This window comes from Lycium ferocissimum, chromosome 1 (genome assembly GCF_029784015.1).
Source record: "Lycium ferocissimum isolate CSIRO_LF1 chromosome 1, AGI_CSIRO_Lferr_CH_V1, whole genome shotgun sequence".
NCBI lineage: Eukaryota > Viridiplantae > Streptophyta > Magnoliopsida > Solanales > Solanaceae > Lycium > Lycium ferocissimum.
This window is the reverse complement of record NC_081342.1, coordinates 11,973,325-12,043,394: the sequence shown is the minus strand read 5'-3', so window position 1 is coordinate 12,043,394 and position 70,070 is coordinate 11,973,325. Positions and strand designations below refer to the sequence as shown.

Below are 70,070 nucleotides of genomic sequence, written 5' to 3'. Positions count from 1 at the left end.
CCAAATTGGCCTTTAAATGGAATGGTCTTTAATTGTTGCCCTTTAGCAATCGAATTTATGTTTAGTGGGGCATTAGTTCTTTACGAAAAAAAGTCACAGGGGGCATAACTCGGATATTATGATACGAAAATATAATTTTTTACGTGAAAAGTTATTTGGTAAGAGGCCAAAAGTTAAAGACCAGCATAAAACAGGGACAAAAGTGTAAATGATTCTGAAGGTTACACTAGGTTTATGGCCCCAATGGTAGAATATCTAACAAGAAAGTTGAAATTTCTTTTTACTGAAGTGTAAAAAAGAAAAAGGTTGGATGCACAGACGACTACCTTAACTTGACCACAATTCTCACTTAGCTACTTAACTGAAACTTGTATCTATGAAATTACTTTAACCTCACTAAATGTGTCCTTATTAAATACAGAATGCTGACAGCCCAAAAAAGTGTTTCTCACCTCTTTTAGACGCGTGAGAAATTCACACTTTTTCTTTTTAAAAACTAATCTTTTCCAAAAACCATCATATACACCATCCTATTGCATCTCATCTACCACCAGTCCACCACTACCACCGTTATTATGTGGACTTGGCATAAACCAGTCATTCGGAAACAATGGTCCTACCTTGAGTAGGAGTAAGGTGTCACAGCTCTGCACCCTCTTCGCATTTGTGAATTTCTTTGGATTGTTGTTGTTGTTGTTGTTGTTGTTGTTGGCATAAACCAGTAATGCTTGTATAACTAATCATCTATTCTAAAGTAATCGGATTTTTTCTGACGTGATGGCAAAAATAATTAAGATCGCTGAAATATGTACATTCGCTTGTTTTTTTTGGCCGCTTAATAATATCTAAAAGGAGATCATTTGCCTTGTCCAAATGTTGTTGAATTATGTCTAATAGTCTTGTCAAAAGATTTAAATTTTTCTACTATATTAGAAGAGTGGGTTTGGTCGTCAACCCACTCTTCTAATATAGTAATAAAAAAATACAAAAAAATTAAAGTGAAGCTCACTCTTCTATAATAGTAGAAATTAAAAAAAAAAATTAAGATGGGATCCACGTGAAAAAGTAGGAGACAATTGCAAAAAAAAAAAAAGGACATTTAAATAATGATAATAAGTTCAGAAAATGGTAAAGGTACACTTAGAGAAAATTTAAAAAAGAGAAATTCAGGAAAAAAAATAACGATTTAAATTGAACACAGAAACCGCTAAACGCCTCACACAAATAATGAGGAATAACATCAAGAAGACGAAATATAAACAGTCAAGAAACTTATACACATATTTTCTTAAAATGATGAAGTTAGTCTATACTTAAAAATTTAAGACTACAACATATGCTAAACATGAAAAGTGCTTTTCGGTGTTCTTTGAATAGAAAGAAATGATGACATGAAACTCGATAGGAGAAGGTGTATTTCAAATCTTTCAATTGGAGAACCAAACCAGGAAAGTCATATATGGGAGAAGCGGACTAAATAAAATAATTTATTAATATTTTCAATTACTTGAATTATAATACTTTCTATAATAAAAATTCCGTAATTATATTACCAAAAGATACTCTCTCTGTCCTAATTTATGTGGCATAGTTTGACTGGGCACGAAGTTTAAACAAGAAAGGAAAAATCTTTAAAACTTATGATCTAAAACAAATCATAAATATTTATGTGAATTTAAATCATTTCATTAAAGGTAAAAGGGAAAATTTCAAATTAAATGATTTCTAAATAAAAAAATATATATTTTTTTTAAGACAAACTAAAAAGCAAACTATGATACTATTTTTTGTGTTAGGCCCGTGCTAACACAGACTTTCATCATCTAGTTAATTAGAGATGAGACAGTTTCATTTATTGATTTGCAACAATTGCATTTTAAAGCCTATCATGCGGTACCTATACCGTAGCTCATTTTAGTAGCATAAATATGGTAATATCTCTGGTTGTAGGAAGAAGTTTCGCTTGAGGTTTCCAGTCCTGATCGTATGCTTTTGTGGATCACTATTTTGAAAACAAGATATTAGTCTAATCTATTTACCACATGGCTATATTTTTAGCCATGTTGAAACAAGACTTGGTTTGTAGAGTGAACTGATTCGTTTTGGATAAGATGTCTCTTTTCTCTCTCGTCTTTCTAAACTCTAATGGCTATACACCATCCCCAGCCTAGTGTTGGGATGAACACCCCATCCATCATTCACCCAATACTTAAAACCTCCCCATCAACCAAATAAGAAGGAACTTAAGGGTCGTTTGGTACGCTGACAAGCATAAATAATCCTGAGATAAATATTTAATACTACCTTATCCCTTACTTAGTTACTAATCCTAGGATAAATTAGTTTCAGATTGGAAATAGTACCAGGATAAGCTACCCAGAATTTGTTATCCCTGAATAAAACAATGAAAATGACAAAAAATACCTCTGAGGTCCCTCACACCCTCCGACTAAATAAGGTGGAGAACATTTTTGTAAACAAACAATTACTTAAAAATTATGCAATGCATATTATTTATAATACAACAAACCAAACAATCAATAAAAGATAATATCAACACAACTAATTCCAGCATAACTAATCCTAATACAACTTCCAACATAACTTGTCCTAAAACCAAACGACCCCTTACAGTACATTGCGTAAAGTGCGAAAGGAAACCCACAAATACAGTGGGTAAAGCAAGCAGCTAACACTGGCAGCTGACTACGCTTGCACTTCTGTCTACTGAACACTCAAAACAACACATCTATCAATATTCTCAACCTAAAAGGTCGCATGCAAATTTCAATGCAACTAATCCACGAATTCAACCATTAAACATTCAAAACTACAAAGAACTGCGCTTCAATAAATAATTGATTTATGACTTGCCCGTATAGGTGCAGGATTCAGTGGGCATCAGACGACATTTTCCCCATGAAGCCATCAGGAAATAGGGTGGATATATTACAGTACGGATAGAACAAAATCAGGGAATAACATCCGAGAGATTCTCAATCATTCGAACAAATAAAAGGGTCCACGTAATAACCCACGAGTATACTTTATTAATCACTACTTTTAAGATGTGCATAGTTCAAAATTTTCCATGCAGCAACCAAGTTGATTGAAGGGATTGCAAGTCTGCAGCACAGGAAGGAATAACATGGTAATGTCAACAACGAAAAAGGAAGATAAAATCGCAATGGATTAACAACTTATATCCCTGTTACTTGAGGTGGTCAAATAGCTTCGCGGCAACCTGTATATACAGTTTCATGAAAAGATTAGAAAACAACATATAAATAAACTACAACCAGAAAACTAAAAAAAGGCAAAACACAGAGGAGAGAAGAAACAAGAGGCAGCACATGGAGCACTGTCAGGCCCCAACTAAGCTGGCTTAGCAACACCCCACCCCCCACAAAAAAAAAAAAAAAAAAAAAAAAGAACCCCTACCCAAAAAATGCTAAACAGAGAGCTTACACATTTGTCAATGCATTGCCAATAATCAAAATACTGTCCAGTGCAATGCTTGTTCCCTGATTCATCACCTTCTATCCGTTTAGTACATGCCTGTAGGATGCAGATTCCAGAATTAGAGCCACGGAGTGAGAAACCACTATAAATTTTGAAGCAAGCATTTGCAAAAATTGAGGCAACTGAAAAAAAGCTGGCCTTCTTCAGACCTCATTATAATCTACCCCCACCTCGAAACCCCCTAAAGGAAGGGATAAAAAGGGAAGAAGGGGGTTATAACAAACAGAAGGAAGTTTGATGCTATCGATGTATAGGGCAGCAAAAACAATCAAAATATTGCAAGCCATAAATTATCGTGACCGCAACAAATGACAAATATCTGTTCCATTTAGGAAGCATTAATGTGGCATTCGCCCAAAAGAATTGTCATGTCAGATAAATAAAGCAGATCAACAGTTAACCATCATAGAACGGTAACAATGTGCACCCGACAAACAACAAACCCTAGCTAAGCAAAGTCCTAATTGCCTTTAACGTTATTTTTTGGGTTAAATAACTCGATTTCTTTTATCCCTTTTTCAGTGACTTAACTATGTGCACTTGTATTCAATAGTACCTGTTTCAAAAAAAAAAAACTATGTGCACTTGTATAAATAATAGTTCACATACTAAGATATTACAATACGAAAATTAACATAGTGGGAATCTATAGATATTATATTATAAAATAAACTGATGTCAAATCTTAATTAATGTCAAAGATTTTCTACAATTTGTAAAAGATATTGATCAGTACTAGGGGGATTTCCGTCATAATGCCCTAACTAGATATGAAAAGACAACTCATTTATTACTCCAACACATTTTCGAAAAATTACAGAGTCTATTAGCATAAAAAATTGAAGGTAAGTTTATTGATACTTGTACCACTCAAGAAGTCACCTACTGAACACTCAATACATATGAAGTAGTCATATCAAAAATTTCAATTTCCCTCTATATAATGTTGTTACATACACAAGCCTTGAATCATACATGCAATACTTTATACACTCAAAATCTCATTTCTGATATCACTTTTTCCTTTAAGATATGGAACACACACCGAAAAGAAACATCTTCCACCCTAATGAAGATGCACCAATCCCAGCATCCCCCTCTACACTGCACAAAATGTACAAGCGCAGAGACGAATCGAAAAGTTTAGGGAAGAACGTTGCCCATCTCATGGTGCGGTTGAAACAAGAGGTGGGAGATGAGGGCACTAAAGGAGCTATTATTCCGAGATCCTCCGCTATTAGCGTTGTATGAAATCTCCACTGCACCCAACTCCTTTACTCCCTCATCTCGCACCTCCTGTTTCAACCTCACCATGAGATCAGCAATGTCCTCCTTTAAACTAGTCAACTCATTTTGGCTCCGCTTGTACATTTTGTGCAGCGTAGATAGGGACGTTGGAATTGGTGCATCTTCATTCAGGTGGAAGATGTTTCTTTTGGTGTGTATGTTATATCTTAAAGAGAAAAGTGATGTCAGAAATGAGATTTTGAGTGTATAAAGCATTGCAAGTGTGATTCAAGGCTTGTGTATGTAACAACATTATATAGAGCGTAAATAAAAGAAAATCGAAATTTTTTATATGACTACTTCGTATGTATAAAGTGTTTAGTAGGTGACTTCTTGTATGTACTTGAGTGGTTACGAGTAGAGGTGACAAAATTAGCCCAAACACATTTAACCCGCCCAAGTTTTAATGGGTTTGGTCTTAGAGTGATTTTGAAGATAGGCTGATTTGGGCTAGCCCAAGTTAATCCATCACAAATCATCCCCAAATCTAACCCATCAACTAACCTCACCTCAAAAGTGTAACAACTACGAAACGTGGTTAACTTATTTTCTAATTATTTTTTTATTTTTTATTTTTTAAAATATTTTTATTATTTTTAGTTATTAAATTTTTATTTTTTATTTTTAAATTTCAATTTTTTAATATAAAAAAGTATTTAAATTTTATTTTCAGAACACCGTTTATTTGGAAAAACATGAGCGAGAGAAGTTTTGCAATCTAAGAAAATAATATTGATATTTTTAATTTCTCAAAATGTTTAAATAGTGAGTTAATTTGGGCGGGTTGGGTTATGACCCATCATTTAACCCGACACAGCCCATCTTAGCCCAAACAAGCTTTGGGCAGGGTTGGGCATTGGCCCATCTATTGATTCAGCCCATCTTGACCTGCCCAACTTCAGTCCAAACGAACCATTTGCCACCCCTAGTTACGAGTATCAATAAACTTACTGTCAATTTTTTATTGTAATAGAGTGTAGTTGTTCTAAAATGTGTTGGGAGTAATAAGAGAGTTGTCTTTTCCTCTCTAATTATGGCATTCTGGCGGAAATCCCCCTAGTACTGCTCAATAACTTTGGCAAATTGTAGAAAATCTCTGACATTAATTAGATTTGATATTTGTTTATAATTTTATATAATATCCATAGATTCCTATTATGTTAATTTTCGTATTATAATGTCTTAGTAGGTGAAGTATTATTTATACAAGTGCACATAGTTAATAGCTTGTTTGGCCAAGCTTCTAAATCAGCTTATTTTGAAAAGTGCTTTCAAAAAAGTACTTCTGATTTTTCAAAAAAGTACTTCTGGTGAGAAGCAGTTTGTGTTTGGCCAATTAATTTAAAAAGCACTTTTGAGCAGCAATTAGTGTTTGGCCAAGCTTTTAAAAAGTACTTTTATCTGTATTTTTTCAAAGGTGCTTTTAGGAAAAGCAACTTTTTTTAGCTTCTCAAAAACAACTTTCAGAACTACTGCTGCTACTCCCAGAAGCACTTATCTTCCCCCAAAAGCTTGGCCAAACACCTACACTTTTTAAAATTAAGCCCTCTCCGGAAAAAATAAGCACTTTTGGAGGCCAAAAGCTTGGCCAAACAGGCTATAAGACACTGAAAAAAGGGATACAAGAAATCGAGTTACAAAACTTGGAAGAAATTGAGTTACAAAACAAACCATCAGATTGCATTGGGAAGAAACATACCGTTGTATTCCATTTAAAGGCTACTTATCACACTAGAATGACTCAAATTCTCAGACAAACAGAAGAATCAACCCATCTACGAAACAGTACATGATAATGCTAAAAGTTAAAAAAAATTAGCCTTCCATTAACAAAAACAGCGTTATAGCTCGTCCCGATAACTAGTTTAATCAGTAGAACACCAACAAAAAGGAGATAGTAACAGTTCCAACAATTATATAAGAACAAAATAAACTTTGAGATAACTGAAAGGCTGTTTCAATCTGATGGGAATCACCTGATACTCCTTTAGTTGCCTTACACACTTAGGCTTGCATTGTACTTCCAGTGTCGCCTTTGGGTCAACAACTTCCTCGTCCGACCTGACAAAGAAAACCATCAGTAATGCATCTTCTAACAGATGACAGTATCAGCAAAAGCTCACACTTCGAAGAAAAAATCCTGCATGTATTCTTTTTTCATGCAGGATTTTTTTTTTTGGGTGTATGTTAAAAAAACCTGCATGTAAATCATAATATACACCAAGACTTATAGCCTGTTTGGCCAAGCTTATTTTCCCCCCAAAAGTACTTATTTTTTCAATAAGTGCTTATTTTAAAAAAAAACACCAAGTTTTTGGAAGAAAATAAGTGCTTTTAAAGAGCAGAAGTAGCAGAAGCTAAAAAAAATAATTTTTACCCAAAAGCACTTTTTTGAAAAGTACTTTTGAGAAAAATACACATAAAAGCACTTTTTATGCTTGGCCAAACACTAATTACTGCTCAAAAGTATTTTTTTAAATTAATGGCCAAACACAAACTGCTTTTAGACTTTTTTGAAAATACTTTTGAAAAAGTACTTTTTAAAATAAGCTGTTTTTAGAAGCTTGGCCAAACAGGCTATTAAAGAGGGAAGCATACTTCAAAAAATTTCTTACGCATATGAAATTACAGATACAACTAGAGAAGTGGTATTAGGGAATTGTGGACTAATGAAATTTGCATTTAAGCTTTTTTCACGTATATTACCAGAACAAATTCAAAAGTCTGAGTTGTCACTTGTCATTAATTACAACAGTCTAACTCCCAGTTTGTAACATGATCTTGATATTGTAAATCACTTAGGTGATAATTGTCTAAGAATTGTCCCGAGGGTCTACCGGAAACAGCCTACCTACCTCCCAAGGTAGGGGTAAGGTCTGCGTACACTCTACCCTCCCCAGACCCCACTACGTGGGATTTCAATGGGTATGTTGTTGTTGTTGCTGCTTCTGACTAAATTAGTTATGAAGAAAGCAGCAAGAAAATGTCTCTCCGCCTATTAGTCTGCAAGGAATACACGCTTACAAAGACAACCAACAGACTATTTCTCTCTCTTCTGCAAAACGTTCTCTAATTTGAGTAGATTCATCTAGAGAAAGGTGTGTTTGTGTTAGCCGGAGGTTATTTCGTGTGTTCGATCTGTTCTGTTTGACACCGTTTAGTAATACTCAGAAGAAGAAATCAGAAATGGCAGGTCAATCAGAGAATGTCGGAATTGTCACCGTTGAAACTTACTTCCCTCCTACTTACGCAGGTAATTTCTCTCTCTCTCTCTCTCTCTCTCTCTCTCTCTCTTACACACAGAGTCTGACAAGCAATAAGTAACTTGTGGTGCTTCTGCATTAATATTAATGTAAGCTTCGTAAAAATGGATATTAGTGTGTTTTTAACAGCTAGCAACATCAACAAACACGCAGCACAAATAGAGAAGTATAGCGGATATCAACAGAAATACTTGTGCATTATTAAAAAAAAAAAAAAAAAAAAAATCAAATAAGTTGAGACTCTGACAAAGCACTGCTAATAGATTTATTGGAAGTTTCAACGTGGAATGTACACTAGAAAACGTTGCTTCTCACTAAGAACCAATCTATAATACTATCCACCACAGGGTAATAAATGGATAGGGGAATCGCAAACCAGTCCAGAGCCAATCTAATAGGGTAGAATAATATGCGGCTGTATCCAAAATATTAGAATTGAGACATGAAAGTATTCTTTAATACATGAAGTTGCACCAAAGGAGGGATGAGGTTTAAAAATAAGCAGTTGCATCAGAGAAAGGATAAAGATTGAGTCAAAGCACTTTGGTTTAATATGTGACATTAAGAAGAGCTTGTTAAAGTTTTCAGTAAGTGTTGCATTTGCACAGCATTGGGCCGTATTGCCTAATATGTGAATATATACACATACAGACGCGCTGGAATTTGTGGCACAATTCTGTACATATTTTTAAAAACTTTGTAAGTATTTTTCATGTTTAAAAATAAATAGCCTTTTTGTCCTGCTAAAAAAAATAGCCTAATTATTTAGAATGAAATGAAATTTTAAAATGTTTTATGCAACAAAAGAAATAGGAGAAAGCAGACTAGCATGGTTGAAAGACTTTAACCCCGTGACATTGATACTGAAAGTTGAAAAAGATTTGACTTTAAGCATTTACAGATAAAACACCAAGGTAGTTATACAACGAAGCTGGGCCTGTATTTGTAGTTTAGATATACAGTCAACTAAGTAAGCTGTAATTATAAATTAAGGTAAAGTAAGTTAAGCTTCAAATTGTTGAAGGCTATGGTGAAGTCCTAAAACTAGTAACTAAATCCAAATATAACAGGACAGGTTCGGTTCTAGGACACTCACACCCAATCTCCACTCAAACCATTTCCAGCCAAGATGCAATGCTTCTCCGAGAGAACATAATTCATCCATCTACTTACGACTATTAGGTCACTAGCCAAGTGTCTTAAATAGATGTGTTAAATTGGTAATTATTTGCACATTAAAAAAACTAACAACAAATCAGTATTCAGTACAATCAAACTGTTTTTTTTTTATATATAATTGTGGTGTCGGGGCCAGCTTGCGCGCACCTCAACTAATTCCATGGGATACGTGCCACCTCCCACCAGCATCAGGTACCAGGTAACTGTGTTCAGCACAGACCGTAAGAAATCACCTAGTATTTTGGTCTCCGCTGGATTCAAACCTGAGACATCATGATTATCCTCCCACTTCATTGACCACTAGGCCACAACCTTGAGTCCAATCAAGCTATTGGTTTTGCATGCTATATTATATAAACGACAGGAAAAATTACAAAATATTACTATTATATATAGGATATCCATCAACTTCACCTCTCTCAACATGTAGTTCCAATTAACAACCAACCTCAAGTTTGGGCTCTTCATGAAAAAAAAAAAAAAAAAAAAAAAAAAAAAAAAAAACTAAAGATGATGAACCCATCTTTTAAATTGTTCCAGACCAAAATTTTCTATAAATTTTTTAATGAAATCCCAATTTTTAACAACCTACAGCCACAGTTTATAATTGAAAAAACTAATTAAGAATAACACCAACACATATGGTGTGGAGAATACCGTCATCTAATAGTAAAGATTCAATTTTTACTATTAAAGTAATTTGACTGTACAAACAAATGAAACACATAAATAACAACAAAAGTAAATCTGAAATTAAATCACTAATGAAGAGAGAATAGTTTCATTATCAATATATCAACAGCACTCACATGGCAAAGAGATATTGTAGACCAAACTTCGATTCTACAAATTCACCTGAAAAATGCAATTTTTATACTAATCAATAAAAAATTAACCAGTGGAAACACCAATAATTATCCATATGTATAAACAAACAAAAAATAGAATGGTAAAACCTAAATATACAGATCGGATGATAGGTAAAGAGAAAACAGATCAAATGGGTAAACCTGAATCTTCTAGAATGAGCTGCGGATGGGGAAGAGGAGAAAGAACTGAAAGTTTTAAAAAGGCTTTTCCTATTGGGCTTTATGATTGATAGTTGGTCATTTTTTTGGGCAATTTGCAGGATTGTCCTTCAAATCGGTGGTTTTAAGTTTTGTCCCTCAAATTGGTGGTCTTTAATTTTTATCCTCTGCCTTTGCAAATTTTGCTTTAAGATAAAATGTAGCCTGTTTGGCTAAACTTCTAAAATTAACTTATTTTGAAAAGTGCTTTTCAAAAAAGTATTTTTGACGAAAAGTAATTTGTGTTTGACCAATTAAGTTAACAAGCACTTTTGAGGAACAATTAGCCCTTGGTCAAGTTTTTAAAAAGTACTTCTATATGTATTTTCTCAAAAGTATCTATCACAAAAGTGCTTTCGGGAAAAAGTTATTTTTTTTAGCTTCTGAAAAATAACTTTCATAACAACTTCAGTTATTCCTCATAAGCACTTATTTTCTCCTAAAAGCTTGGTCAAACAACAACACTTTTTAAAATTAAGCACTCTTTGAAAAAAATAGCTATTTTTTTTAGCTTCTAAAAAACTGCTTCTGTTACTTCCCAGCAGTACTTATTTTCTCCCAAAAGCTTAGCCAAACACCTCACTTTTTTAAAATAAGCACTTATTAAAAAAAAAATTAGTAGGCTTTTGGGAGAAAATAAGCTTGGCCAAACATGCTATTGATCTTATTCAACCAAATAGGATGTTTGCTTAAATATTTGTATTTACCTTACTCCCGCAAGACTTGATACAAAAAATTAAAAGACCATCCCTGTGTGGATGATGAGAATTTACATCTAATAATATTTTGTAGAATGTGTATAATAACGCACGCAGTCAAATAGCAGTTCTTTCATTTAAATTCAAAGTCTTGGACAAAAAATCATACACTGTTTAACTTTTTAATAGTGTTTTTAAACAAATGAAAACTCTTAAAATATCTCTATACTCTTTCAAAGTTGTATCTTTTTAGTAAATTGTTGACATGTTAGATTTATCTCGAACGTTGGCATATTGATTCAACATATATTAATTGGACTATCAATAACATTAACATAATTGCTAAAGCATCTCTATAATATAAAGTTTTGCACATAGCGTAGCAATGCAAGACTTCTCATTACTACACCATTACTATTTATCTTCTTTCTCGTTTTTTTTGCTATTTTTCCTTTATATTCCTTTCATTCAATCTATTTAACAACCAACAATATCTCTACTAACTAAATGGAGTAATAAAGGAAAATAAAGCCACAGCAGTTGCCAATCATCAATTAAAGAAAAAGGCTCAAAAAGTCATAAAGTATTAACTAGGAAATTAAAGCCACGTACATAGCTTGAATGAAGAATTCTTTCCATTAACGGAAAATGGGAAGACTCTACTTAATTGTGGAATTTAAAAAGGTTTCACCACTCAGGCACTAAACCTTGAACTCCTCTGTATATATTCACACAGCCTTATCCTTCAGCTGGCTTTTGTATGTTTAAGTGGATTTCATGTCTTTTTGTCTTCGGTTAATAATTATTAGGTATAAACATTTCTATTTCTTTCATTGGAAATAATGGTAATCTTTTGTTTTCTTGTAGGTGCATGATATGAATATATTCATGTTGGCTTCTTTTTAATTCAGCAGTCACAATCTATGCGCTACGATGACATACTTTAGACACTGATCAAATGTCGAGGCTTTATGTGTAAGTACAGTAATCTTACTGCCCAAAAACCTATCAATAGTTTCACTATTTCTTTGTTAAATTATTAATATCTATTTATCTATTTTAAGGTTTCAAAATTTTTCTCCTCCCTCATTGCTTATATATTAGATTTATTAACATCTCACTTTTGTGTTTATTTAGTTAGCATGTTTCGGTAACCTCTTGCAAGTTTAAAGAAGTAGATTGAGAAACATAAGTTAGTGAGCATAGCAACTACTTTTACGAGTTTTTTTTTTTTTTTTTTGGCTAATATGTATATTTGTGAGTTTTGTAAGAAGATATGTGTTTCTGATGCTTTTGAATAAAATAGAAGTTACATGTAATGTGATTTACATTTTATCTCAGGATGAATTTTTGTCTTTCTGCTCTTCTTAAGAGAGTTTCAAGTTGTGCCTAAATTAGAGTAATATGCAGTAGATAGAAAAGTGACGGATTTTTTCAGAACATATACTTTTAATTTGAAAAATATTTTGATATTTGTGAACGCTCTCAATTAGTCTATTTATTGATGTTGGGAGAAGTGACAAAAGAGATTTCATAAAATTCAATTTGTGTTGTTGTTGTTGGTTCTCTTTGCCACTTTAAACAAGGAGAAAATTATGAAAACTCTGATTCTCAAAGGAACGCAAAACTGAATAAAGAACCTCAAATGCATAAAATTTTGTTTTTCTCTAATAAAAGTAAAAAAACGAGTCAGATACTTGTATGTGCATATTTTCAATGTACAAATGTAAATTCATGTTTTTAATCTTTAAAATATGCAAATAAAAGAATCAATATTTCTTGAAAATCTTTTTTTGATTTACAAGCTTTCTAAGAAACGATAAGAAATATAATTTCACCTTTATAAACTTATTTAAAATCAAGTATGTTCACAAGATTAAAAGTTCTAAGCAGTGAAAACTCAGAGAAAAATACAAGAAAAATTAATGTCAATACTAATAAAATGGGTTAAAACTTGATATCTAATTTATTTGGGTTCAAAGACTATAAAAAAAAAAGACATAAGATAATTTTAATATGCGGATGCTAGAAAATAATACTTCATATATAAATTTAATTTGCGCGGACAAATTCTCTAGTAGAAGTAATAATGGTGGGGGTTAATTCCACCTTGCATATGGTGGACAATATGGAAAGAAAGGAACAATAAATATTTTGAATGTACAATGTCTAATTCCATTCGATTAAAGAGAAATGCATTATAACTTTTTATTTTTGGTGTAAAGAATAAAATATAGACGAAGCTGTTACTGGATCATTTAGGATTCTTATGATTGGTTAGTTTTTGTTTTAGATCAACATTTTAGAGGTCTCCATCATATCCTAAATGCTAAAGAATATATAACTTTACCAGTTTTTTATTTTTTTTTTATTTTTATTTTTAAATAGAAGTAATAATGAGAAAAATCTTTGAGTGCAAAATATGTGGGAAAAGATTCAATAACGGTAGAAAACTTGGTGGGAATGTAAGTCTCGCTCACTATGAAAGGAAGGCCCACCGTGAAAAAAAAAAAAAAAAAAAAAACACTCATGCCCCGTTTGTAAGAAAATGTTTAAAAGTTTGTATAAACACTTAATAATGCATAAGGCCGAAGAGAGAATGGGACAAATGAAACTAAAAGGTGAAATTTATTCTGGTCCTAACCGATCGAGGACCGAAATCAGACCATTAAGGGACCAGATCGTTAAGGCCCGAATTGGTCCAAGCCATTAATTACTGAATTGTGTATTAAATTATTTTTTATCCAGCACCAGCTTGCTTCGCCATTGTGAGTTGCCAATGAGATGGGGGCACCTTGGCTGGTGTGCTAAGCGGTCCTCTTCCTCCATAACCGAAGCTCCACATTTTTTAGGGCACAAAACCTAAAATTTCTTGTGATTTTCAGTAACGTGTTTGACAAACATTGCTGAGCTACTGAAGCCGTAAGTACATCCTTCACTCTTGAAAGCTGTTTTAGCAAGTTTTTTGTCCAGAGAACGTGTAGAACTCATGTTTGCAATGCAGTTTGTGTTTTTTCTCTCCTCTCTACAATAATGATACATGGATCACATCACTCAATAAGGAAAAGAGTAGTTGAGTTTTATTTCTTTTCTTTCTTACCGCTTCCACAGTATTCACGTTAGTTGGATTATTATTATCCGTTGATGTAAAACACTTTTTGTTATTTCATATTTCGTATCCGATATTTTGGGTGAATATGTACTAAATTGTATATTAAATTATTTTTATTAGTCTCCAAATAGTTTATATAGTTAATGAACTTATTGTATTTTGTTGGATTAATTAGTTAAAATGTATTCAGTAATTATATATGTTAACTGTGTGTAACATGTTCACTCAATATAATCCATGCGTGAATAATATATGAACTAAAAGATCCCAAATTTCATTTTGTTTTATCAAGGGTAAATTATAAGGCAAAGATGACATTTTCTGTTTAAATTGGGACAATAAGAGGAGGGAGAATGGCAAAATGCAAAAGGTCGAACAAAACAACGAAACGCTGCACATCTATATCTAGCCTCTTCCCTCCCATCCATAGGGGTAAGATTGAGGATCTTTAATATCACTTAATGATCATTTTAGACAACATGATGCTTATGCACGTCAAGTTCGTGATTCTGCTTTCTATTTGCTCAAAGTCCAAAAGATTTTTTTAAATGCTACACAATTATTGAAAGTCGTTTCTGGTTGCTCAAATAAGCATAAGACAATAGTCTTAATGCTGCGTGTGTGTATGTGAGTGTGAGTGTGTGTGTCTATATATATATATGAGCAGATAAACATTGTTCTTCCAAAATACTCGTGGTACTAAGAATTCATTCAATCGAATATTTGTAAATTGATATCTCATGTGGACTAAATAGATTTATAATCTTCTAAAATATAAAGTAAAGAATGATTTAGTGAAAAACCTTTAAATTGACTAACGAGGGATACTAATATGTATAAATAATAATTAAAAAAAACTTAAAATTCTTATTTTAAGAATAAATTGAATAAGAAGTAAGATTTGTTTAACTCAACAATTAATAATTCGAAGGTGTTTGCAATCATTTACATGATGCAATACATGCAACACACACATATATTGCTAATATACATATGTTTATTCCAAATTAATTGAGTACAAAATAATTTAGAGACTACAACAAAATTAATGCATTATGTATGCAGAATACCATTTTTTTTAAGAGTTTTAGTTTTGCGTGCTAACGATCCATATATATTTTTAAAAAATTACGTGACATGGCAAACATTTAGACTGTATTTACAACGCGTAGCTATAATTTTAAGAAATTATGAAACGTAACTCTCTCGCGTTATTTACAGTTGATACAGTTCGCACTGATCCAACTGATACTCGTCTGATAGTGTTTTTCCGCCTAATATATCAACTATAGCTACGTTTCTTAAATATATATAAATTGTAGCTACATTTCGTAATTACTCTCTAAACTTTAGATATTTATGAAATTTTATCAATTTTTCACATCAATTAAATTATAAAACAAGTGATTATGCATATAGCATATTTCCTTGAAAATTAGAGTAATAATTTGTAACTAATTAAACTTTAACTATCTATAAAATCCATATTTAAAGCCTTTTTATGAAAGCCACACGAAGTGAAGCCGTGGTGCGAATGGATAAACTGTGTGGTGTGCTATGGTTATGTTATGAAATTTGGACATGGCCACTGCAACTCTTCCCTCTCACCGTCTCCATTTCTGCTTCTTCTCTTCATCTTCCAATTTTGCAATTACTAGACAACAAGTATGGCTAAATTACACAAAAAGAAATGGTGTTTCACTAGTCTTTTGTTCTTCTTCTTCTAATTCTACTTCGCCTCAAGTGAGTGAAGCCACTCCTCCCACGGCTGAGTCTTGCGTCAATTTTGGCCTTGATCTCTTTTCTAAAGGACGGGTATTTTCCTAATTCTTTTTCAGTTTTATCGCAGCAGAAATTCTTTAATTGTTATTGTTATTGTTGTTCTTGTTTGTTGTATACATCAGATAAATAAATTCCAGGGCTTGCTTTCTAACAGTTTAATCAGAGGCAGAGACATGATTTCATCTTTATGGTTCTGGATTTTAGAACGACGGCTTCAAGTATTGAGTAATAACTGGGTTCTAAACTTAACATCTGTACATATAATATAATGAATTTCTTAACACAAATACACTTTAAGAACAAAAGCTACTGGGTTTGGCCGAACCTATATCCGGGCTTCTAGGTCCGCCCATGAGTGTAATAGCCTTTTTGGCCTAGCTTCTAAAATTTGCTCATTTTGAAAGTGTTTTTTGTAGAAAGTGCTTTTCGAAAAAGTATTTTTTGGAGTTAGCAGTTTGTGTTTGACTAATTTATGCTTGACCAAAGTTTCAAAAGCGGTTACAACAACAACAACATACCCAGTGAATTCCCACAAAGTGGGGTCTGCGGAGGGTAGAGTACCCTGAGAGCTAGAGAGGCTGTTACAAAGTTTCAAAAGCGCTTATGGGGAGAGCGTTTTTTTTCCAGCTTCTGAAAAACAACTTTTGCTACTACTCAAAAACACTTATTTTTTCCCTAAAAGCTTGGCCAAGCACTTGAACTCTCTAAAATAACCACTTTTGGCTTCGCAGAAGCTTGGCAAATAGGTTATGAATCTAAATGCATGCAATTAAATTTGATAATGGAGGTTTTGATTTCGAGTTTTACTGTCCCCATTACTTGATCGTCTGAATTCCTATGATTCCGTTGTGCCTGTTAGCTAATTTTCCTGAGGTGTTCTCCAAGGGCCGGAAATGAATGTAACATTTTACTTTTACTCGAGATAGTTTACTAGTTTGTCATGTATTTTCGATTTTTACCCATTCGGAGCAATCTTATGGTAACAGTTATACTTGTGTAGAACTGAGTCAATACTTAATATCCACCCTCATGATGTTTGTAGGTTGAATTGCCGTTTATTTCTGGAAAAAAATTGTCAATTATTTGATCGTATTTCATTTTTCCTTTAATCAACATTTTTTTTTTCTGTGAATTTACAAATTTAAAACCTGTTAAGTTGGCTTTTCTTGTTATTTCCCACTTAATTGTGTTTTCAATGTTATTTGTTTGGGTTTGTGTAACAACCTTCCTGCAAGTTGCTTACAGACTCCTGTGGTTTGGATTTCAATCTGCAATATGGGCAACATTTGCCATCTTTGTTCATTAAATTTGAATTTTCCAGGTGAAAGATGCTCTTGCGCTGTTTGACACAGCACTCACTTTAAATCCCAACCCTGTGGAGGCTCAAGCTGCATTTTATAACAAAGCATGCTGCCATGCCTACAGGTATATTTCTCCTTTGCCTCTTTCATGGTTAAATTGATTAAGCTGGTCAAAGAGTAACTTGTCTGGAACCATGTCTAGGAGAAACATATTTGTGACTTTCTTCTCTTATAAACTGCAAGTAAAGGAATCTAAAATTTCTTAATCAGTTTAACTTTGTGAACAGCAAGTAAAAGAACCTACAGTTTCTTAATCACAGTTCTTAGCTTAATTGTTTCATTGGAAGGATCACTAAGAACAATATTGAAACTTCAATGAGCGTCGCAAAGGAGATTCCCTTTTTTATTCTTCTTCACTCTTTTATTATTTATATATTTATTTATTGATTTCCTTTGTTTACTTAAGGGGGGAAGGAAAGAAAGCTGCTGAGTGTTTACGCACTGCTTTGAAAGAGTATAACCTAAAGTTTGGCACAATCCTTAATGATCCAGATTTGGCTTCCTTCAGAGCATTGCCTGAATTTAAGGAACTACAGGAAGAGGTTTGTTTCCCACTGATGGATATGGTTCTTTAGTTTTCGTCATGCTTGGATGTATGAACTATTGCCTGTTTGGCCAAGCTTGTGGGAAGTCAAAAGTGTTTTTTTTAAAAGAATAAAAAATGAAGTGCTTATTGTAGAAAGTTGAGGTGTGTGCCCAAGCTTTTAAAGAAAAAAAAAAGTGTTTTTGAGTAGAAGTAGAAGCTGTTTTTCAGAAGCTAAAAAAAAGAAGTAGCTTTTCCTCGGAAGCACTTTGGGAATCTTAGTCAAGCACAAAATTACTGCTATAATATTGGCAAAAGTGCTTTTCAAATTGATTAGCCAAAAACGAACAGCTACTCTCCAAAAGGCACTTTTCCGAAAAGCACTTCTGACAGAAAGTACTTTTCAACATAAGCAGATTTTGGAAGCTTGGCCCAACAGGGTATTAGTTTCAGTTCCTTACCACATCGATTATGTTACAGTATCTTCAGAACTTAGCAGGCTCTAGCTTTGCTTCATTGTTTCTGAATCTCATAGTCTTCTATTATCTCACAGGCTAGGTTAGGAGGGGAAGACATAGGATACAGTTTCCGTAGAGACCTTAAGCTCATCAGTGAGGTACAAGCACCATTTAGGGGGGTCAGAAGATTCTTCTACGTGGCATTCATCGCTGCTGCTGGAATTTCTACATTTTTCACTATACCTAGGTTAATCCTTGCAATTCAAGGTGGAGATGGTGCTCCTGATATTGGGGCGACTGCAGGAAATGCTGCTATAAATGTCGTTGGTAAATATCGACTACCTTTGATTGTGAATCATTTAGTTCAGTTCTGAAGTTCTGTAAATGATATTTGCTTAACACTTCTTAAACTGTTCGTCAAAAATGATTAAGCTCTTGAACCAGCACTCTGCAGGTATCGTTGTTTTTGTGGCTTTGTTGGTTTGGGACAACAAAAAAGAGGAGGAACAGCTTGCACAAATATTGCGTGATGAAACACTATCAAGGCTCCCTTTGCGCCTTTCAACTAATAGGATTGTTGAACTCGTCCAGCTAAGAGACACCGTGAGGCCTGTTAGTGAGACAACTTCCCCTTTACTCATCCTGTTTTCAATTTCAAGAAGTTGAGTGGAAAACATGGTCCTTCAATTTTTCACTTAAAGAATGAGAAGTCCTGTATAACACATGTCTAGTTTACCTCCCTCGTCACATCAAGAAGAAACCTTTTTTTTAATCACATTTACATTGTCGGAAGGATGATGAAGACAGAAAAGTAGTTCCATGTTTTGCTAGGTTTGCAGCAAATACCTTTGTTTCATGAGCAAAAATATTTCCTTTTACGTATTTGTTCTCTTTTTTTTTTTTTTTTTTTTTTTTGTCTTCTGAAATACCTGACTCGAACATATGGTCTCCTCTTAGTTTGACCAGTTGCTTGTTATTAGGTTATTTTGGCTGGAAAAAAGGAGACAGTATCTCTGGCTATGAGAAATGCTGAGAGATTCCGCACGGAGCTTCTTAAACGTGGAGTCCTTCTAGTTCCTGTTATTTGGGGTGAAGGTAGGGAAACAAAAATAGAGAAGAAAGGTTTTGGTCTTTCTCAAAAGGCAGTCGCTTCCCTCCCATCCATAGGGGTAAGATTGAAGATTTTTAATAGCAATTAATGATCATTTTAAACAACATGATGCTATAGCATGCACATCAAGTTCATGATTCTGCTTTTCTCTTTGCTCAAAGAACAAAAGAATCTTATTTACATGCTACTGATTATTCAAAGTCGTTTCTTGTTGCTCAAATAAGCATAAGATAATAATCTTAATGGTGCATGTATCTCGTTAAGGTTTTCTTATTTTTCTCCCATTGCTACTGCAGGAAGATTTTGACCAAAGAACTCAGTCAGTAATTGCAAAATCAAAATTGAAGTCAGAGATCCGGTTCAAAGCAGAGGTTGTTTCACCTGCAGAGTGGGAAAGGTATCAACCTGTTCCTAATACACTTGAAACTACTCACCACATCATCTTTATGGGCATTTATGTTTGTGCCATATTTATCTTAAGGACATCTAGTCGCACAGTTTGATCGACTGATTTTTTTTCCTTGTGCACATACTGGAAGGCTCATTGCTTATTGAGATGTATTGTTCAACCTCAATCTGTTTCAGGTGGATAAAGGATCAACAGAAGTCTGAAGGTGTTACTCCTGGTGAAGATGTTTACATTATACTTCGTCTAGATGGTCGTGTTCGACGGTCAGGAAAGGTCAGAGCTGTAAAATTCTTTGTGCTGCAATTCTCTTCTCTGCTCCATTAATATGCCTATGTAATTAGCATATAAATTGCTCAAGACATGACATAGATGACTGTAAAATCCACAAGTCAAGTAAGACGCCTTTGAGGTGGCGTACAAATATTCATGTTTGTGTTGCTTTATGCTTTACTTTTTTTTTTATGGGTTAATTCATTGTGGAGTTATAATATCGACCAACTCTGCAGGGGATGCCCGACTGGGCTCAAATTCTGAAGGAGCTGCCTCCAATGGAAGCAATATTAAGCAAGCTAGAAAGATAATACAAGTTTCTCTGGTTGTGTGCTAAAAGCTTTTAACTACATGGTGTATTTTTGGTTAGCCTCCTTTCTTCAAATAGATAAGGCACTAACTGATGCCTGTCGAGCTCTTGTCCGCATTACATTCCATTCTTTTACGAACATATGCTGTACTATAAATTGACATTTGCCAAATGAATATCAGAGAAAATGAAATCTAAACAATGGAACTAAACTTACTCTTGTATGATCTATACCGTCAATATTGATATAGTTATTCATCTATTGTTGAAGCAAGAGGTGGATCCATGATTTTAATTCAATCTACACGAATTGCTACTGTACTCCTCACTATATCATGACAGTGAATCTGAACTTAGCGAATGTATATTTTGGGGGGAAAAAATCAATATATATGTAGTTTCAGTAGTACTTTTGTCATACAAGCAGTGCGTAGCTACGTATGCCAAAGCATGGTCAGTTGAACAACCTTCGCTGGAAAATTAAACTACATGTATAGGTCAGAGTGTCTTGGTTTTTATTTCCTTGTTAAATGTTGGGACAATCAACTGAACACTGAAGAAAAATAAGAGAAGCATTTCTAAGGCATTTTTTTGCGCGGATTGCCCTTCTTTTGGGGTGGTCTTTAAATTTTGCCTCTCATATTTGTGGTTTTTAAATTATGCCCCTCATATTGCTGGTCTTTAATTTTTGCCCTTCGCATTGCAACTCTGAGCGTTCAAGCAGAAATCATGAGGTTCTGAGTTCGAACCCCCGCTCAAGCATAAATTAAAAAAAAAATTGCAAGGCAAGGTTTGGGTCGCGTGTATGCCGGGCTCGGCATATACTTGTTAAGGAATTACCAAATTTATGCCGGACCCGACATACTCATGCCTTATGGGCAGACTTGGCATAAGTATGCCGAGTCCGGCATAACTTTGATAATTCCTTAACAAGTTTATGCCGGTGGGGGCATACTTTTAATGGGCAAACTTTTATGCCGGACCCAGCATAAACTTGTGAAGGAATTACCAAACTTATGCCGGACCCGGCATAAGTTTGTGATGGAATTACCAAACTTATGCCGGACCCGGCATACTTATGCCGGGTATGCCGGGTCCGGCATAAGTTTGGTAATTCCTTAACAAGTTTATGCCGGTGGGGGCATACTTTTAATGGGCAAACTTTTATGCCGGACCCGGCATAAACTTGTGAAAGAATTACCCAAGTTATGCGGACCGACATACTTATGCCAGAATGCCCATAAGGCATAAATATCTGGTCCGCATAACTTCGTAATTCCTTCACAAGTGTATGCCGGTGGGGGCATAGCGAAATTTAAACTCTGCCTTGCGATTTTTTTTTTAAAATTTTGACTGTGTGGGGGTTCGAACCTGGAACCCTTGGGGTTTAGCCGAAGGGCAAAATTTAAAGATTTCAAATATAAGGGGCAAAAGTTAAAGACCATCCCAAAAGAAGGGCAATTCGCAGAATTGCCCTTTCTAAGGAGTAGGGGAAGTAATTTCTGCTATGGTAGTTGACTTATCTGAGAAATATTATTATTTTCTTGCAGACGTTCAAACTGAGCTTTGGTTCATTATTTGATAATGGATCGATCTGTTTTTAATATTAACTAAGTCTTTGTTTTAATCAAAACGAGAAAAGAAAAATATTTAAGCTGGAATGGTTCCAACAAGAAGATAGTCTAAACCTACTTCAATAAAAAATAATAACTCTGCCGGGAAGACTTCTGCATCAAACTATAAGGTGAAGGAACCAAAATCATTGCAGATTTTATTATTCCTCAGAAAATTTGCGTCCCTACTTTGCCTGCACGGTCACTCTGCTTGATGCATTTTTATAGAACTTGTGTACTCAAAATTTGAGCAATTTCTATTGGATTATGAAAAAATTATTGTCTGCTTTATAAAATAATTAACACAATATTCTAGTTAAAACCTCAAGGATGATTGACTTCTATGTGACGATTTACTAGTGTACAAAGCACCTAGACATATTTTCTTTCAAGTATTTCCCCGTGTGACTATGTCCTAAAGAGAAACTCTGCTATCATTTTGCTTGAACTAATCAACTAATATTTCAAATAATTTAAACCTACACAAAAAAGGTTCTATTAATCACGACATTATTATTTAAAATATGTTTAAATTTGGTCTGAGAAAAAAATTGTTGACTCCATAAACAATATAGTGTCATATAATGACAGTTCAAACTAATAGGAAAAAAAGGTTAAATTTGCCCTAGAACTATACAAATTGAGCAACTTCGTCCTCCATTAGCTATTTGGTTTAATTTTACTCCCATTATTAGGGTAAAGTTTCATTTTTTGCCTTGACTCTTGACGGAGCTCTATAATTTTAAATCATAATCAAAAGTTGAGGGGGTTAATTTGGACATTTCTTCTTGAAGAATTTGGACATATTGAGTCTACCCATATCACGCTGGAGCCAGGGGCTGAGGTACAATATTAGGGATGAATTCGGACAAACTCAGTGGCTTTTACTTAGATCATGTATTTATATTAGAAAATTTATTAAATAAATGTAAATATTTAATTCTGAACCAATGAGTAATGGGTTGGGTGACAAGTTTAAAACCATAAACTTTAAATTTTGCCTTCGCTTCTGCCTGAGCCTAATAATCATGACATAGACAATTTACTAACGACATCCGTATAAATAAACCAAACAACTCTTGTAGAAGAAGAAGATTCGATGACAAGATGGCACCGAGTAGCTTTTTATAATAATATAGAAGGATTGACATCATTTTCTTTGGTAGGTTTTGAAAGGTTCATCTGTTTGAGGATATGACTAAACTTTCCAACAGCAATGAGGACGCGTTTGAACTGGTAAAAAGGAAATCCATTAGGAAAGAAGGTTCGTTTGAATATATACACAATGTCTCATTATCATATCCTTACGTCAATTGAAATATTATTTCTTCTCCAACGACAATCCTTGATTTGGTTTAATTCGAACATCATTATTATGATTGGGTCTAAGATTAGGACAACTAAACTGTTGTACTAAATCAACATGACGATAATATAATCTCTACTTTCCCCGAAATACCCTTTTTTATTTTTCAAATTATAATCGAAATAACTTTAGATACAAAAAAATTGTTCACATTCAACGTGTATACGAAATCGCATAATTATGCCATGGTTATGGATAAATAGGAATGAGAATACAGATCATTTAACTAATGTTTAATTGATAAATATTTGTGCAAAAAGTATACGCGATTTCTTTCATTTGCCTAAGTCTCGAGGGACAGAGTTACTCGATAGTAATGTGTTAGTGCGAGCTTGGGAGGTACCAAATACTCGATGAAATAATCGAGTGCGCACAAGTGTGAACATCACCACCATAAAAAATTGTGCCGAAGACATGATATGTGTAAAAAATGTGTGCAGAAGACATATGTGTTCATTAGTTGGTGCTGAACCAATAAAGATTTCTTTTTCGATTCATTCCTGGACAATAAATGGGGATAAATGATTTCTTTCATGTACCCTTAATCCCTGATTTGTTTTTGTAATTAGCAACACGTTGTTGATACAAGTGGTCCATGTGCATCCTGAGAGTGAAATTGTTTTCGAGAATGTTGGGATTATAACTACGACGGTGTAGCCTTTGGATCAGAAGTCAGAACTATTAACAATTTTGTCACCACATTTCTTCAATTTTTCCCCCGTTCTCATGCTTCTGCCATTCTCAAAAACTCAAATAACCACTTTTTTTTTCTTTTTTGGTACCACCCTCGAAGCAAAACGACTTTGAGAAGCTAAGCATCAGAACTCAACATTACACTTAAACCCTTCCCACATAATTATACCTTGCTTTTCCCCCATACTATATTCTTATATTTTTGGCTCGATGTCAGGAATTCATTTTTGCTACCCCAATTAATCCAAATTTGCATGGACCGCGCATAAGATTTGTTAAAAGGGAATACTTCTTATAAAAAGAAAACTCATTTTCAGGGCTCGAGCCTTGGACCTCCTTCCAGTATATTGTATTACATATTCCATCACTAAAAGAAAGTACAGAAATGACAACAACTCTTTGACAACAAAAATAATATTGTTGGCAAAATTCAATATTTGACAAAACTTAATTTTATTGTTGGCATATATGATGAAACTTTTAAAAATGCACTTTTTTTTGTTGCCAAAAAACTTAATTATGTTGCCATATATTGACTATTGTTGTAAAAAGTACTTTTGGTAACAACAAAAAAGTTGTTGCACGTGTAACAGCCAACGGGAAAAGTTTATGCAATAACAAAAAAATGTTGTTGCCAAAAATACTTTTTGCAATAATAGTCAATACTACGAGTCTATGACAACAAAAGAATTTTGTTGGGAATGCCTTCTTTCTTGTAGTAGTGCATGTCAAAGTATATTACAGAAGTTGGATATGGGGTTCAAATTTCGTCAAAAGTAATTTATTCTTCCTTCTTTATCTCCCCTTGTTAAAAGCATTTCTACTCACAAAACCATCTAAAGAAAAAAAAGAAGAACGAATAAAAATAAGGGAATGTAAACTATTTTTTTGTATTCCAAAAAGAATTATCTGCCTTAGAATAAGTTGGACGCCAATCTTTCTAAATAAAATTATATGTGAAAAGTGACATAAAAAGTACAATACATAAAATATTTTACTTTTATCGTTTAAAATACATATAGTTAAATTTGAATACATTTATAATCTGAGAATGGCAGTTCGGTAATTACTGGCAACATGAACACTGTTTCACCAAAAAAGCCAAAAATACTTTAAAATGCATAGTGTCCCCGATCCCGCCCTACTGTCGTTGAACTAAAACAGTGACATGGTATCACTAGTAGCAGTAGTAGTTAGAACTTACAACAAAAAAATAATCAACTTGTTAATTTTTTCTATATATATATATATATGTACTAAGAGGAAAAGAAAGATAACACGTATCAATTAGCATTAACAAATTGTAAAGACAATGGCAAAGTCCTCTTGCTCCATTTTCATCATCTTGTCACTATTAATCGCAGCGTTGATTATCTCCGGCGATGCTACCGACTTCGGCATGAACGGCTGGATTCCGATGAAATCCGCCGACAACTGTCTAGGTTCGATAGCTGAATGCTCTGAATTTCCTACCTTATATGGATTCTACCTTAATTGTGTTTTATTTCAAAATTTCTTGGTAAAAAATATTTTCTTTTGGCAGACAGAAGAAATTCGAACACCCTTGACAAAATTTCTAGCTCAGCCACTGATTGTGGTAAAAAATGTTTTACCTATTTGGATCTTCTATTCATACTACAGCACAACAGTGGCAGAGCTAGAAATTTTTTCAAGAGTGTAATTCGAATACACTCTTAATATATATCTATTAAGGGTGTTCAATATGTAATATATATCTATAATACGTAAGGCTGATCGGCTCCCTTGTTGGGTCCTTGCTAGGTTGTGGCTCCGCCACTGCCACAGTGTGGTCGATTAAAGAGTCTTGGTTATGGAAGATTATTCTCTCAATAATTTTTATGTTTTTATATTAGTTTTTCATACATATATCAATTGATCAAACCATATTATTAAATTATTATATCTCTTTTAATAGTTTGTTTTTCTTTTGTTCCTAATTTATCTTCACTAAAATTTATAATTATTAGCTTTCGCATGACGCTCTTATTGTTCCGATCCCAACAGGTTCAATAGCGGAGTGCATGGCCGCCGGTGAATTCGAAATGGATTCAGAGAGCAACAGGCGCATTTTAGCAACTACTGATTACATAAGCTATGGTGCGCTTCAGAGGAACACTGTTCCGTGTTCTAGAAGAGGTGCTTCGTATTATAACTGTGAGACAGGTGCTGAAGCTAATCCGTATACTCGTGGTTGCAGTGCTATTACTCGTTGCCGGAGTTAATTACGATTTATCTTGTCTTTGTTAATTAGTAAGTACTGTAATTGTTTTGATTAATTTGCTGTTTGAATAAGTGGTAGTGTTTTGTGGTTTTTGGTTAGAATAAACCTGGTTTGAATCCTGTGTTTATATATACTACAGTAGTACTATTTTCTTTTCAGTTGCTTCTAATAAAGTGGTAGTGGTGCTCAGGATGTATTATTTCTGTTTAATACAATGTTTATTGGTGCTAACTTGTTAAGTTCATGTTTGAATTGAATGCTTTTGAGTTGTCTATGAAAATCAGATTCTAATTGGTATGATACTTTGCTTCAGCTTTTAGTTTAGAGGGAGAGATGCATGAATTATTCTCTTCTAGAAAATTAGTATAAAAATATATGTGGCAAACACTATACCCCTCTCGAAATGAATGGCACCATTAAAATTAAGCAATCAAATATTTTTTTCTTCAACTACGATTTTCCAGATACTTTTGAACTAATTAAATTTTCATAGTATATGTAGTTACAAATATAAAGGAAAAATAAAGAAATATCATTCACAATTTACACGAAATTAGATATATTAGTTTGTCAATTGAGATGGATTTTTATGGGATTTTCTACTTCTTACCTATTTACTTCTATTTGAACCGTTCGACGAACGTCATGTAACCATCTAAAAAAATCTTCTCGTTCAACAGTAGTCAACTTGTCAGCCGTTACTCAGCATTCAAGCATCGGGTCAAAGCCAAAAAAAAATCCGATGAATAAAAGAAAAGATCATAGAGATAGTCAAATATAGGTGGAATCTGTTGATTAGTAGTTTTACACATCAAACGGTCAAAGTGTAACTGAAGAGAACAGTAAGCAGCAGAATAAGGGTTAAGCGCCACATCTGTTTGCTTTCTCGCCGATCTTTTTGTGGTAGCCTTAACGTCATAAATAAAAAAGGGTAGTGAAGTTGTTAGCTGAAAATTAGAAGCATGAGTTATCAGGAAACATAGCTCAGCAAGGAGGGGAACCGTTTTTTTTTTTTTAAGGTCGTCAAACTTCCCAATTTTATAGCTCGCTTAGCTTAATCAATTGAAAATAATTGATAAGCAGCAACTGTTAAAAAGTAGTTTCAAATATAAAATTTATAAGTTTTTATTCCATTGGGCTAATAAAATTCATTTTACAAACCCAATTTACTCTTTTCTCAAAATTGGCGAGGAGATTATAGCAAGCAAACACTTGCATTCATCATAACTGAAAAACTTGCTGAACATGACAAGAAAGTTGAAGAACAGAACTATTTAGCAGGATTTTCTATCCACACATGCTTTGATTAGCTTGTTTTGAAGAGATACATATGACAGTCCCACCGCAAAGAAAGATTCAGTTGCATCAAAGACTTACAACACCATGCTATAAGTATTCAAAAGCTGAGCTTGATAATGAACACACCATACACATTTAAAGGAAGAAAAAAGCCTGACCTAAATATCCAATTCCAATTCAGATTTATGGAACTCCTTAAATGCTGAAATATTTCATCCGTGGGGATGATCAATGAGGGGTAGCTTGAAGAGCTTTTAATTCAAATCTAAGGAGGTTGTGACCAGCTTGCTGGCTTTGTATACTATCTAAACAATGTAAGTATTAAACTATGAATAAAAACAGAAAAACAAAAAAAAAACTCCTCAGTATAACCAAACGACGCGTCTCAGGTCAGAGCATCAGGGTTTAACACTGGCAGTCAGAGACGAGGGCAGGTAATTTTGCATAACCACTTCTCGGAGGAGAGAAAACAAGTAGTGCTCATCTGGCTTTCTTCTTAGATGTTGATTTATCAGTTGTTTTTTCTACATATGGATATTCTGGTGAACTTATCCATAGACCACCTAGTATGATTAAATGGGCACAGAGGAGGAGGACTGATGAGTAAGAGTTGGATGGAAAGACATTCCAGCAAAATTCCACAACCGCGAACAACAGTAAACTGCAGAAGAGAACAATAACTTGTTCATACCTGGAACAGGAAATACCATATAACAAAGCAAATAAAGAAGCTTGAATATCAGATAGTGTACCGTAGGAGGGTCGGAAATGGTGTTTTCCACAATAAATATGGTAAGCAATAGAAGTACCTGCAAACCAAATATAGGTCAAACACTAATAGTCTTTTCTTAATTCAATTGAAACTTTGACAGAGAATCCAGGAAAACAATGAAAGAGCGAGTAATTTTTTAACTTTCCATCTGCTTGGAAAATGTTAGTCAAGGCTTTTCATGCCTTGCTTTGGTGCCATGCTAGCAGGGGAGAGAGGGGGTGATTTTGTGATATTCTCTTCCTGTAGAACTTTGTGAGTCTGACTCACTGGAAGAAAAGTCCACGAAACAGGTGCTCAACTACTCAATGAGCAGTGGATAAATAATATATTTCTCCCTTTAAGCACCTGCTGCAGTCCTGTGAACTCATAACAAAATGTATCCCAAAATTCTTTGTTCTTCAATGGGATGTCGACGCATCTGAAGTTATTACTATGACGGTCTGAAACACTCTATACATTTTAGTATGTCGCACTGATTAAATTAGAAAGAAATCATTAAAATAAAATCTGATAATACATTTCAGTTAGTGTTTGGTAGCTCATAAAAGGATGTTCCTATTGAATTATGTCCTCATGAACTATGTTATCTACTTTTATGAGCAGTTTCGCCAGACCAGAGAGCAATACAAACATGCATCTATCACAAGCTGAATGTTATGTTAACTATTCCAACAATCAAACTAAATTATCATTTACTAAAGCTTTTCAAATATTTAAAGATATGAAAAGTTGCAAATTTAAATACTTTCTGTAGTTTATTTATTTTGAACAAACAATTTAATCTGCTTTTAATTCACTCCAAAAATTAGATTAGTTAACCCTTAATAACCGCATCTAAACATTTGCTTTAAGAGGTACGAAGTATGAGATAGAATCCATGATCTAAAGAAAAAAATGAGCTGCAAAACTTACCAAGAGTAAAATTGGTAATGGAGGGATCGGGCACATATAATGCCAATGAAATTCCCGACAAACATTGTTGTCACAATATCTGAATGAAATAGACACAGACCCAATTAAGGAACCATAAATCATGCCAATTCAAGATAAAACTATTGACACTAACAAACTTGATGGCCTTTAAGTATTGAAAAACCCAAAACAGATTGGGCATGTTGCTTACGGTCAGCTTGAAGGACTTTGTTGGTTGGAGAAGGATTACTCTGAGTAACTCTAAGCTTCAACTGAATGAGTTTAGAATGCACAACAGCAAACAGTCCCCCTTCATGCCTGCAAAAGATGAAAAAGGATAAATGCAGTCCAATGGCCGCTAACTTATACCTATGTGTGTAGAGAAGAAAAAGTCACCTGCACCATCTGTAGTGAGCAAAAACCAATAGCAGACTTAGATGAGCAACTAGCAACGAGAGAGCAAAAGCTTTAGAAACAAAGATGTCTTCAGGAACAAATTTGAAGTTAACAGACCTGCAACAAAGCAGAGAGTTGCAATAAACATGTATTTTCTCAAGGGATAGGAGTAAAGCATGAAATGAGCATAATGTTACAGTAGCACAGATGGTAGAAATGCAGTTCTCAACTGTCAGATTATTCTAAAAGGCATGCCGAAGACGAATTAAAATCCAAAAGGATCAGAAACTTCCTTTGAAGATCACAGTAGGCTTAGGGTGAGAAGTGGCCTATTTAAGGGAAATGGGGAAACATAATTTTGCTGTCTGCGTCCAGTGAAATAAAATGAGCCCACTATCCACCCAAACTACAAAGGGATGAGATAGAGAACAAACTACAGCCAGCACGTAAGACCATGCATCTCCTACATTTAGCAGACACCACCAATGTGTTGTTTAATGGCATTTCAGGGAAAATAGTGCATGAATAATACAACAATGTTGTTTTATATAATGCTAACGTACGTTTATACAACAGCGTGTCAAGTTGATAGTTACGCAATCTCTTATCCCCATATATGCTATTTGTCTTGCACTGTCAAATAATTTTAGCAAAATATAAATAAATAGATAAATAAATCAAGAAAGAAGGAAGACAGCGATGTTAAAGTTGCATGAAATTTTCGACATGGTGCCTCAGAGCACCAATTTTGCATGTATTGTGTTTAAGGAAGTACCAGAAGTGGATGAAAACACGACCAAGATTGAAAGCTTTTGATATATATGAAGCTGGATGCGACAGGATAAAAGGAAGCCCTATGAGAATCTGCACCAATCATCATGGTCATCAGTATACAATTTGATCAGAAAAAGCTCCATTCAACAGAATTATACTTGTCACCTGACTCACCTACGCATATGAACCACAAACTCATCAGTGGATCTCTGAGGAAAGAATACAAAATATATTGTAATAATTAAAAAAAATGCCCAAGAGCATCAAGGATGGAACATATAGATCAAGCAAAAAGTTAAAACATCATGTGCCGTTCATGAGTAAGCAGAAGAAAGTGATGCCTTGATCCTGATTCCTTACTAAAATAACAGGACATGCTAAAACTATTTTTCCAAACAACGTTCACAAAGAACACAACTGCAGTAATGAAGACAATAATAAAAGTAAAGATGAGAAACATCATGCTGCCCGCTGAACATGATTGCATTAGGAATTAGAAAGGGAACTTGGAAAACCCACCTGCACTAATGCAGCACCTGCTAAGGCAGACATTACTCCAACAATATCCATTGCCTGTATTTCAAGTTTCCACCATATACACAAAAGGTAACTCAGAAATGCAGTTCAATGTCCTACTGAGATTTTTAATAACCTAAATTGTCCCAGTAGTATACCTTCACCATCAGGAGCAACAGAGGTGGTGCATATAGGAGCACATTCATCTTTATAGAAACAGCTCCGCTGTACTAAAGAAAAGACCATTGATCAATCTTAACTGATGGCTTTTAATCAATGATATAAAGTGAAATCAATCCAAAAATAAAAATGTCAAAGCAAGTAAGAATATACCTGAAAATTACCAACCCTAGATGCCATTTTTGGTAAATAATTGAGACCAATGCAGCATGGAGGAGAGTAGTGGCAAAACAATCATTAAATAATCGAAGAACAAAGATAGAGTGAACTCTTTTAGACAGAGAAAGCAAGGAGAGGGCCCACCAAGGTACCTGCAGCGCAGTTTAATCGTCAACTATGTTGCCAATTACTCATAGCATATCTCAACTCCAAACAAAAGCGGTTTGTCCATTTAAAAGATTTCCTACTTAGTACACAAAGTGGACGAATTCTGAATATTTACTGAAAGACATATTGCAGACATTTTCCTCTCACTAGAGTTGAAACTCAATCCTGATTCAGTGTGAAAAGACATTGATTCCCAAAACTTCAGTCAAGACTCCGCTTCACTGAATGATATTAATTGTGGAAATAACTTGAGCAAAAGCTATTGATCTCCTTGGCATAAGATTTGAATGATATTGATAAATGATCTAACTACAGTCTCAGTTTTTTTTCTCTTTTTTTTTTTTTTTTTTTTTTCAGAAATACCTCCCAGAAACATAATAACTTCTCGGCTTCATCATATTTTTCCTCCATAAATCCCGTTGAAGTCCAACTTTGATTTATTGTTTACCAAGATACCTCCTTTAAAAAAAGATCATCTGTGACTGCAGTAAATTCAACTTAAAGAAGATGCATTCTGTCACCAGGTCTCAAATTGATGTCTAGAAACTCATTCTCTTTTTTCCTTTTTGAAATGATAAGGTTTAATTGATAAGAACACTAAGATTTTGCTGGAGATCAGCCTATTGTGGCAAAAGTGAGAAGACACACAAAAGTACACCCCTGTCTAAAACTGTAGGGACCTAGAAACTCAATCTTTTGAAAGTCCAATTTCTTCAATGACATGAATAAAAATAGACAGTCAACACTAACAAATTTCACCAGTGGTTCCAGTCTTACAAGAGTCACAATACAACTCTTTTCAGGAATATATTAGCTTGAAAGGTTATCCACAAAACTCAGAAGAGCCACTCATATGAAGAGGACGCCTACCACATCAGTCTTCAAGTAGATGAACACGACAATTGCTAGATCCAACATGTAGAGAAAGCCAAAAAGAATCTGCACTGACAAGGAAAGATAGAAATCAACAAAGTGGTGATCTTATATTGAAGGCATAATAGAGTGTGGATTATCCAATGACAAGACGAATATGCCCACATTATTTCAAGAGTCACTACTAGTTAAATAAACAAGTGCCTACAATTATTCTGTATAGTGTGAACTATTGAGAACACGCAAAACCCAGCAGAAGGTTAGTAATTTTTTTCTCATTCTAGAATCTACTTTTAGCTTCCACCATGCATATAAGCATCGAAAGTCTGTCATTGCATTTTCTTTTTCTGAATAGCATACAGTAGGAAAACCAAATATTTGCTTCAGATTGTCATTGTCAGGAAAAGAAACACCCCAGCAGATTGTATACTGCCCAAATTAACAGAAGCCTCAAAGAAAAGTGCATCACGATTCACAAGCATGAAGAGGTAGCTGGAGTTCCAAATATTATGAAACAGGGTTGAAGGTAAGCAAGAGTTCAGCCTGTTAAAATAATTGCTAACAAATCAGGGCCAACACTGGAAAGCACCTCCTCACGATCTATGCCAAGAAATTTCAGGTGGATTGCAGCTGGGAGTTAGGAATTGGGTGCTGCACCAGAACTTGAGGAGAGATACAGATACAAAAGCAAGTTTCGCTAAATCCAGGATGATATCTGAATCCTCCATATTGTTCCGCTCTACTCAAGTCCATTTCATTCCAATACTAAATAATTTGCCTTCTAATATAAATTAGGCTTTTGTAATCTCACACTTATCCCTGCACGAGTAACTAGTTAGCATTGTCTATACGGATGCTATGTTTCCATTGTTTTTATTAGTTAACTCAGAAAACACAAAGTACATCTCTCTTATTGTTGTTTCTACGATAGAGTCTGTCACTTCAAATTCAGCAGCAAAATCTAATCAAATATGAAAGGGTACAGGCAGTTAATGGCATTTGTGTGCTCTTTCAAAATCAGATTCATGCTATCACCTTCTTATGTAAGTTTACTGGCAATCACTGAAACAATGATTGTACCTTCCGGAAATGGAGAAAATAGGAAAATTACCTGAGCAGGATAGACTTGACCTCCGGTAACATATTGTATAGCAGAGTAAATATAAAGAAAGCCAGCTGGATAAACTAGAGGCCCCGTGTCACCTTTCAAGTTACTGTAATCCCTTTCTCCTTTGAGAAAGCCAGTAACCTATAAACCAAAAACAACCAATCAATAAAACACTATAAAATACATATCAATCAACCACACTATAATGTATTAAGCCAATACTGGCAAATACTCCCTCTGTTCACTTTTACTTGTCACATTGCGCATCACGAGAATCAATTTGACTAATCTTCGGAGCTAAATTGAATTTCATTAATACAACATTTTAAATTTTAAATTTAGATGTTCATAAAAATATTACTTTAGTTAGAAAAATATCTTCTATGTCCATTATATAAGTTGCAACTCATTTTCATATTAATAAGATGAAAAAATACATCACCTTTTTAAAAATGTTTTTCTTTATTTGAAAAACATGCATTTGGACCTGAAAATTCCAAAAAACGTCCTATAAGGAGTATTTTTTTTGTACATTATTGACCAAAGTAAATTAAACTGGAATCTGTGTTGCATTACTAAACTGGAGAAACATACAGATCAAAATGTAGAAGTAAGATTGAACTCTCACCTGAGACATATAAGCATCCCAATCAATTTTCGTATCTAAAAAATAAAAGAGAAATCAAGCAATCAACCAACTAATAAAATTGTGATTTGATCCACATATAAGAGAAAAAAAAACTGGAAATGAAGTTTGGGAAAAATAAAACATTACATGGAACGTAAGCGATGACCAGAACAACTAGGATTGAGTCAGCGATGAGTAATGCAATAGCAAAGAGTAATTTAGGATTTTGAATTAAATTGTTTGATTTATGTGAACTTTTGGCTGATCTGGCAGCCATGGCTGTTGGAGCATGAAAACTATGGATTTCGGGAAAGACGACGTCTTAGGATTCGAGATTTCTTTTCCTGTTTCAAAACGCAGCGTTTCATGGTTATAAAATATAAATTATTTTGACAACCCTTTGGACTAGGGTAAATGCGACTCGACCACTTCATTTTTTGATTTTTTTCCTTTTGGGACCCCAATAATTACTTATTGGGAGTGTTCAGACTTAAGAGCTCGTTTAGTAGGAGGTTTTAGATAAAATAGTCATTGTATTATATGTGGCATGGTTGACATTTTGGGCATATATAACTATTTTATGTGGATTATGTAATACACCAAATGGTGTATTATCTTATACCATTATCACCATAGGATACCTTATCCATGGATAGCTCGTACATGGATAAAAAATTAAAATGACAAACTAACCTTGTTTTGTTTCAAGAAACCTATAAAGGTCAAGCATTCAAGGGTATTATTGTAATAATTTATTTTTTAATTTTAAAAATAAATAAATATTCAAATTGTATTTTTGCTCCAATTTTAGTGCGATGAACCAAAAACAGGAAAAAAACATTCTTGTATTATTAATCTCTACATTACTAATCAATGTATAAATTGATAATTTCAAATTAAAAATTATACTAAATATAAGATAAAATAATCTCATAAATTTGTTTTCAGATTATAATCTCTTATTTCATCAACTAAATGGCTCCTAAAAGGTTAATACCTGCTTCAAAAATCAGGATACTACTAATCAAATTGTAGCCTTTCAACTATTAGCTATTTGTAACACGACAATAAGCAAAGATCTCACGGTACATTCTTCTTATTCATGTTTTCACAACCTCTAAATTATTACTAAGTTGTGTTTGATTGGACATCTCATACTCCTATATTAACGACGTAGCAGAAGCAAACGGCCGAAACATAAATCTGGTGAATAATAAATGTTTAAAAGTTATTTTGATTTAAAAGCACCTAAAATAAGCTAATCCTAACATGCTCTATATAAGTTGGAGGCAAGATAAACAAACAACGTGTCCAGTGTCCATCACTTTTCTCTTCACAAAAGGGAAAAAAAAAGTAGAATTTACGTTTGGGGTTCGGGGGATTCTTCATTTAATTTTTTATTTTGTTAGTACAAGTTTAATAATTTTGGATTCTCTTGGGGAGATGTGTTTTTTTCTCTTCCTTCTTTTCCATTTTCTCCTCCTCTTATTTTCACCTTTTTTCTCATCGTTTATTTGTGATTATAATTGTGCAAAATTCATTCTACTGAGTTTATATTATTAAATTGGTTTAGTTGGAAAAAATTGAGGAGCTGTAACTTGTCAAAGAAGACGGATATGTCTATTAATTTATGAAGGTTTAAATTGATTGTTGGGGTTGATATTAAAAGGATTATATCAAGTTTGAAGTTAATTTGAATAAATTTTGAAGCAAAAAGTTGTTGGTATATTTTTTACATAACAAATACAAGGACCCGTCAAGATCTTGTAAGCAATTTTTGTCAAAATTGAGGATGATTATCATAACTTGTTATTAATGCAAATTTTATAGCCGAAAAATCTTGGCGATTCTTCAAAATTTATGCCCAAAATCGTGATGATTACCACAATTTGTTACTAAAGTAAAAGTAAATCTCGTCAAATACTACATTTTTTTTACAAAAACAATTTATGTTTATACCTTTTTTTAAACGATGTCAAAATTTAAACTATAGGCTATAGCATCCAAAAATTCTAGTTGCACAAATCACCCTAAGAAAATCTTTTGTGCCTTATATTACGTGTTAGTATGGCCACTTGTTCCATGCAGCGTGCAACATCTGTATCGTAGTAGATAAATATATGATAAGTACGCCATGCTGTTCCTTTGACCCCAAAGTGTTTTTTTGATATAAAGAAGATAACAGCAGCTATCCTTGTTGGCACTGACTTCTCACCACGTGTACTACTTTTTTCCACTCGTCATCATTTCTTTCAGCCATCTGTCCTTTTTCTCCCAAATGCTAATGTTCATCTCACTATACAAACTTCACGCTTACAATGATCTAATTTATAAAACAACACTCTAATTTCCATTGCATTTTCCATGTAAAGATATTCTTCAGGTTTTTTTTTCTTTTTGCAAATAGCTTTACTTTTTAGGAAGAATTACGCGACATAAAAAATATTTAAACTATATTTACGATACATAATTATAGTTTCAAAAAATTAAGAAACATAGTTATTTTTTAGGTCTTATAGTAAATATACCAATACACATGCATAACTATATGCGCCTATACAAAATTTTCGCGCGATTTCAATTGATCGATACATTATTTGTTGATACACGCGATTTCATCTATACACAAACTGGAACTACGTTTCGTAATTACGCTCTAAACTAGCTAGTTATGAAATTTTCTCTCTCTTTTTTTTTCTTCATATCTTAAGTTATGAAATTTTCTCTCTCTTTTTTTTTCTTCATATCTTAACTGTTTATCATTAATTTCGACACTAGTTTCCATTAATTTATTTATAAATTCTGCTATAATATTAATATTTATCTTAATACTTATCTTCTAATCAGATTATCTAAAACATAATTGCACTATTTGGACCAATTTAGTCGAATTCCAGTTATATATACTAGATTATTCGTTAAGATAAAAAGAATTAAATACAAAAAAGAAATACTAACACGATGGATATAAATAGTGGTTCCTTCTGCTCTCAAAATCATTCCATCACCTGAAATTTCTCTCGACCCTTCTTGTTCCTGATTCTACTTCCTTCTATACCTTGCACTCTCTTTTCACTTTCTTAATAGCAATAAAACAAACACTATTATCGGATCATGGCTTCTCAAGATCAACTCAAACACAGAAGCACCACCAAAGTACAACAAGATGAACAACAAAATGAACCTCTACAAACAGAACAATACCAAAAAGCTGATAACGATGATACAAAAATGAACAAAACCATCAGATCATCAACAAGAAAACAGATAGCCAAACGAGGCCTTAAGTCATTGGGAATAGCTTTATCCATCCCACTATTATTAACTCTCCTAGACATCTCCTTTTTTGGTTCAAGTTACCAGTATGCAAAAATGGATAAGCCTTTTTGGATCCCACGTTTATGGGCTTTACACTTGGCTTGTTTGGGTTCTGCTTTTCTTATGGGCCTTTCTGCTTGGCTTGTTTGGGCTGAAGGTGGGTTTCATCGACAGCCTATGGCTATGCTTTTGTATTTAAGTCAATTGGGCTTGAGTTTGGCTTGGGATCCAGTGGTGTTCAAGGCTGGAGCTACTAAGGTTGGGTTGGTATTGTGTATGGCTTTGTTTGGAGTGTTGATTGCGTGTGTTAGAGCTTTTAAAAACGTGAATCCTACAGCTGGGAATCTGGTTAAACCTTGCCTTGGATGGGCTGTGCTTTTGAGTCTAGCAAATCTTAAGCTTGTATTCCACTAGGAAACATACAGTCGCTATATGCACTTGTTTTTTTGGGCTGTGATGCTCGTGTACTGTAATTTACATGTATCAGTGTTCTATATTTCACGTCCTAAACTGTATGCACTGTAGAGTTCTTAATTGCATAGGTCCCTTTCTGCCTTGTCACAGTAATTTTTCACATGTTGTCCACTTTTGATTGATGAGTTGCGTTTTTCTGTTTGTATTACCAGATATTTCTATCTTCATAATTCATTTTTTAGTGCTGTCAAGTCAACTGGTGCACACCTCAGCTTATTCTTAATAATTCCAGAGCAATTTAAGAGGTTTTGGATCGATGGGCGAATGAAATTTATCTTAAAGGTTCAAAAAATATAAAAAGCGATAAATGAAGAAAATTTAAGGGGGATTAACGTTTACTATATATACATAAAAAATAATTTTCACCTTGTATATCAGTGTAATTTCGAGGGTTCTGAACCCCCTGGGCTCTTACTAGGTCCGCCACTGGTTTGGATAGGTGCGACAGAAATCACTTTGATGTTTCCGCCTATGGAGAACTCGGGATTCTCAATCCACCCCCCTTTGAGAATGGTGCGACATTTATGCCCTCTCGAGGGGTTTAACCATAGAGGTTCAATTTATTTATAAATCACGGCCAAAAAAAAAAAAAAAAAAAAAAAACGAGTGGCACAAGAACTTGATAATGTTTTGCAGGGCCAGGTGGTATATTCTAGAATAAGTTCTTTGAAACATCTTAACTTGGAAATTAAAACAGATACTCTAATTTTACTAGGAGACAAATGTTTTAAGCATGGTCCTTACCTGGCACACCAAGGACTACAAACTTGTAGAACACATACAATATCATCTTCCGGGTTTCTCTTGAAAATAGAAGAATGCATGAACCCTTTCAACAACAGAGCCAATAGTTTGGAGTTGGGAAAGCCGCTTTAATCAAAATGACTGCCAGCACAACCTTTGTTTTACCTCTAGTAAATGGTTGCTACACACTCATAAACTAGAGAAAATGAAATTTCTTCAAAAAATGGACGGTGTGTTCTCAAGTAAAATCTGCAAAAATGTGCTGATGCATGTCCATACTCGTATCATAAGCCTTCAATTCTTCAACGCAACAAGCTCCTGCCTAAGCACCAAGAACTTTGTAATGGTTAGAACAATAATCAAGACAGGTTACTTTAGTCATCCCCCAAGCGAGAAAATGCCGAGGAGCAATACCATCACAGCACTAAATTAATTTTTAGTCAGTGAGACCGAGTTTCCTCAGTGTCACCGATATCCTTCTGTTCTGGTCAATCTCTTGGCCTTCCCATATTTGAAACCCAGGCTTTCGATTTATCTCATGTTTCCAAAGATAGCGTGCTTCTCCCCACATCAGAATAAGACATCCCGGTGTCAAAAGCACAGGAACTTTTTGTTGTGGATCTTGGGCTTTGCATGTTTCACTCTTGACTCGAGAAAAATGCATCACGCAGGATGACTCTAGAGAAACGATAGCGATTCCATCCTCAAAGCGCATTAGATCAACGTGCGGACAGATTCCCTGCTATACAGCAGTACAACTTCATTACCAGGATATCACTATAATCAGGAAGGCACTTCCCAAATTAAACTATCGATGCAAAATCAACAAAGCTTATCAACCTAAAATACAATGTGATCAAAGCTGCTGACAAAAAAGACATGCTTAAATAAACACTATTTATCGACCTAAAATCCAATGTGGTTGAAGCTGCTACGAAAACGACTCCAGAATTTGCAGTAATATTTGACTCAAAATGAGGAAAAGGGGAAAAGGAAAATCATGAATCGATGTCCAGGATGAAAGAAACTTGAAAAGCAAGTATAAGGAGATTGAAAAAAAATAACATAATTATGCACAATATTATGAGAATGGTATTCCTTATGCCTAAAAACGAAAACCCTTTGGAAAGACTCGAGAGGAACTGATGTTAAGCAGCAAAGCCTAGATGTCAATACCAGCCCGTGTTTATGTACTCCAGCTACACAGTCTATTATCCATTTGCCTGGGAATCGATCAAACTAGTTTGATGTCAAAGACCTCCATCCCCACACTAGACCAAACCATTGTGTTTGATGTCTTTCAGATATATGTCAAGCACATCTTTCAACTTACAAAGACTTCTGTTTGTACAGTCATACAAGAACCATGGCTATAAATGTAATCTAGAAGATTTGACCCTGTGATATGACCCTACTAGACACACTTCACTTGAAGGCTCACATTGAAGACTAAGGCATGGGACTCCAATTCATTCAAGCTAGGAGGATGACCAAAGGAGCATTGAAGACCCATGGAGAGGCATACAAACCCCATAAGAAGGCCTATGAAGTATGGAAAGTAGCTTGGAGAGGAATGAAAGAAGAAGCTACAAGAAAGAAGGCCAACACTTAAAGTGGCTAGAGTCGCAAAGGGACAGAAAAGCAAATGTGGCTAGACGTGCAAAAGAAGGGCCATAGATGCAAATGGTTATAATTGCAAGCTTTGAGGATTGGATGATGGCTATATGTGCAAGAGGAGCCTTTTCGAATTTCAAGCCAACATCCAACTAGCCAAACAAGGCCCTTGCCTCATTAATGGCATTCTTGTAATAACTAGCTTAGCTCTTAAGTCTCTTAGTATAAATATTAGACTTAGTAGGCTTTTGGCCATAGATACCAAAAACAAATTCACTTTTTTTGGAATTTTTGAAGTTGGAGTTGGAGTTGTGTTTGGCCATAGTTTTTGAAATTGTAGTTTTTGGTGAAATATAGTTGTAAAAAAGTGAAAAAAGTGAATTTTTTTTTAAAACAAGTTTTTTGAGTTTTTGGTATTCCGGAATACAACTTCAAGTTGTATTCGGAATATTTATGGCCAAACGCCCAAAAGTGAAAAAAGTGAAAAAAAATTCCGGAAAAAAAGTGAATAATTTTTATGGCCAAACGGCACCTTAGGTTATTTTCATCTTTAGACTTTGTTGATGGATGAAACTCTTATGAGAGATTATTTAGTGATAGTTTTAGTTTAATATAGTTTGTTTGGTTGCATAAATCTAAGTGTGATTCTTAGTTGCAAAGTGAATTGTTTATTTTCCATCGAATTCAATGTTGCTCATTTGTGGATTCATTTGAGTCGTTTGTTGATTCCTGTTTAAACTTTAACTGCAAGCATGCATTTGGTAGACTACACATAGTACTATAAAATCAAAATTCAATTTCCAGGAATTTTACAACAATTACCTAAATTTGTTAAACAAAATTAGGATGCTGATCCTTTTTGTTGGCATCTTATACTGCATCATCTAACTTGATGGTTGTACTAGTTAGACAGTAGCATTCTAGCAGTGTTATTTTACTATGTCAAAACACTTAGCCCTGAAAAAACAGTTCTGTTAAAGGATAAAGTCGCACCTCACCTGGTTGATACATGTTAACTATAAGCTGATCAAATAGGGGTTCCCTCCATAACAGATCTTGTGGAAAAATACAAGCTTCCTTGCCCTTTTCACAGTTTTCCGACTCTGCAACATAATTATCAGAAACAATCACCTCATGGATAGAGCTCGATAGCTCAACCGCCCACCCTGGTAGGTCACCAAACCTCATAGCCTGCAAGATAAGAAAATACATGTGATCAAGTGCATTGATAAGTGACTCTAGGTCGAAAGAGCCAAACAGGGTGACCCCATTAGGAGAAGAAAAAAAATGTAGTTGGTTCAAACACATTTTAAACTTAGTCACTTAATCAAAGGAACATAAATTGTTAACCAAAACCTTCTGTTCTGTCCTTCTTAGAGAGAACTGCAGGACAAACTTTTCATAGATCAAGTAAATGCCAGATGTGCTTTGCAATATGCTCATTCTAAGGCCAATTAACAACAATAGGGTAAAAGGAACGCTAAACTTTTTCCTTTATTAAACTAAAAGAAAATGAGATTACTCTGAAGAACTATTACAAGGAGAACGGAGAGTCTAAAGTTTTTGAATTTCAAAAGAAGGATATTGGTTTGATGCAAGAAATAACCAACGAGTCACCACTTTTACTGATTTGTGCTCCAGAATCTCTCCCTTTTTTTTTTTTTGGGTAAAAGTAAATACTTGAGTGTCCAGCTTTTTGGCTTATATATTTCTTTATCCAAAATCTCTTAGTATTCAAGTCCTTCTTTTGATAAGTCTCCCCAGATTGAATACTTACATACAATTATCAACTGGAGACAAATAAATGTAAAACGCCAAGATTATTCCATTTACTATATTCGGAGAGAAGTGTCATAAGTACCTCCTCTGCCTCAAGTGGCATTCGTAGTTCTCAACTTAAGCTTTAGGGACACTAAATACAAAAGTTCACATTTTGACATAAAAATTACAGCAATCATCTTATTTCAAATGAAACATACAGTGATTTGCTACACAATTCAAGGGCATAAATACGGAAATTAAAGTCAGACAATATATCCTTCAGCCAAATGACACATGAGAAAGTTTTTGAATCACATATGAATCTACAATTCTCAAGTTGATATATACGGAAATAAGAAACAACAAGTTAAAAGGGAATAAGTGTATTATACAAGAAGGGTCTGAAAGTTTGAGGATCCAACAAGACCTGATTGCTTGAAGACTCAGCAAACCATCCTTCTGCAGCCACAATCAAGAAGCAAATATAAAAGCTTTGCCTGATCAAACAAATTTGTCTTACTTCTTTTACTGATAACACAACTGCAGCGCAGTAAATTTACTGGGAAACTATAATAAGGAGCTCCTGGGTGACTGCTTAAATTGTTTTCTCCCAAAAGAATTGAGCTACAATTAAAACATAAAGTTGTTGCAGCTGTTTTAAAACAAAAATTTCAAGCAACATACCATGAAAGGCAGTGGCAGATGTAGCCTATGACCTGTCTATAACAACATTTCACTATAACAACCAAGTTTATTTGGAGCCGATTCTTTATGTTATGTTATATTATATTATATGTTCTCTATAATAACATTTCGCTATAATAGCCAAAAAAAATATCCAGACAAACAATGCCGTTATAGATAGGTTTGACTTTATATGTTTACATAGTTGACAAATACTAATTAACATATACATGCATAGATATAGTTTCTTTAAGATAAGTGTGTGTAAGTGTCTGTATATGTAAGGCCCAAACTATGTCTAGAAGAGTAGGAAATGAATTATTAAAAGTTCTAGATCCTTCTCTGCCTAGGGCGAAGTCATGAACTAGAATCATTATTCAGAATGAGCACTATCTAATCATACGTATACATTTTATACGACATTCTTTCCTATTTAGTTAGTCACGAAAAAAATGACACATTTCTAGGTTTAGTAACAAGTCAACTTTAAATTTACCTATCTTAATAAAATGATTTATAGCCATACAAATTTCTTTGATTATTTTAGACCATCGGTTTCAAAAGTATTTCCTTATTTCTTAAACTTATTGGCTGGTCAAATACCCTCTTATAAAATGGGACAGAGTCACAGAGGCAATAACTAGAGTACATAAATAGGTTCTCAAACTTGGCCTCAACTCCAAAAAAAGTATGCCCTCCAACTTTGAACGTGCACAAGTAGGCACCTCAACTCGTATAAAATTAAACAAGTAAACACAAATGTTGATGTGAAACTGACATGGCACATATATTTTGAAGGTGCCACGTCAGTGCCACATCAGTGTCACGTGAGTATTCGTGTTTACTAGTCCAACTTTATACTGATTGAGGTACTGCTTACGCACAAGACGGCATCTTGATAAGCATGTAAACTGGAAAGCAAGTTCAAGCTGAGGCCAAGTTTGAGGGCCTATATATGTGTTCTGCGTTCTTCATATAAATACACACATAATTTAAACCGAAAATTGAACCACAGGATCCGGCCATCCGCCCTAAATCTACCTTTACAGGAAAAAAAATTACCTTGATGGATTGATGATAACAACATTGATTGTTGATCACTTGATAAAAAGTCTTTGCACAGCCAAAGACCATTAATTTCACTGATTTTTTCCCAACTGTGACTTTCTCCAAACACTGACCCGGATAGGGCTTTTACATTGACCCGATTCTCTGCACAATGAGCATGGAGAAATTGTTGTTGTTCTTCGCCTTCGCTGTCTGATGAATCGCCAAACACTTCCGTTAGAATCGTCTGCAGTTCTTCCATATTGTTCTTAAAATTGAGGCTCTTTCCACTTCAATTTTGCTTTGCACTTTGCATAGTTCTAGTTTCAAGCTTTTCTTTTTCTTTTTTTTTTCTTTTTTCTATTTTTGTGAGGGTTAAAAATCTATCTCCGTTTGGTCATAAATTTTGAAATCAGTTTTTCAAAATATATTTTTAAATATCTGTTTTGTCATAAAATTTTGGAATATTTTGAAAATCAAATCCCAAAATGCGTCAGACCTGTTTTTAGATAAAAATTGGTTTTTTAAAAAAACTTTAAAATTTTCCCCAAACTTTTGTATTTTATTGAAAAGCCCCGATCTAGTTACTAATGATATTATTTTTTCTTGCACCGATGGATCTTTGTAAGAAATTATAATTTGACAAATTATAGTAGTTAGTAATTGTGTTATTAGCGGTATGTTTGTTTGGTACGGTTGAGTATTTTGATAGTTTTAAAATTTATATGTATAAGTCATGTTTCATAGTTTTTTTTTTAAAGTGAAATATGTTTTGAAAAACTATAGCCATACATTTTTAAAATTTGAAAAACTTTAGTCAAATTAAGTTTTTTTTTTTTTTTTTTTTTTTTTGAAATCTATGGCCAAACGTTATCTTAATACTTTGGGAAAACCATCGTCTTGGGTAACAAAATTTGGTTTTTGTAGTACTAACAAGTAATATCGAAGTATATAATTTACTTTCGATTAACTTCTAAACGCTCAACTTATAAATTGTTATAAATCTAACAAAATTTTTAACTTAAAGTACTAAAATACGCCCTCCTGGCTAATTTTTTTATTTTTTTATTTTATGTTTTTACCTCTTTAATTTGAACTAAAATAAGCGGTATTTTACATAATAAGAAAATATTAATTTTACTTTTCAAATGTACTCTTATTTACCCATTCCAAAGAAGTCTTTCTCAATTACAATTTTCTATGAATATATTAGAGATGCAATTTTACTATTTCTGCAAAGACATTTATTGCGCGTATTGCTTTCACACTAAATAAGTACGTTGAATAATATTTTGCTGCTTCCATAATGTAAGTGTAATTACCATACGCCTCAAATCCAGATGCTATTTATATCTATCAACTTAGAAAGATGAAAATTAATTAAGAAACATCTAAGACTAAATAATTTCTTAAAAGAGGTGTGCCAAAAATAAAAACATCTATGACAATATGAATCAGACAAAATAATTCTTTCTCTTAGCATTGAGATTAAAGACGTGTTTTACAATAGGCAATTTGCAGGATTACGCTTCGCTGCCCTCAAATCAGTGGTCTTTAATTTTTGTCCTTCGCTACAAGCCTCTTGGTTCCAGGTTGGAACCCTCGCCCAGTCAGAAACAAAAAATTAAAAATTCGCAAGACAAAAATTGGGATTCGCAGAGCATAAGTTGGTTTTTTTTTTTTTAATTATGTAGGGGATAGGGGAAGAAAATTACAATGTGGGGATTCAAACCTTCACCGACAAGATAAAAGTTCAGGTAGCCAATCAACTGAGCTACTACATCCCTACATAAGTTGGGTTTCAAACTCTGCCTTAAGGCAAAAAAAAATAATTATTTTGCTGAAATTTTGCAAACTCTTGCCTTAAGCCTTAAGTTTGAGCATAAATTAGGCCTTAAGGCAGAGGTTTGCCTTTAGGCCTAATTTTGGATAAAAGTTTGCCTTCAGGCATGAGTTTGGTCCAACTTATACCCTGCGAATCCTAATTTATGACTTGCGATTTTTTTTTTTTCTGAGCCTGAATTTGAACCCAAGACCTTTGGGTGTTAAGCGAAGGGTAAATATTAAAGGCCACCAATTTGAGGGACAAAAATTAAGACCACCCCAAAAGAAGGACAATCCGCGCAAAAATTTCTTTTACAACTATTAAGGGTTTTAATATAGAAAGGGCCCCAAAACTTGAAAGACCAGTTTTGAAAGTATTGGACCCAACAAAGGCACAAAGCCCATATATTGGAATTACATACGTAAGTGCTCATAAGAGTACCACATCGTTATGTAAGTGAGCAAGCGAAAAGCTGGAAGCAGTATAAAATGAGCTCGTGGAATTTCTGGAAAAATCACGCAGCCACGCAGTGAGCACATAGCGAACTATTCTTTCGCCTTTTACTAAAGAATACCGTGTGCGCGCTGCAATTAGTGGCATACGCCAATTTTTGAAGGGATTTTCTTAATTGAAGATCCCACAATTCTAGTTCAAAAAGAATTGCGCTCGCTTATGAAACTCGTAAGTTTTCTTATACACAAGGGAAAAGGTAAACTTACCAATGGGAAGAAAACCTGCGATGTGGTAAAACTGCTACATGAACATGATGTTAGGCGAAGATACTTTTTTCATTATTCCTTGGTACCCTTCAATAAGTGAATGATTCGAAGTTGATTTCAAGGCAAGCAAGGAGTCCTGATTAGAGATGGTCCAAAAAGTTGTATTCAAGGGTAGCATGAAGCCTAAATTAGCTAAGCAGATTTAGATCTTTGAATTATTAACTTTAAGCTTTGGCTAGAAGTTTGATTTTATTAGCTGCTGTGGTATCTTTGTTTACTGGTACTTGGGGCTACATGTCCAAGTTTCCATCTTGTTTTATTCTGTACAACAATTCTCACTTAGCAATAAAACCTTTCTGAAAGTTGATTTTTCTTCCTATTATAACTGAAATTCATTTTGACTTTTTTTGCTCTTATTATGTTCAAGAATTCTCTACCTTTTTGTAGTAAAAGAAAAAACAATTGGCGAAAATTAGTTTTATGTAATATAATTGAAAACAGTTACAAATTTAGACTAGTCTTGTTAGTAACCTAGCGATGACCATATTTTTACCAATCGATAGAACTCAAGAACTCTTTTACTAGCAAATGGAGAACTCAGGTGTTCAACGTGAAAGTTGTGCACCCTTCACCAACTGCGATAGTAGGGGCATGAATAAGTTACCTCCACCTTTAATTAGAGATTTCAAGTTCGAATTTCATGTATGAAAAAGATTTTATTAGGGAGAAATTTCTTATTAAATGAGTCTTACGCACCGTGAATTTGAATCAATTGAAATTTAACTTCAATGGAAGTACCGATTTGACACGGGTGGAAAAATAAAAGTGAAAGTTGTGCACAAGATAAGACAACCTATTCGCAATAAATTTTGCTAGCACAAAATAAATAATTGCAATCATAAAACAAATGTGAGAAAAAATTATTTTATTGATTATTTTGTGAGTACAACTCTGGATGTATTCCTTGATTCGAGGGCCAATGTAGCGTATTTCTCGAATGAAGGATGAACTTTTGTTAATGTGTTGAAACTTTGAAGAACTTTGAGCAGCACTATGGATTGTTCTTGAGGGAAGACGTCTCTCGAACGCTCCTTCTTGTTGAAGACCTTTGGAGAAGACTAATATGGATGTCGTTGCTCTCTTTTGCCTCTAGTCAAGATACTATGCAACTTTCAAGATGTGTTTAAAATGGGATATGTGATCCCCTTATATAAGTGTGAGCTATAGCTTGGAGGTATTTTGGCCTCCAAGTAATTCTAGCGGACCATGGGCTAGAAAGATGTGGGTTGGGCTCGTTTTGTAGAGGCGCAACTTAATGGACTAACCGTATGTAATTTGGATTGGACAATTTGCAGGATTGTCCTTCGCTGGGGGTGCTCTTTAATTTTTATCCCTCAAATTGGTGGTCTTTAATTTTTGCGCTTCGCTAAAAATCCCTTGATTTCGGTTTCGAACCCCGCACAGTCAAATTTTTTTAAAAAAAAATCGCAAGGTAGAATTTGGATTCGCAAGACAGAGTTTTGCCATCAAAACTCTGCCTTAAGGCAGAATTTTGCATAGGCAGAGTTTTGGCCTGAAGGTAAAATTCTACCTCAAAACTCTGTCTTGCAAATCCAAACATCTGCCTTGTGAAAATTCTTTTTTTGTTTTACTGAGCTGAGGTTCGAATCTAGAACCTCGGGGTATTAGGCGAAGGACAAAAATTAAAGACCACCAGTTTGAAGGGCAAAAATTAAAGACCACCCCAAATGAAGGGCAATCCGCGCAAAAAAAAAATTGAATTTCATTCAAATCATGTAATTTTGACTTAAATAATTAATCCGACTTTATTAACCAAAATTTGACTTGGTCAACATGAGCTTAGAACCTAATCCAAATTTTGTATGGGTTAATTCAATCAAAATTTCGATGTCTACACAACCAAATAAAAAAGGCTGATCAATACGTGAACAGCCTCTTAAATTTTTCAGTAATTTTATTTAGACACTCGAACTATGACATATCCAATTGATCGAGCACATGAACACATAGTATAGTATTCTTATTAAACACTTCCGACTCATTCCGAAAAAAGTATTAATCTACACATAATCTTAATCGAACTAAATGGTAGTTTGTGTAGGATATTTTGGAGCATTTTAATAATAAAATAATACATTTGTTTGCTGCCTTTTCATTCCCCACGCCCGGAGGCAGAATGTGGAATGGGGTCTTAAGTTTGGCTTTGACCACATCTGTTAGTGGTAATAATATGTCCATTATTTTGTTTGTAACCTCCTATCATTAATCACCCATATTCATCCATTTGGTCTCGTAACTCACATAACTTCTAAATCATAATTCTCCATTATTTACCTACTTTACTAACTCATTCATATCCTATTCAATTCAAAGATGATATTTCTAGCTATAAATAGTTAGTCATATTTATTTTATGGTGTGTAGAGAAAAATATGAAAGAAATATTGTGTTGTTGTTTGAGAACTATGTTGTAAAGTGAGGTTAGTGTAGCGAAAGAGAAAGTTGAGAGTAAGTCTCAACTAATTCACTACAAAAAAAGAGTAATTTTTTATGTTGAAGGAAGGTATTCTTACGGGCTGTTGTATCCTGAAAGGGACAAGTCAAAGTTATACTGCTAAACCCGTGAAGATTGTACCGCAGTGGGCTTGAATCTCCTTAAAGAGAGCGAGATATTCACGCCTCAGCCTGAAGAATATTTATTACTTTGTTCTTCATTTTGTTTTTTCAACTATAATTTATTGTAATTTGTGGTATGTTCACCAACAGGGGTGGAGCTAGAACATTTGATAAAAGGGTTCAAGAAAAAGGGACTGGATGAAAAAGGGTTGTTACAAAGAATCAAACCCGCAACCATAGGCTCAATAGTAGGCACCTCAACCACTAAGCTAAGTTCTCTATTATGTGAAGGGGATGAAATATTAATATTTATACATGAATTAAAAAATTGACCCCATATATATAGTCCAATTTTCCGACGAAGGGGGTTCGATTGACACCCCTTGCACCCCTGTAGTTCCGCCCCTGTTCACCAACAATTTATATCTCTAAATGAAATTTATTGATAAATTTAGCATTGATGTAGTCAGTCAAAGAAAGAATCTTATCGCTATCCTATCAGCAAGTCACAGTAGGAAACGATCAAAATGAACCCATAACCCTCTAGAAGGAGTGTATTTTGGACCGATGGAAAAGATGGGATCGGAAGGAGATTACAGTAAGTATAAGGAGATGGTGAGCCAGTGGGGCATATATACACCAATCTCGATTACCGTGCCGTGGCATTATAATATTATAGCCATTGTCCAACTTCTTCATCAATCAGTCGAGGTAGTGGGACCGATAGCCATGCACTGATATTATATACTCCGATCCTATACTACTCCCATTCATTGTAATTGTGTGGTTTGGTTGGTTACAGTTACACACAACTTGTAATGCAGGTTTATTTGTACGACAAGTAATAATCAGCAAATTGGGGATCGTACATAATTGACTATTATGTAGAATTTTATATTTCATATCATACGTTAACGTTATACTCTATTCATTCACTTTTATTTGTCAATAATAAATTGTGCATTTTTTTTTTAAAAAAATAATAAATAAAATGCATATTTTATAATAATACCATAACTATTATCATTTCAAAAAAAAAAAAAAGAATTGGAAAACAATACTCATAGTTAATATTAAGTGTAAACATGAAAAAATAATTGTTTTTCTCTTGATATGCTAAAATGAAAGTGTTAGAAATGAAAGTATAAATCAAGACCCAAAAAACAAAATTGCAATCACATTTAAAAAAAAAAAAAAAAGTACTCCATCTATCATCTTTACTCGGTTACTCCCAATAGGCCGCTTCAATATATATATTTTTCATTAGACTATTGTCTCAACAAGTTCGCTCTGTGCGTATCGAATCATCTTTCATTTAACTTTAATACAAATTCTCAATACGATTAGAAAGTGAAGTCTTCAAACTTAGTTGTGCCAAGAGATTGAAAGACCAATTCAAAAGTTGAGTTCCAGTGATTCCCCCATAGTATTGCTGCCTAATTAATTTACTTTTGCTTAATTCCCTGTTAACAATATAAAAATATATAAAACAAAACCTCAACCCAAAGAATCCATGGGCATTGTACCATCAAAATCATTAGAAATAAATGAGACGAACTCGGGTACAGTTGACAACATATATAAACTTTAGGCTACAAACAGAATTCAGTTGCCTAGCCATTTAAACTCGAGAAGTGATACTACAAATAGAATAGAACTTTGGTTTAAAAAATTATAGCCAATGGAATCAATTATAAATCTAAAGAAGCTAAACTGAATCTTACTAAAAGTTAGTACCCCGAATCCGATCCTGTTAATTTTAAATATTTTCAATTGGTAAATAAAATATTGAAAATGAACAGGGAATATGCGTGACACTGTCAAGATGCTGGAACAGCTATCTAATCACGTGAGAATAACGTACTTACTGAAAAAGTGACATGCACCCAAAGGTGTAACTTAATAATAATCAAGTTTTACGTTTAAAAAAAAAAAAATGAAGCCGAAAATATTTAAGGATTTTTTTTCTATCTATTCAAATCTTATGGGTCGTTTGGTAGCTAGTTAGGAGACAAGTTATTCATGTATTAAATTTTGCATAAGTAATGTCATGTTTGGTAGCTTATTAGAAGGTAAATTATTAATATATAATATTACAATGTTTGGTTTGCAGTTTAGAAATCCACATAACTACTACATGCAGAGTTATGAGGAAATCTATGTATTGTTTTATGAATGATAGAAGATAGAATAATTAATACATAAATAACTAAATCCTGCATAAAATAGTACACAAATTCTCTCATAACTAACCACTGCATTACCAATACATGCATAACTCTAATCGGCTGCCAAACGACCCCTTAGTAAATAAAGTTAGCCCTAAAATTAGTCAAAATACGCACAAACACCACAATAAAAAAAATAAAAAATAATAAAAGAAAAGGTAAAACATCCTCAACCCTACTACCCTAGGATGTTTCCATAAGGTAAATTTTCATCGAGTTCTCCGCACACGATTATTACGTGCCGGCTCCGCTATAAAAAGGGTCTTGCTAACTACCTCCCTTTTCGAAGCTTCCCTTGTACCAATTCCATAAAAAGGGGTTACTTCTCTTTATCACTCTCATTCTCATTTTCTGCACCATGGCCGAGGCAGATGTTAGGCCACCTACTGATTCAGTAAGTACACTGCCTCCAACATACTTCTAGTTCTAATTTTTCTGTTTTCTCTAATTGGTACTAGTATTAATGCCTTCTTAATTCTTATGATCATGATATTAGAATCAAACTCATCTCTATTAACTGGTTTTTCTCCCAAATACGTTGAGGTGTAGCATTTGACTGGACAAGGGTGTTAAACACTGTTTTAGTGTGCGCTGAAGCGCTCATGTTATATTGTCCACGCTTCATATCATTGGCGGATCTAGGCATTACACTGTGTCCTAGGGTCAAATTTGTGTTTTATATATATATATATTAAATGTTGAAACCCCTTGACACAAGCCGAAAGCCCAGCTTAGCAACAAAGGCAGGGGCGGATCTAGGAGGGGTGAGGGTGTTCACCTCGGCAAAAAGTTATACTGTATATATAAGTTTATTTTTTTTTTATGTACATATATAGAGGTTGGCTCATGGATTCAAAATTTACCTTGAGCTTTCAAGTTCAAATCTGGGTTCAAATTCTCTTAGAGGACACAGTTTCTCATTTTTTTTAACTTTCAGTACTTATAATCTTTCTTTTAAATCCCGTTGCAAAAATCCCGCCTCCGTCACTACTCCATATATTTAGATGTAAGGTGTTCAATTACCCCATATTGGTTAAAGGAATAAGGTTATTGTCTTTATTTTGAGGTGTTAAATTACCAGGGAAGGAGGCAATCTTTATCTCATGGTTAGCTTGAGTTAAGGCCAGATTCCATTTTCGCAAACACATGTCCTACATGAATCCTTATGAACAAAGGCGATGCTCTAACAACAGAGCTATGTAGAGTAGTATACTTTGTCGATTTTAATTACCTTTTTCCCGGTAAGTTTGTTTCTTAAAAGGAGATATGTTTTATCATGTCAATCTCAACCTATAAGTGAGATTCAGAAGTTTACTTTTTTAACTTTATAGATACCTAATTGTTTATAATTGAAGGTAGCAGAAGATGAGAAGAAACTCAAGTATCTAGATTTCGTTCAAGTTGCAGCGATCTATGTGATTGTTTGCTTCTCAACTTTGTACGAATACGGCAAAGGGAATTCCGGCCCGTTGAAACCTGGTGTCCAGGCCGTAGAAGCCACTGTTAAAACCGTCATCGGACCGGTTTATGAGAAGTTCCACGACGTCCCTTTCGATCTCCTCAAGTTCATCGACCTAAAGGTTCACATTCTTTTCCCAGCACCAATTGATAAATGAGTCCACACCATAAGAAATGTATGTATTAGCTTATTGGCATTTAGAAATTGTTTTCTCCAATGTCTTGAAATCTTAGATCTATCTCTATTGGATGAATATATGCAGAGGCGAATGCACCTTACAAATTGATGTTGAGACTGAGCATTAATCTAAGCGATAATGGTCAAAAACAAAACTAAACTATCATTTATTTGTGAGTTTCACACCCCAATTATCAATTGTTCCCTTTTCCTATCTGAACTATTACCATCTATGTAAACAAAACATACCTAGTTGAGTTTTCAAGTAGGAAAAGGAAACTACTGAAAGTTGGCTTAATCAGCTTTGAGGTGTGTTTTAATACATAGATGGTGATAGTTCAGCTAGGAAAAGAGAACAGATAATTGGGGTGTAAAACTCGCGAAACGTGATAGTTTAGGTGTGTTTTTTACCATTAACTCTAATATAAACGGGAAATTTCACTAGAATGTACTAATAAATATTAAATTCTGAATGCATAAGCAATGAACTCAGTGGCAAGGATTTGAAAGGTTTGAACATGCAGGTTATAGAGTTGATGACAGAAGTTGATCGCCATGTGCCTTCTCTACTAAAGCAAGCATCAAGCCAAGCTCTGGTAATAGCTCACAAGGCACCAGAAATAGCTCGAGATCTCGCCAGCGAGGTACAGTGCGATGGCTTAGTGGACACAGCTAGTAACGTAGCTAAAGCACTCTACACAAAGTACGAACCCACAGCCAAGGAACTATACACAAAATACGAGCCAGTTGTCGAGAAGAACGCGGTTTCAGCATGGCGATCTCTAAACAGGCTTCCTTTGTTCCCTCAAGTGGCTCAGATTTTGGTGCCCACAGCTGCTTATTGGAGCGAAAAATACAATCAAGCTGTGACCTACGCGTCCGAAAATGGCTATGTGGCGGCGTATTATTTTCCGATTATTCCTATCGAGAGGATCGCGAAGGTGTTTGAAGGCACCCCCGCCACTGAGAACGGGCATTCTGTTTCCGCGATTGACAGTACTGTTGCCTCGGCGCAATGACCATGTTGCATTGAGGAAATTTCAGAAGCCACTATAGTTTGGTAGCTAATTATCAACCGTAGCTATAGTTTCAGTAATTACCTTTCGTAGCAAAACTTCAATTGTCATTGGGGATGGGCCCATTGGGCTTAATGGGCCGCAGGGGTTAATAACTTGGATTTTGTTGTCGGTTGAAATTGTTCATCTTTATATCACAAGTCATTTGTCTTAAAGTCCTTAATATTGTACTGTATTTCCTCTGTTTATTAAGCTAGGAGACATGGGCAAGCTCCATAATTTACGTTTTGGGGTTTTACAAAGTATATTATTTATTAATATTCTAAGTCACCTAATTTTAGATTCCGGAACCCATAGTATATCAAGTTTTTAATCAATATTTAGAACGAAATATATAAGAATAAAGAGGTTTTAGGGTGTATATAGCAAACATTCCAAGGCATTAAAGTGTCACGGGTTGAACATCTATCGAGACATTACTCTCATGAGATTTAACACTGAATTTTGCCGACTTATAGACTGCATAGTAAATGATCAAAGGGAACAGTTCAGTAAATAGACACTCTTGGTACGACCATAAAATGTTTTTCCTCTGTTACCTTTAAATGCTAAGGAAATGAGATCTTTTACCTTCTTACAATTTGAATAGAAGAAAATGTCTTTTTCAAATCTCTTATGTGTTTTTTTCAAATCTCTTATGTATAAAAAATGAGATCCATAAAACTAAAATAAGTTGGTAAAGAGCCAAAAAACCAATTCTCCCTGCTGAATGTTGAGGAAATGTTTGGTTTGGCATAAGTTTGATAAAATAAAGTAACACAGAGAGTTAGTTGCTATCTTTATAAGTAGCGAAGAATAAACATAAATTTTCATGTAGTAGGAGCAAGTGTATGAAGAAGCAGCAAGAACATAAAAATGACTATCATGGTGGTTAGTTGTTTCTCCCATTTTGCGTAAAATATACAAATAGCTAATGCTATTTACTACTAGAAAATGATTAATTGCTTGTGTGAATATCTAGACTAGAAAGTTGTCAATTTTTCTCTTATAGTAGAGCAAGGTAAAAGAAAAGTTTGTTTTGTGAGTTTTAAGTTTTATGCTTTAATGATATAAAACTTTTTACACCATCCAGCCACTTATAAGATTAACCGCAAATACATATCACGATAAGCACTACTTAATTACTTGGTAAAAGTGATAAAAACCTATTATAACGTGTTAAAATACACTGATAATGTAAAACATATTACTTAAGTCCTATTTTTTGCACGCTTTTATTTGAAAGGAAAAGGGAAATCTAAACATTTTTGGAATAGTTTGTACAGAGTTCTAAATGCTTTCCAAAGTTCATGCTTTATAAAAGCAGAAAAAGGTCGACCGGTTAACCTTTTCTCCCACCTCCTTGTCCTTTATGCAACACACCCTAAACACCTTTTGAGAAATGAATAAATAAATTGGCATTATGTCCAAACACAAAACTGAAAGTCAGCCACTGCCAAAAATGTCATAGAGCAAGGAGTCAAATAAATCTCATAGACATCTTTAGCTCTTATGCAGAATAGTCATGTAAGAGTAGGGCAGATCAACTCATTAGCTGCTTGCTTAGTGATATTCTTCTTGTTTGGAATTTTTTGCACCCAAAAAAGAAAATCAACTTAGCTTTTCAAATCTTTTCTTTTAGAAATAAACAGGCCAAACAAACAGTCGTTCCAAAAACCCAAAAAATTGAATTTGCAGACTCGGTTACGGAAATTTTTCAAACATATGCTTCTATGACACAATCCATTTAACATGTACTCTCCCAAGAATAAGTCATAAATCTGCAAGACTTTAGTATGTGACAAGGATGGCAGACCTAACCAAGTTCTCCTGAAACATCGGACCTTGTAATGTGACCACTCAAAAAGTGTCAATTGGTTCAATTAATATCATCTTATGAACAATAAATATCAAAAGAATCAAGGAAGCTCTTTGTCATTTCTCTGTGGACCCTCTTTGTAAGATGTGTTTGAATAAAAGTACATTAAATGATACTAACATTTTAAAAGCTTTGGTTGGACCTTCCATACACTCAACCAAGAAAAAAATTCAAACAGTTGTTCAATATATTGCACTAAGCATTTAAGCAACAACAACCTCTTGATTTCATCCGGCAAAAAGTACATTCAATCACGCAAAAGTGACTTTTAACTCACAACAATAGGAATCCTAGATAGAAGGGAAAATAACATAAAGCATTATTCAATAAAATGACAAGATAACATGCCATCATAAAGTCTAATGAACCAAAAATGCAATGCTGATATGAAAATGAAATTTAGTAAATTGAGTACTTCTCGCCAGCATCAGGCCAAAGCTTCCTGTAGATAGCAATTGCAGTTGGAATAATAGCAGTAAGTGCAAGAGACAGCTGGTCTGAACTGCTTGTTCTCACAGTTACTTGCCCACTCATCTTGTTATTGATACCTGCTCGAACAGCTACCTTCGAATTACGTCCCACTGCGAATTGCGCCATACTGTTGAACCCTAGAGCCAAATCACCTCTCCACTTTATAACAGACAAAGACAACGTAGATTGCACCTGACCAATGGGAAAATCTGCCTCCCTCCTCTGCACTTCAAAGTTCGCACCATAAGCCGTGTCACTCTGAGATCGAACAGTGCCAGCGCTGCCAACTAGAACGTATTGCTTGCCTAAGATGATTTGATCTTCAACTTTAAGTCCAGTAACCACATTTTCACCCAGAAAGGTAACAGAAATTCCGGCAGCAGTCTTGTTCTTCTTCAAGTTTTTGAATTTGGTTTCTCCTCGGACAATATAGGCAAGTTGTTTTCCGATACTTTGAATATCAAATCCAGCCATGGTTGATCCATTATCTCCGTGCTTAGCAGAAACAGAAGAGTCCAAATTGATACTGAAATCCTTCTTATCTTTGGTGACTTGCACAGTAACTGCAGCAGGGAAACGAGTTGCAATGGCTAAACTCTGTTCCACATTAACACCATCATAGCCACAATCATGATCCCAACCATGCGTGTCCAGAACAGGCCTTGCAAGGAACTGCGATGTGGGCTCCAAAAAGCGGTACCTGTAAGCAGGATTATCGCTGTCAAAAGAAGGTGGGAGGACCATGTCCGGTAGGGGAACTGCTACAGGAGCTGCTGCGCCTCCATCAGCTTCTTCCTCTGCATAACCATACTCGATTGCCGCCTCTTTTCCCTTATTACTTTTCATTTCTTTCATTCTTCTTAACTCTTCTCTAACCTGTTTCTTCTGGAGGAGCTTGACCCTATAATCATACTCCTCAAAATATGCCTTCCTCTGTTCTTTGCTGAGCTTAGCGAGCTGAGCCTTCCGAAGAGGCTTAAAGGGAGGAAGCTGGTCATACTCATCTTCTTCTTCTTGGTCAGAGTCAGACAAATCATCCAAATCGATGTCTGAATCACCATTATCACCACCTTGGTCAGCAGAAAGCTTTGGATGCGCGCGTGACTGCAACATTGAGGAAAGCATGTAGGGAAGAGGGGGTGAGCGTGTGCGGAAACCAAAGAGCTTACGGTGATCAAATGGATCTTCAGGCTTTGAAAGTGCACTTGCTTCAGATAATATCTTCATTGAGTAGCTTAATAGCAGTAATTGAGGCCTCCAGCTCTGGCCATTAGGTAGTATCTTCTGTCCTTCCCTATTCTTCCTACAAGATGGATGATTTTCTACCAGAGAGACAGGATTCATCAAACTTGGACTCATCATTCGTAAATCGCCTACTGCTTGCCCGATAGACTGCTGAACAACATGAGATCTTTGAGTCACAAACACATCAAAACTTAAAGGGGATCCAGAAGGTCCATCTGGAGGTGCAGAAGCTCCATGTGTGAGGGTGACTATCGCACTTCGCCATATTGAAGGGCCAAGACAACTTGTGATAGTCTTCAGCATAGGAAGATCATTGAGATCTCTAGTTTGGGCATCTAGCCGATCAACATAGAGGAAAATATCAGGGGGATTCTTCTTAGTAAACTTCTTTACTGAAGACAAGACATTGCGATTGAAACCCTGTTCCATCACAGAGGATTTGAGACCAGGTGTATCAAATACCCGAATCTTAACACCATCTACAACACCACTAATCTCTTTCACACTGGTGGTAGAAGGTCCAAAGGCATCAATTGATGTTTTTTCCTCTCCAAAGATTGAGTTTATGGTAGCGCTCTTACCCACCCCAGATTTTCCAATAACCAGGATATTCACAGAGAAGTCCAGATCACCTTTCCCCTCTGCTTCAAGCTGGAGAGCCGTCATCTTGGCAGCCTCCATGTTAAAAAGTGGACTGTTTTGCCTTCGTGCAATAAGTGCCATCCGGTACAAAACTTGTGCAGCTATGGATTCATCAGAAGAAAGCCCCAACCTGTGAATAAGCCTCAAAAACTTGACCCTAATCTGCTGTAGTTTCTCCAGTTTCTTCTTCTCTTCTTCACTCAAGTTGTTCTCAGATTCTCCACTGTTCTGAAGACTGGATGGATTAAAAAGATTGGGTTGGTTTGGTCGGGGAGCTGGCCTCAGTGACCGGAGTGATGAACCAAGACCAGCAGGACGTTCAACCGAGAAGAGTCTTGATCCATCTTGAGACGAGATTGTGATGCTGCCACCATCAGAATCACCACCTGTTGCTGCTTTTAAAAGGGCAGCTAAGGCAGCTGAATCGAACAACTCCTTCCCATCTCCTTCTTCATCGGTATCAACCTCCTCCTCTGAGTCAGTGACAATCTGACCATCCATTTCCTGCGAAGCCTCAGCACCAGCAAAGGAGCCACCACCAGATTCCCTTTCCAGTTCCTCAATAAACTTTCTGGCAGCTTCGGAGCTTCCAAAAACCATACCATCCGTCTCTTCATCTGAAATAGCGCCTCCTTCATGGTAAGCTTCTTCATCTATTTGATCTTTAGCTTTTCCATCTTGCTCTGAGCCAGTGATTGCCCTTGATATGGCAGATGATTGAACAGAGACTTCAGCTTCCACTACATCTCCCTCAATGCTTTCTCCAGAATGGTCACCATTGGCATAAACAGTTTTGGACACTGCCTGCTGAGGTTCCACTTCAACATCCTTCACATCCAGCTTTTTACTACCAACATCAGGAACTGCTTCTTTGATTTCCTCGGGAGCAGCTACCACATCACCAGTCTTAACGTCTCCAGAATCTAGTTTTCCATCACTTCCAGCATCAACAATGTTATCTGTCACAGGCTTTGATTCTGCAGCTGCAACATTATCATCCACCGCAGGCTTAGAGTTTTGTACATCTGCTTCTTCATCAACAGTCATATTAGCCACTTCTTCAATAAGTTGTGTGGTCTCACCAACACCCTTTACTGAAGTTGCATTCTCATCAGTAGTACTTTGAACAGGTTCTTCCACTTTCTTGCTTTCTTCTACATCTCCAACAACAGCAACCCCAGGCCCTGCGACGTCGCCTTCAATAGCATCCACAACTGCATCTCCTTCTGAAGTAAATTTCTCACCATCTGCATCATCAACCAACAAAGACTCTGACGGTTCAACTACCGTCTTATTGGGTTTTTCGGCATCATCACTAGGTATAGCACTCTCTTCAACAACTGAGGTAGGTTCCCCGCCCTCCTTCACATCAGATGAAGCAATAGCACTCTCTTCAATGACCGGGGTAGGTTCCTCAGCCTCCTTCACATCAGATGAAGCAGTAGCACTCTCTTCAATGACCGGGGTAGGTTCCTCGGCCTCCTTCACATCAGATGAAGCAACAGCACTTTCTTCAGTGACCGAAGTAGGTTCCTTGGCCTCCTTCAAATCCGATGAAGCAATAGCACTCTCTTCAGTGACCGAGGTAGGCTCCTCAGCCTCCTTCAGATTAGAGGAAGCAATAGGACTCTCCTCAACGACCGGGGTAGGTTCCTCAGCCTCCTTCAAATTAGAGGAAGCAATAGAACTCTCCTCAACGACCGAGGTAGGTTCCTTAGCCTCCTTCAAATTAGAGGAAGCAATAGAACTCTCCTCAACGACCGAAGTAGGTTCCTCAGCCTCCTTCAAATTAGATGAAGCGACTGTTTCCTCCACTGTTGAAGCTTCATTCTTTACATTCTCCACAACAGTTTCCTTCACCTCCTCCTTAGCAGACCTATCCTCACCCGCTTCCAATCCCGTCTTTTCATCCTCCACAGTTCCCTTCACCTCATCTTGAGTGGACCCCACCTCACCCTCTTTCAACTCTGCACCTACTGCAACCTCACCACCACTATCTTTCACCTGGTCAATCGAAGAATTCGACTTGTCAACCGAGTCGAATTCTTCAGTATTTCCCTCGATTCCCGTGCCCGGAGTTTCAGTGGCATCGGTAGAATCAGGTAAACTATTCCCAACCCCACCAGAATCCTCATTCAACACAACCCCATCACTCTTTTTTTCCCCCAAAACCTCAACTTTATCAAAAACCTCATTCATAGAAACCTCAGAAACAGGCTTATCTAACTGTTGTTCACCAATTCTTGATTTTTCTAGGGTTCCCTCATCTGGGTCAGCAAGAACTGGCTTTTCTTGCTGACCACTCACAATTGTTCTATCACTATTATTGTTACTATTAGTTTGGGAATCCGTGTTTTCATCCAGATTAATATTGGAGACATTTTGAATATCAGGAGAAGAAGAAGAATTGTTGATAGGAGGAGGAGAAGAAGAACCTGGAGAAGAGACAACAGGAGGCGCTTTTTCAGAATCCATGGGCGTTAAAAACAACAACAACAACAACAACTCCGCTTCTCTAACAGTAAAAGAATTGAAGTATAAGATAAGAAGTTCTCTGTGGAGAGAACAAAGAGAGGGATTTGGTATTGAGAGAGGAAAATAGATAGAGTAGATGATAAGGTTTATACTACTGCTAGCTGCACTTCTATTGGCACACTATGGGCTTGGGGTTTTTGGTGAGTTTTTCATTCTTCAAGAGAAAAAAAATTGCTACTAACTTTTAATTTTGATTGTGAATTTGAGTATAAATTTTGTTAAAATAACAATTATATATCTGAAAATTTCATAAAAAATTAATGAGTCATTATTGTTAATGATTTAAAATATTTGAAAAAAATTATAGTAAATAAAATAAACTGCTTGATAGCCCTATAAATTTATCAATAAATTTCATATAGACACTCCGTATTGATAAAGTCTTCTTATTAGATATTTTTTAGTCAAATTTTGAAAAGAACTTTTACGCACGTTCTCATGCGTCTATTAGGTAGTTATGTTAATCGTATAAGATATGTATCTCCTTTAATTATATGTATCAGCCTCAATTGTAGCAGACTTGAAGTTTTACTCCTTATTGAGGCTAATTCCTATAATTAAAGGAGGTGGCATATTTTAAGTGGTTAATACATAATGTGTACTTGAGAACACGCGCAAAAGTGTTCTCCAAAGTTTGAACCAAAAGTGTCTAATAGGAACATTAACGAGTCGTAGTTCGAGTGTCTAAATGAAATTTACTAACAAATTTAAGGAATCGACGATGTATTAAGCCTAATTTTATTTACTTACTAGATGTGTAGTTACATAATTAAGGAATCAATATATGATTTCCAATTGATTTAATATTTTTACAATGTTACTGAGAGTTGCAGTGATGAATAGGATTTCTCCACCCTTAATTAGAAGTCATGAATTCGAACTCCGAAGTAAAAAAATCTATAAGACTTTTACGGAACAAGCCTATTTGGATGCTCCTATTAAACCAATCGCCAAATTCTTTTAAATATTAATTAATAGTAACTGACGATGTAAGAGCACGTTCTACTTCTAATAGGCCATGAAATGAATCAGATTGATAAAAGTACCACGTGAAATCTTCGATTTTTCCCCTCCATTTTCTCTTGTTCTTCTTATACAATAGTGTATTTTGAATCTATTGAAGTAGATGAAAAAAATAATTAATTGAAGTATAATGCTTGAACCAACATCTAACAAAATTATAAAAGAAACAATTCCGATCCGATAACTTATATATATGAGATTTATTGAATAAATTAAAGCATCATCCCAAAAGCATCAATATTGCAAGCTTGAGGAAGTGAGTACTGGATTATGAATATGAAACTTGAGTTTTAAATAAAAAGGGTGTTGTTAAAGATGTTTGGAACATTGGTAGTTCAAACTTCAGAAAACTATTCTCAAGCTCGACCATAAATTTATGTCTGAAACTTCAAACATACATGTTGAAGTTTGGCTTTGACAAGTCAAATTTAGGCGTATGTCAGAAGTTTGCTTGCACATCAACAAGTTTCATATAAAAATTGTAATTCTCACATGAATTTTTGTCACTTGCTAAATTTATAAAAATTTATTAACTTAGGTTATGGCTTAAATGAGAGTCCCAAAATCAACAATTTAAGACGTTCACTTGAATTTTTATTTATTTTTTTAGTTGGAAGCTCTCCCCCTTTGCTGGGTTTTATGTTGTACGAAGTCTAATTAAACAGGGTCCCTAAATTATATCAAACACCAAATAGAAAAGATTTTCCCAATCGTACTTTGACTTCCACGTTTCCCCTTTTTGAGATGGAGAAACTAATAATTCATCCAATATGCAATTATTGAACAAAATAGTCGCTTCGTACGTGGACAAATAAATGGAAAATTCGGAAAGGATTATATAGGGAAGATATAAATAAAAATCAAGTTTTCTGAACTTCTCTAACTGATACTCTCTATTATGGAAAACATGCTCAGCTTATTAAGAAGGAATGGCACTTACATACTTCTTGTATCTTATTAAACTTGTGATTTTCATTTATTATTTGTTTACTGAGTTGTTTTAGGAATCCACTATAATTTGACAACATTTAATAATTTCTGTAAATTCATATGATGTAATGGACAAGATTTCTTCATCCTGTCAATTAGAAGTTTCGGGTTCGAACAATACATAGAGTGAAGGATGTTTGAAAAATTATACCGAGCATATAGAAAATTATATATCTTTTGTGGCAAGTCAAAAAATAAATTTATCTTAATGGAAACACTTTCCCTTTAATGATCTGGATTAGTCAATCGTAAGTCCGAAACCGAATATCGAATGGAAAAAAATGCCAATATATAAGATAGAGTGAACAGTTTGTGATTCACTGTTCAATGCGTTCGGATAGAGAACTAAGGAATGTGAAAGCAACTTTGTTGAGAACGTTTTGAATTTTGATGCATTGGAAGTCTCGTGAAAAACCAAATGTACATTGCCATTCAAGGATAAACAAAGCTACAACATCAGAAATCCAGCATTAATAAATGAAATGAAGAAATAGTAACGTTCATGCATGTACTCAAAACGTAGGGCCCCTTGAGCAACAAAGAAAGCAATGAAATTATCTTGCTTCAGTGAAATTATCTGCCTTAATTCTACTTTTGTAGCTTCTGACGTGACCCCATAATTTTGTTATGTGTAACAAGTGTTTGGGTGTGCGAACAAAGTATCACATTGGTAGATGAAAATAAAAAGGAGTTACTTATAAAAAGTTGAATACTCTTAATGATGTAGCGCCTTTTAAAAATCACGGCTTGACCCAAAGCGGACAATATCACATCATATTAAGAGTATCTTTGGACCGTTAAGCTCAACAACAAGCTCTTTCCAAATAAACTATGGTGGGGGGGGGGGGTCATAAATCACCCTCTACTTTGGGAAAAGGGCTAAAAATATCCCTCCCATCATTAAAGTTTTCAAATATACCTCTATCTTAATGGAAATTCCCAAATCCATCAAAATAATCAGATTTCATTTTTAAACCCGCTCCATTTAAACCCGACCCAACTAAATAAAAATTCCATATTGGTTACTTTGGGAATTTCCATTAAGACAGGGGTATATTTGAAAACTTTAATGATGAGAGGGGTATTTTTTATCCAAATTTGTAATGAAGGATATTTTTAACCGTTTTCCTAAAGTAGATGGGTATTTTTGACCCTTTTCCCTAAATTATAGTTCATTTACCCAGTTAAATTTACATAGTTTGCCATAGAGCTGTGGATTTTTTTTCGAACTTATAGCTTTGGTTGGATTGTAATAAAAATGCAGCACGTCATGTACGAATTAAGTTCACGTTACTGAGTTTAAATTTGGGCAACTAAAATCTGATAAAGGTGGTGGGACTAACCTATTATATGCATCTGAATTTTGGACCGTTTTCAGTGGCACACGGCGCACGGGCGGATTTAAAGAGGTTAGCGCCTCAAAGAAAAATACGAAGTCAGATATATATAGTAAATTTTACTGTTTATGTACATATATTAACTTTTGAACACCCTGAATAAATTATATTTAGCTTCTTCTTTTTTTCCGAACCCCCTGAATGAAAATCCTGAATCCGCCACTGCACACGAGGATGTTTTATTTATAAAAATTAGTACTCCTAATTTGACTATTAAAAATAATTATTACCCAATCTATCTAATTTTCATGACAAAAAGTTAGTTATATAATATAGTGTGTTTATCAGAATGATTTCTTTTTTTTCATATATATATATAATATATATATATATATATATATATATATATATATATAATTGGTCAATCCCCCAGTTTAAGAATTTTCTCTTTAGGCAAACTATAAGTTGAACCGGCTGATGATCGAATTATGGTAGAACAATAGAATTTATATTTGTATAGTACTAATAGCCTTTTTGGCTAAACTTTCAAAATCTGTTTTTTTTTTTAAAAAAAAAAAAAAAAACATATCAAAAGTAGAAAATTATTTTGGAGATTAATAAATTGTGTTTGGTTAATCAATACAGTATTTAAAACTTTTTTGACAATATTAGAGCATCAATTTATGTTTGATGGAGGTTAACCAAAAATACTTCGGGAGACAAATAAATTTTTTCAGCTTTTTAAACACATTTTATGTTACACTTTCAAAAACACTTATTTTTATTTCTTAAAAACTTGATCAAACACGTTAACTCTCTACAATAAGCATCTTTAAATTTCTACGTAATTAACCAAACAGACTATAACAAGATAGGGTGGCAACAAGGGTTTGGAAAGGACTTAAGAAATGTCAAAATCTTACTGAAGGTTTTGGATTGGCATATTTGTTTGGTTGTAACTGCAGGCTTTGGATGGAAATGATAATGATAATATCTTGTGGGATTGGGTTTCTCACAAAACCCTTTTTTCTTTTGTTTTTTTGTTTGAATGTGTTACCTTTGCCTTTTAAAATTTTGTCATAACGTGAGTTTTACTGATTCTTTGTGGACCTCTGTTTCCTCATCTCCAATGTATGGCCTTCTCTTTTCCAGCTTCCATGAAATTCCAAATCCCAAAATTATCTTCCTCCAATGAAAAGAAAAAGAAAAAAAAAGTAAAATTTTCACAAAAAAGCCTATGAACATTCTACCTAGTTTTTAACAATTTATAACTATGTCTTTTTTATTATTTACGATTTGAAGTTTTTTCTTTTCTTTTTATTTTAGAGAACTGATTTAAAATAAGTGTACTAAATACACACGGTGTTGAGCAAATAATGCCTCTATTTAAGGGAGAAAAAAATCTTTTCTGAAGTTCTGTTTTTAATGTTCCATAAATCACGCAAATCTTATTCTCTTCCTCCATATCTAATCACATATCTCATTCAACATCTAATCATTCACATAAAATTTGAATTCAAAAAACTCTCTTCATATTTTTTCCCAAAATATAACTAAAAAAAATCTCTTTTTAATGTTCCATAAATCATGCAAAGCTTGATTTGTTCATCAACTGAATTACACGTTTTACCATGTAATTGCAACTTTTATATTTTTCTGAACTTTTTAGTTGTTTTTCATAAATATTTTGGCTATATTTTTAATTGTATTTCGATTATTATATTCAATATTACTTATTATGGTTTCTGTTGACTATATTTAAGATATATTTTTCATATATTTTGACTTAATTATATTTTGATTAATATGTTCAATATTACTTATTATGGTTTCTGTTGACTATATTTCATATACATTTTTCATATATTTTGACTATATTTAGAAAAATTTCAGAAAAATAAAAAAAATAAAAAAGTTGTAGTGAAAACGTTGTTACCTCAATTATGAACTCAAATTGAATTTGATATTTCAACAAATGAATTCAAATATATATTTCCACGTTTAAAACGCAAAAATAAAAGAATCTTTACATATTTTAGGAAATAGAGTTGAATTTTGGGGGTAAAATGTTGAAATTAATGAGAAGTTAATATAGAGTAAAAAAAAAAGTGAAAGAAATGCATTTTTACAGTGAGAGATGGGGAGTTAGAAACGTGTATATTTAGGAAAAGGTGGGGAGAGAAAGTGTGAAGCTAAAAAATAGGGGTGTGAAGTGGTAAGTTAATTGGTAGAAATTTGGGTATTCTATAAGTGGTAAAAATATAATATTAAATGCTACTAAACTTAATTATTAAAAAGTATAGTTATGTTCCATAAATAAGTAACATAGTAAGCTATGCCAAGTAAAAATTACAAAAAAAAAACTCCAATTTTTTCCCCTTTTTGGGCTTTTTAGAGAACTGAGGTCTAAGTCCAGTTTTTGGGCTTTACACCATGTCTTTCGGTTTGGGCCGTCCAGCGTGAGGTTTGCTTCAGATCATCTGAAGTTTTTCTTTTCTTTTACAAATTTGCGAGGTACCACGTTTTGACATTGCCATCTAACTTGTATTCACTTTTTAAAATTTTGTGTATATACCCACTTTAGACATGCGGTGTGTGTAAAGTTTTTTCATTTATCTAATTTCGAACACAATGTCAAAATATATGAGTGAAGTTAATTACGCCTATGTTCAAGCAAAAATGATTAGACTTTAGTCATTTTTGCTTGAACTCCAACCATATATGACTGAAGTTCATGCATTTTTACCTGATTTCAGCTATATGTGCATGAACTTCGGACATAACTTTGTCTCAGATGATCTCTTAGTTAATAGGCAAAGTGCAAAAACTAAACTAGACACAGCGGTAGCAATATGCAATTAGAACTGTTTTTAAGGTCCTTTGTTGATTCATTTTTTTGTGCGGAGTGCCTTCAAATGCACTTGTCTTTAATTTTTGCCCGTCGCCTAAAACTCTTAGGTTTCGAGTTCGAACTCTCGCTTAGTCAAAAATTTTAAAAAACTGGAGAACTTTAATTTTGCTCTTCAAATATCGAATTTTCAGGTAATTTTGCCTTCAAAACTGCCTTAAGGTAGAAGTTATCAAAAACTGCACTTGAGTGCAAAACTGCTTGCCGAAACTCTACCTTCAAAATAAACAGTTTTTGCTAAGGCATAGTTTACAAAACTTTAATTTTTGCCCCCTCAAATAATTTGCTTAAAACTATCCTTCGGCTAAAAGGCAGGTTTCGAGTTCGCAACCTGCCTGCTCGATTTTTATTTTTTTTTCGCCGGGGGTTTGAATGGAACCACTTGAGTTTTAAGCGAAGAGCAAAAGTTAAATACTTTCATTTTGATGGGAAAAAATTAAAGACCACCCCAAAATAAGGGCATTACTGCAAATTGCCCTTGCTGATTTCTATGTGATTTTTGAGTAATCCATCCACGGTCAAAGACAAAAAAATCAAAAAAGACCACCTTGTGGGCTTTTAGAACAACACCTCGGGTTACGAAGTAGCGGACTTGGGCCTTGGAGAGCTGAAGCCTCAAGTGATCCAGAGCCTAGGCAGGAATAACACTTCTGAAAATGTTGTTCATTTTCAAAGCTACTCTTTATACTTTATCTTCAGTTTTAAGGAAAATAATATTTAAAAAAGTCGTGGACATAAATCCAGCTCTTCTTCTTGTCGTTATTCTTCTTATCCTATTTCAATATTCTACGAGTTTTCACGAACTATAATGTAAATGCCTGACTATATTCATTAAATCTCTAAAAATGTTATTATCATATGGCAATTTAAGAAATAATTTGAAATAAATCCATGAAAGTAATTGAACTCAAGTTAGAGTTTTAAAACGTTGATTGCATATGAGTTGTTTGGATCACATATAGGTGCAGAAATGGATCCCATATCGTCCAAAACAAAAGAAATCTAAAGTTTTCGTTTTTAATTATATAACTTCCGTTGAAATTTTAAAACAAGTTGAGGGAAGTATTTATGTAATAGATCAGTAATTAACATTAGGAGTATAATTAAATCAACGATGACAAACTTATGTTTTTTCTAAATTGTTAACATAAGGAGTATAATTTAATCAAGGATGACAAATTAAACTTAGGTTTTATCTAAATTGTTTTTTCATTTACTGTGTCTGGTTGAACACCAAATCACCATAAAGTAAGGTACTGAGTATAGGAAATTTGCTAGTCACTATATCTAAAACAACGGGTAATTAGAACTAATTTTAAAAGGTTAACTTATTATAAACTAACTTAAGTTTTAGGAGGTGACAGATATAACAGATTTATAACATATTTTAAAATGTTCACTTATTATAAGCAGGCCTTTACTTAGAATCTCATATTCCTAGTCAGATGCTACATTCCTATTCCGTCAACAAAATAAAAAACTGAATGAAGCCAATGAAATACTTTGGACAATGAGGGATTTTTTTTCAGAAAATAGCAAAAATATAATGAGGAACAATTTTATATACTTTATATTATCTTTTTTACTTAAAGCATACGAAATCAACTGGCATGACTACTTCAAATCCCACAGGACATATTCGAATAAATTGCACGGTTTTCCCTACAAATGGACTGATCTTTAATTTTTGCTCTTCAAATATCGAATTTATGTCTAGCGAGTACATAAATTTTGAGAAAATATAAATTCATGCCCTTCGAAAAAGTTACACTACCTGTTATGAGGAGCAAAAATTAAAGACTGGTACGTACTCCCTCCAGTTCAAAATAAACATTTTTTTGCGCTGAGTGCCCTTCAAATGCACTGGTCTTTAATTTTTGCCCCTCAAATTGTTGGTCTTTAATTTTTGTCCTTCGGCTAAAACTCCTAGGTTTCGAGTTCGAACCTAAATTTGGATCAAAATTTTAAAAACTTGCGAAGTAGAATTTTTTTTGGATTCGCAAGACGAGTTTTGCTGCGAAAGTTGATCACCGGGCAAAAACTCGCTAACCCCCGCGAATTTTGAAGGCACCCGATTCTAAAGGTAATTTTGAAGGCGGTTCGATGTTTAAGGTAGAGTTTTGCCCTTAAATATGCTAAAGCGAAGCAAGGTGCACGTGTGCCTAACTTTGGCCCGAATAAGCCTAAATTTGCTATAAAACTCTGTCTTGCGATTTTTTTATTTTATTTTATTTTTTGTTGACTGAGCCGGGGTTCGAACCCCAAAATGTGGTATTAAGCTAAGGCAAAAATTGAAGATCACCAATTTGAGGGGCAAAAATTAAAGATCGCCCCAAAATAAGGGCATTCCTGCGAATTGCCCCAAAATAAATGTACACTTAGCCTTTCTATTTTGGTTCAAAATAAGTGTTCACTTATATAATCAAGAAGAAATTAACTTTATTTTCAAATTTGTCCCTATTTACTCAAGGTAATAAATAGGTAATAGTCTTACTCCCTCCGTCTCAAATTATTTATCTCTTTTTTGTTTTACACGCCCCTTGAGAAATATTAATTAGGAGGGATATTTGACTAACTTTCCTCTATTTATGTCTAAGTTATAATCTCTCTCCATTAAATGTTTACTCTGTTTATGTGTCATCTCCATTAATTACAAAATTCCACTAAGGGTAAAATGGAGAACAAATAATTAATTGTGCCTTCAACCTCTAAAACAACAAATAATTTAAAAAATCTATTTTTAGTAACCACAATAAATAAATTGAGACAAAGAGAATATTAATTAAGAGTAGTTTAGTCAAAATAATCTATTTTTTTCTAGGAGTTAAGTAGTATTTTTCTTATAGGAGTTAATGTTTTTTAAGGGGTATGAAAAATGCTAAAATGCTAAGTGAACACTTATTTTGAACCGAAGGGAGTATAAAATAAGGGCATAAGTTTCCATGACCACGCAGATTCTTTAATCGAAGTAAATTACTATCTCTAATGTTGAAATCTAAAAGTTTTAAATTTTTAATTAAGGGCGGGAGAATTCTAACTCTCCTATATCCCATCGGCCTACCACCACATTCCTGAATGACAACAATTTTATACGTAATTTATTATGATGAGTTTTTCAATTAGTATTAGTATAATCTAGGCAAAATACATCAAATCCCACTTAAACTATACACAAAATGTCGAGTTACACTCAAACTATGACAGCTATTACACACCACAGCTAACACTACAAAAGTGAATTTAATTT

The 70,070-nt window shown here is 34.4% G+C and overlaps 8 protein-coding genes, 1 long non-coding RNA gene and 1 other non-coding gene across 13 annotated transcripts; 6 read left to right on the top strand and 4 right to left on the bottom strand.

Annotated features, from left to right (window-relative positions):
* Positions 1-2,831: 2,831 nt before the first annotated feature.
* LOC132048242 (cytochrome b-c1 complex subunit 6) lies at positions 2,832-10,369 on the bottom strand. Of its 2 annotated transcripts, none has more exons than XM_059439150.1 (5): positions 10,262-10,369; positions 10,061-10,106; positions 6,786-6,870; positions 3,469-3,558; positions 2,832-3,244 (listed from the first exon to the last, which is right to left on the bottom strand). In XM_059439150.1, coding segments are annotated over exons 2-5 (210 nt in total). In that variant the 5' UTR covers positions 10,063-10,106; positions 10,262-10,369; the 3' UTR covers positions 2,832-3,211. The 2 variants fall into 2 exon arrangements, with proteins under 2 accessions (XP_059295133.1, XP_059295139.1); XM_059439156.1 differs by having other exon boundaries at positions 10,208-10,299.
* A 5,269-nt stretch (positions 10,370-15,638) lies between these two features.
* LOC132048231 (protein LOW PSII ACCUMULATION 1, chloroplastic) lies at positions 15,639-20,576 on the top strand. Its single transcript, XM_059439139.1, has 9 exons — positions 15,639-15,943; positions 17,232-17,335; positions 17,678-17,813; positions 18,348-18,579; positions 18,707-18,864; positions 19,233-19,421; positions 19,660-19,760; positions 19,949-20,045; positions 20,279-20,576. Exons 1-9 carry the CDS (start codon positions 15,710-15,712, stop codon positions 20,351-20,353), a joined length of 1,326 nt encoding a protein of 441 aa, XP_059295122.1. The 5' UTR covers positions 15,639-15,709; the 3' UTR covers positions 20,354-20,576.
* Positions 20,577-25,294: 4,718 nt separating this feature from the next.
* Positions 25,295-26,497, top strand: LOC132068685 (rapid alkalinization factor). Its single transcript, XM_059462355.1, has 2 exons — positions 25,295-25,466; positions 26,050-26,497. The coding sequence occupies exons 1-2, from the start codon at positions 25,337-25,339 to the stop codon at positions 26,265-26,267; spliced, it is 348 nt and encodes a 115-aa protein (XP_059318338.1). The 5' UTR covers positions 25,295-25,336; the 3' UTR covers positions 26,268-26,497.
* A 1,026-nt stretch (positions 26,498-27,523) lies between these two features.
* LOC132048221 (dol-P-Man:Man(5)GlcNAc(2)-PP-Dol alpha-1,3-mannosyltransferase) lies at positions 27,524-34,430 on the bottom strand. The gene is made up of 13 exons (XM_059439131.1): positions 34,199-34,430; positions 34,052-34,086; positions 33,427-33,564; positions 32,313-32,381; positions 31,269-31,426; positions 31,094-31,160; positions 30,939-30,992; positions 30,421-30,509; positions 29,646-29,762; positions 29,461-29,567; positions 29,250-29,328; positions 28,318-28,374; positions 27,524-28,226 (listed from the first exon to the last, which is right to left on the bottom strand). The coding sequence occupies exons 1-13, from the start codon at positions 34,326-34,328 to the stop codon at positions 28,046-28,048; spliced, it is 1,281 nt and encodes a 426-aa protein (XP_059295114.1). The 5' UTR covers positions 34,329-34,430; the 3' UTR covers positions 27,524-28,045.
* A 2,598-nt stretch (positions 34,431-37,028) lies between these two features.
* LOC132048210 (translocator protein homolog) lies at positions 37,029-38,054 on the top strand. Its single transcript, XM_059439123.1, has one exon. The coding sequence runs from the start codon at positions 37,166-37,168 to the stop codon at positions 37,781-37,783; it is 618 nt and encodes a 205-aa protein (XP_059295106.1). The 5' UTR covers positions 37,029-37,165; the 3' UTR covers positions 37,784-38,054.
* Positions 38,055-38,489: 435 nt separating this feature from the next.
* LOC132048188 (uncharacterized) lies at positions 38,490-44,278 on the bottom strand. 3 transcript variants are annotated; one of them, XM_059439108.1, is made up of 5 exons: positions 43,709-44,254; positions 42,390-42,421; positions 41,195-41,392; positions 39,002-39,326; positions 38,490-38,909 (listed from the first exon to the last, which is right to left on the bottom strand). In XM_059439108.1, the coding sequence occupies exons 1-4, from the start codon at positions 43,953-43,955 to the stop codon at positions 39,024-39,026; spliced, it is 780 nt and encodes a 259-aa protein (XP_059295091.1). In that variant the 5' UTR covers positions 43,956-44,254; the 3' UTR covers positions 38,490-38,909; positions 39,002-39,023. The 3 variants fall into 3 exon arrangements, with proteins under 3 accessions (XP_059295091.1, XP_059295095.1, XP_059295083.1); XM_059439112.1 differs by having other exon boundaries at positions 38,490-39,326; positions 42,390-42,459; positions 43,828-44,278; XM_059439100.1 differs by having other exon boundaries at positions 38,490-39,326; positions 43,709-44,241.
* A 1,760-nt stretch (positions 44,279-46,038) lies between these two features.
* On the top strand, positions 46,039-46,155 carry LOC132031475 (U5 spliceosomal RNA). The gene has a single exon (XR_009408280.1). It is a non-coding gene; the product is annotated as a U5 spliceosomal RNA (small nuclear RNA).
* A 5,185-nt stretch (positions 46,156-51,340) lies between these two features.
* On the top strand, positions 51,341-53,969 carry LOC132048172 (stress-related protein). The gene is made up of 3 exons (XM_059439085.1): positions 51,341-51,496; positions 52,458-52,682; positions 53,263-53,969. Exons 1-3 carry the CDS (start codon positions 51,461-51,463, stop codon positions 53,755-53,757), a joined length of 756 nt encoding a protein of 251 aa, XP_059295068.1. The 5' UTR covers positions 51,341-51,460; the 3' UTR covers positions 53,758-53,969.
* On the top strand, positions 51,503-52,032 carry LOC132048182 (uncharacterized). Its single transcript, XR_009412926.1, has 2 exons — positions 51,503-51,775; positions 51,850-52,032. It is a non-coding gene; the product is annotated as an uncharacterized LOC132048182 (long non-coding RNA).
* A 1,905-nt stretch (positions 53,970-55,874) lies between the features above and the next one.
* Positions 55,875-60,668, bottom strand: LOC132048160 (translocase of chloroplast 159, chloroplastic). The gene has a single exon (XM_059439077.1). The coding sequence runs from the start codon at positions 60,503-60,505 to the stop codon at positions 56,072-56,074; it is 4,434 nt and encodes a 1,477-aa protein (XP_059295060.1). The 5' UTR covers positions 60,506-60,668; the 3' UTR covers positions 55,875-56,071.
* Positions 60,669-70,070: the final 9,402 nt, after the last annotated feature.

Bases quoted from the DNA above. Each gene is read 5' to 3' on its own strand.
- LOC132048160 (XM_059439077.1), bottom strand. From the start codon at position 60,505: ATGGATTCTGAAAAAGCGCCTCCTGTTGTCTCTTCTCCAGGTTCTTCT.
- LOC132068685 (XM_059462355.1), top strand. From the start codon at position 25,337: ATGGCAAAGTCCTCTTGCTCCATTTTCATCATCTTGTCACTATTAATC. The intron at 25,467-26,049 runs GTTCGATAGCTG...CGATCCCAACAG, and splicing joins ATCCGCCGACAACTGTCTAG to GTTCAATAGCGGAGTGCATG.
- LOC132048188 (XM_059439108.1), bottom strand. From the start codon at position 43,955: ATGGAAGAACTGCAGACGATTCTAACGGAAGTGTTTGGCGATTCATCA. The intron at 41,393-42,389 runs GTCTTGTTGGAT...CTTATCTTGCAG, and splicing joins CTGAGTCTTCAAGCAATCAG to GCTATGAGGTTTGGTGACCT. The intron at 39,327-41,194 runs GTGCGACTTTAT...GCTGTATAGCAG, and splicing joins ACATGTATCAACCAGGTGAG to GGAATCTGTCCGCACGTTGA.
- LOC132048231 (XM_059439139.1), top strand. From the start codon at position 15,710: ATGGCCACTGCAACTCTTCCCTCTCACCGTCTCCATTTCTGCTTCTTC. The intron at 17,336-17,677 runs GTATATTTCTCC...TGTTTACTTAAG, and splicing joins GCATGCTGCCATGCCTACAG to GGGGGAAGGAAAGAAAGCTG. The intron at 17,814-18,347 runs GTTTGTTTCCCA...ATTATCTCACAG, and splicing joins TTAAGGAACTACAGGAAGAG to GCTAGGTTAGGAGGGGAAGA.
- LOC132048221 (XM_059439131.1), bottom strand. From the start codon at position 34,328: ATGGCTGCCAGATCAGCCAAAAGTTCACATAAATCAAACAATTTAATT. The intron at 29,568-29,645 runs GTGACTTTTTCT...CATCTTTTGCAG, and splicing joins GCTCACTACAGATGGTGCAG to GCATGAAGGGGGACTGTTTG. The intron at 28,227-28,317 runs GTACACTATCTG...TCTCTTCTGCAG, and splicing joins CCATTTCCGACCCTCCTACG to TTTACTGTTGTTCGCGGTTG.
- LOC132048242 (XM_059439150.1), bottom strand. The intron at 3,559-6,785 runs GTGATTCCCATC...TGCATCCTACAG, and splicing joins GGCAACTAAAGGAGTATCAG to GCATGTACTAAACGGATAGA. The intron at 3,245-3,468 runs GTAAGCTCTCTG...CTGTATATACAG, and splicing joins GGCAATGCATTGACAAATGT to GTTGCCGCGAAGCTATTTGA.
- LOC132048172 (XM_059439085.1), top strand. From the start codon at position 51,461: ATGGCCGAGGCAGATGTTAGGCCACCTACTGATTCA. The intron at 51,497-52,457 runs GTAAGTACACTG...TTATAATTGAAG, and splicing joins TTAGGCCACCTACTGATTCA to GTAGCAGAAGATGAGAAGAA. The intron at 52,683-53,262 runs GTTCACATTCTT...TTGAACATGCAG, and splicing joins TCAAGTTCATCGACCTAAAG to GTTATAGAGTTGATGACAGA.
- LOC132048210 (XM_059439123.1), top strand. From the start codon at position 37,166: ATGGCTTCTCAAGATCAACTCAAACACAGAAGCACCACCAAAGTACAA.